A 72,089-nucleotide genomic window follows, 5' to 3' on the forward strand; every position below is an offset into this window, starting at 1 on the left:
TCCCCAGGGCCAGATGGTTTTAGCTCAGCCTTCTACTAGACTTTCAAAGAATACATAATACTAATACTCTTCAAATTATTTTATAAAATAAAAACAGAAGTAACATTGCCAAATTCATTTTATAAGGCCACAGTCATCCTTACATAGTTGAAGATACCCAAACCACACAGAGATTCAACAAAGACCAATTTCCCTCATGAACATGGATGCAAAAATACTCAGTAATGTTGCAGTTACTCTTTAACCAGCTGTTTTCCCAAATAACCATACAGAGAGACTAAGATTTACTTAATTAGCCCAGAGTACAATACTAAGTAACAATTACTCCATCCTAAACCTCCAATCCAGTGTAGCTCCTCCCAGTCATCCTTGCTTTTGTAATCATTTCCTTGCTCCGCTTCATTTCCCTGGACGTTTCCCCCATCCTCTCTTTGTGGCTCTATCTCTTGGGTCTTCTCTCTTTCTCCACCCATTGCTGGTCCAGGATATCCCACCCTATTCTTTGTATTGTTCAGCATTGGCTGGTTGGTTTTATTGGTAGAAGAGAGAACAAGTAGTGGGTGTGTTTATACAAAATTGAGACAGGAGATACTTAGAATTAACATTACAATGCCCTGTCCAGAATGAAACCAGATAGTGGGGTAGAGAAATCAGTATTTGAATGAGCGAGGGTCAACTGCACACAGTCCACAAAAACATTATTGTCGACAGGACAAAGCAGCAGCCTACAGATTGGGAAAGATTTTCACCAATTCTACATCCAATAAAGGGATAATAACCAAAATATATAAAGAACTCAAGAAACTAGACATCAACAAGCCAACAATCCAATTTTTAAAATGGATTACAGAATTACAGAATCCTCAGCCGGGATCTCAAACATCTGAGAAGCACTTAAAGAAATGCTCAACATCATTAGCCACCAGAGAAATGCAAACCAAAACAACTCTGAGATCCCATCTTACACCCATCAGAATGGCTAAGATAAAAAAACCCAAGCGACAGCACATGCTGGTGAGGATGTGGAGCAATGGGAACCCTCCTCCATTGCTGGTGAGAGTGCAAACTTGTACAACAACTTTGAAAATAATTGTGGTGGTTTCTCAGAAAATTGGGAATAGTTCTACCTCAAGATCCAGTTTTACCACTCCTGGGCATTTACCCAAAAGATGTTCTACCATACCACAAGGACATTTGCTCAACTATGTTCATAGCAGCTTTATTAATAATAGCCAGAAACTGGAAACAATCCAGATGTCTCTCAACTGAGGAATAGGATAAAGAAAATGTGGTGTATTTACACAGTGGAGTATTACTCAGCTATTAGGAAATAAAAAAGACATCATGAAATTTGCAGGCAAATGTGTGAAACTATAAAAAAATCACCCTGAGTGAGGCAACCCAGACCCGGAAAGACAAACATGATACGTACTTACTGATGAGTGAATATTAGCTGAGAAGGGTCACCACGCTACAGTCCACAGGCCCAGACAGGCTAAGTAACAAGAAGGGCTCTAGGAGGGGACACATGGACATCCCTGGGAAGAGGAAATGGAACAGATTTTGTGGGTGAACTAAGGGTGGGGTGGGGACTGAAACTGGAGGGGTCAGGCAGGAGAGGGAGTACAGGGAGAGAGTACTGAAATAAGGGGAGCATTTAGGGGACTATGTGGAAACCCACTATAGTGGAAACTTCCCGGAACCTGTGAGAGCGATGCTAGTGAGGACTCCTAATGATGGAGGAGATGGAGCCTGAGCCAGGAAGGCTCCTGGCGGTGGGACCAGGACACCACCACGGCCTTCAATCCTCACCTGTGCTGCTTGCAAGGTGAGCAAGGTGTGCTGGGACAATGGTAGCTGAATGCTTGTGAGTGTAGCCAGCCAATGACTGGTCCAACTTGAGGCCCAAGCAACAAGAGGAATCCATGCTGGTCACTGCCTGGGTGGCCAGGACCTGAAAGCTTAGAGACATGGTGTAGAACCGAACACAACAGAATAAGAGTAGTAAAAAAAAAAGTCAATGAAATGTGTCTTCCTTAAGGTTTTATTGCTGTGAAGAGGCACCATGAACAAGGAAACTTCTTTTCGCTTCTTATTGATTCTTTGTGAGTTTCACATCATGCACCACAGTCCTCCTCATCTCCCCGCACCCTCATAATTCTACTCTTCACCCTTAAAATTCCCCCAAATAAAACACACAGGCAAACAAATAACAACCAAAAATCAAAGCAGAGAAAACACCTCATTGCTAAAGTTGCAGTGTGTCCCACAGAATATCCCTCTGTCCACACATCTTCACTTGCTAATGTTCTTTGCAATGAAGTCATTGGTCTGGCTTCTGTGACACCATCAATATTGGATCCTCACTAGGACTTCTCCTGGGTAGCCTGTTATTACCCTGTGTCAGATCCTCCGGCTTTGGAACAGCAGGACTGGCCCTTTTACATGTTCCAACCTTTTTCAGATTATATAGATTTTGGGGTGGGCCAATTCAGAGGCCTGAATCTAGGCCTGGGTGGTATCTGAGCTGGACAGCCTGTTGGCTTTCCCTTATCCATACCACCAGGGTGAGCTCTCCAGCACTGCTCTGGCTAGGCCACCCAATGCCACCATCAGCACGAGGCAGGGTCAGCTTTCCTGTTCTCATGCCCTTGGGACTGGCTCACTATACCCGCGCCTCTAGAGCCAGCTCCATTGTGCTGTTCAGTCAAGGTATGCCGTCTACTCTCCCAAGTACTGTAGCTTGTGAGGGACTGGGCCAGCTCGCCCGCTTTTATGCCCTGAACTGTCCCACTGGTGCCTTCATAGAGAGCAGCTCCACCTTATTGCTGAGGAAAGGTGCAGGGCTCTCCCTCCCCAGTGCTACAGCCAGTGTTGGGACAGGGCTAGCTCTCCTGCTCTAATGACCCCAGGGTCAAATCTCCTGGCCACTGCAGGTGGTGAGGAGGAGAGGGAGAGGACATCACCCCACACCCAGGCATGCTTTCACCCTTAGGATCACACAGCAACTCTTATAAGAAAACATTTATGACATTTAATTGGAGCTGGCTTACAGTTCAGAGGTTTGGACCATTATTGCCATGGCTAAAAGCATGGCAGCTTGCAGGCAGACATAATGCTGGAGAGGTAGCTGAGAGTTTTATATCTCGATGCAAAGAAAGCATGAAATGAACTGAGACACACTGATACCTCAAAGCCCACCCTCCTCCAACAAGGCCACACCTCCTAAAAGTACTGCTCCCTATGGGCCTATGGGCCTATGAGGGCATTTTTATGCAAAGCACTATAAAATGATTCCTAGTATTCCAATATACACACAGATCTGTGTCTAGCCCAAGTGTAATCAGAGAGGCTTCCTCTGGCAGCCGATAAGAACAAACGTAGACAGCCATACCCACACATTAGGTAGAGCTCTAGAAACCCTGTGGAAGAGCGGGGAAAAGGATGGTAGGGGCCAGAGGGGTTGAGGACACCACAAAAACAAGGCCCACAAAATCAACTAAGCAGGGTTCACAGCGGCTCACAGAGACTGAAGCGGCAACCACAGAGTCCACATAGGTATGTGTAGGTTCTCCGAATTCCTGCTAGGGTTGCTTAGCTTGGATTGTCTGTGGGACTACTAACCATGAAGTGGGGGTGTCTCTGACTCTTTTGCCTGCTCTTTGGGACCCTTTTCCTCCTACTGTATCCTGCCTCATCCAGCCTTGATATGAGGGTTTGTGCTTAGTCTTATTACATCTTATTCTGCCTAGTTTGGTTGGTATCACAGGGAAGCCTTCTTTTTTCTGAAGGGAAATGGAGGAAAAGTGGATCTCGGGGAAAGGGAGGAGGGGAAGGGAGGCTGTAGTTGGAATGTATTATATGAGACAGAACAAAAACAAACACGCAAAACAGACAAATGAAAACCTTCTCCCTGACGGAGCAGTCTTGTTACCAGTTTCTGTCACCAGTTTGTTTGTCTGTTTGTTTGTTTTTAATAAGAATCCCTTTGAATGCAGAATAGCAGTTCCTTGAAACCAGAAAACTCACAGCTTTATTGATCTTCATAACCCTAGCACACAGCAACAGTTCCTCACTCATGGCCACCAGGCAATAAGTACTGAAGGAATAAAAGACTGGAGGAGTTTACTTAGAGTGGTAATACGCAAAGTCAACGTTTCACATGAAGAGATCCATTAACACTCGCTTAAATGGAATTCGCAATGTATGATCTGGGCTTTCCTTTTGTGGACTTGGCTTTACAACATAGCACAACACAAAAGAAGCGGATATTTCCACACTACCAATCTGTGAGGCCATCTGAGGTAAACGCTGTAGACCGGTTCTCCATAGCACTCTGAAGGGAGGCGCCTCTCCCTCTGTTCTCTGCCTTCTCCTCCTCCCTGGGGCATGCTCCTTCATGGTCAATGTCGCTTTCATCTTTCTCTCAACCCTCTCTTTCCTGGGGGGTCAATGTCAGTTAGTAGTAAATCACACCAGTTGTTTTAGTGTAACACTAGGGCCTCAGCAAGTCACTTTGAACTATGGCCCCCCTCACCCATAGAGTTGCACCCAAAGAGACCACACATAGCTGTTGACAGCCAGTTTCCTGAAGTGCACAGTAGGGCTGCACACACACGGATGGATGGACTGTTGGGCAGCTTGGGATGTCCAGCATTTCTCTTTCAAGTGTGCTGCAGCAGCTATTGGACATAAGTGCTGTTGGGCGACTGCCCTCCTTTGAAATTCTCTCTCTTTGAGTTTGAAAAGGCTATGGAAAACCATGCAAGCTCTAGTCTCTGATCAGGGCTATTCATGGCGGACAAGATGCCACCAAGCTAGGCTCACTTTAACTGAAAGAAATAAAGGACCAAAAAATGGCTTGAGTACAAAGCCACCAGCACTCCCTTGGTTCTTAGGGAATCGGGGAGATGTGCAGAGAGTGGGCAGGAGGATCTGAGTTTGCTCATTAACTGGGTAATTTTGAAAAGAAATTTGTGGTACTTTCCATGCTTCATAAAGCAAGGCTCGCCGGCAGGGAATTACCAAGAGGTCAGTTTTATCTTTTTTCATAATTGCAAACTCAAGAGAACTTTACAGCATCCCACATCTGAATGAGTACAAGCCACTGTAAGTTTTCCAAACGGAGCCTGAGAACAATGTCTAGCATTTCTGGAACCCCATACAGGGTGCAGGCCCTGGGCTAAGAGCACCCAAACCAATTTACTGAAACCTCATGCCTATTAGCAACAGTAAAAACATGTGCCACCCTGGCTTGACCATAAACCTGTTGTTTGATCCTGTAATCACCAAACTATACATACTTGATTCCATTTATCAAAGGAACATTTCTCCCAAAGACTTCCAATGCCAAACTTAGAGACATGATTACCGCAGCACTAAAATAAATCGTATTTATTTTGTCTTCAGATATTTACTGAATGCTTACTGCGGTGCAAGGGACTAAAGTAGGGGCCTTGTGCAACACACCAGGCAAATACTCTTTATATTCTTCATGCCATTAAATATTCATAGTTTTTGAGGTAAGTGCTATTATTCCTAGCTAAAATATCAGGCTGTAAGGAGAGGAGTATTTGCCAATTTTGCACTGATTTACATACACATTTTGTATTAAGTGGAAAGCCAAGATCTGAGCCCAGGTTGATCTGATTCCAAAACCAATGCATTCAAGACAAATTATAGTTGGAGAAATTGAAGGTTATCAACATGGTATGCAAATGATACGAGAATGGACAGCAGAGAATACACAGAAGCAAATCCTTGGTCACATTACCTAAACATTTTCTTCAAAAGCCCTGACAAGTAGGTTCTTTGAGAATCTTCTCTCCAATATTTTCATTTGCCATTTTTGTAATCTCCAGAACAAGTATATTTTTCTTCTAGAGTCTCCTGCGTTCTTCTTCTCAGCATATCAGGAACCCACGGCTCCTTCCAGCTTGCACGGTTTCTCCTTCTCTGTCTTCAGGGACTAACCACAGTTTTCAGAGAGCTGACTTATAAATACTCATCACCACAGGTGATCCATGGCTGAGCTAGTATATACAGACAAATGTTTGTAGTATGTTCATACATACTTCATCCAACTGTAGACAGCCCCAAGAATGCTTGAAGACTGAGTTAAATTAATCCACGTTTTATCAAGAGTTTACAGTGACAATAAGATGCCTGTACCATGACATACACTCCACAAAAGATGTTTCCAAGTAGCTCCTATTTGGTGTGGCTACTGTCAAGGTAAAGTAGGTTTTGTCTGGTTTGGACAAAAAGCCATCCATTTGGCTTTGAAGTTGACCTGCCACCTTGTGGAAATCAAAGGCAATGAAAATCACCCTCCTTGTCCAACACACTAATAATGTATGATGTAGGGTAGCAGAAAATTCTTTCTTTTTGAAGTACCATCTCCTAACTGTCTGGCAGATGTGAAGCTATTCTACAGAGAGACAACTTTGCCTTCTCTTTGGCTATCTATCAGACTATGGAAGACAATGGATTCCCAAGAAATTTCCCCAGTCATGTTGAGAGAAGGAAAAGATGATGCCAGCCAGAAAAGGAGCTTGTCTCTGGAAAAGAGACACTGATAACTTGTCAGACCACTTTGTAGGACAAATGAGAGCCTAGATAGTGTGTCAACAGTGGGTGGGGCCATTCCTTGAACTGCTTAGACATGTATACCTCTTTTCCTCTATTTAAACCAAAATGCCATATTTATTTATGGGCTTGGGTGTCACTGATCTCTTTCTCTGTTCCTTTTTCAAATGTGGCTGTACTGAATAAATTCTTCTTCTCAGGTTCAGAAAGGGCAAAGCCGGTTTTTCCCAATGGAGTCGCACTTGTATATCAGTCACACTTCAGGGTAGCACCCATACCCAGGAGTAGCTGGCCAATACAAAATAAACAACGCTTTCTTTCTTTCATAAAGAGCATTTTGCTTCATTTTGTTTTGGTATTTTTCTTATGGTCTTATGCTTGCCTTGTTTTGATTTTCATTTCATGTTTCTTTTTTGGATTCTTGGTTTGATTTTTGTTTCATAAAAGAGAAAGAGGAAAAGAGAACATAAAGTTAAGTGGGTAGGGAGGTGAAGAGGACTTGGAAAGAACTGGGGGAGAGAAACATGATCAAAATATATTGTATTAAAACATTTTAATTAAAAAATTAATAACTTAAATTTAATAGCTGTAAGTACAGGTCTGAACCACCAATCGTGGCTTATAATAACATTTATTGAGGGTTGTTCTACTACTGTACTGAATACCTTTTTATTTTATCTTCAAGATTTACTTTTAATATTTTAAATTATGTGTATGTGTGGGGCAGTGTTCACATGAATTGAGGTCCTTCTGTAACCTTCTGGAGCTGGAGATACAAGTAGTGATGAGCCACTTAACGTGGGTGCTGGGATCTGAATTCAGGTTCACTGGAAGAGCAAGAGGCACTCTTAATTGATAAACCATCTCTCTATCCCCATGAATACCCTTCTAAATATTTCATTTCATTATAAAACAATCTTGTCAATGTTAGGTCCAAATATTCCTCAGGAACCTATGTTGCAGTGGTGGTTTTTCCTCCTAGCCCCAAGCTTCCAGAATAAAGACTCATGAGACTCAAAATATTATTTACAAATATCTAGGCCTTTTAGGCCTAGCTTTTCTGACTAGGGCATAACTTAAGATAATCCATTTATTCTAATCTACGTTCTGCCATGTGGCTGGTCACCTTTGCTCAGGTATCATGTGTCTTGCCAGCCACATCTTTCATATCCCAGAATTCTGTATGCAGGATGTCCCTCCTCCAATTTCCTGCCTCAGCTATAGGCCATTAGTTTTTTACTGACAGGCGATGCTTCCATACAGACACAAAAGATCCCTTCTACAAACCTGCCAGAAAGGGCCACGTCCCTTGGCATATACCTGTGGTTATATATCAAAAGCCCATGCTGGCCTTCAGGCTCCTTTGGTTCTTGTTCACATGTACCTGTTATACATTTCAAAGCCCATGCTGGCATCCTGACCCTTCTCACCTCCTCTTCTCCGAACATCCAGGTTGCTTTATTTCATAGGCTCCCCTTCCCTCAGCTGCTTGTGCCCCTTATAACCCACATTATTTTTCCACGCACACTTCTCTAGCTCTGGCCTTGACCTGTCTGTTTCTTTCTATCTCTGCTCTGGACTCTTACAGATGCCTCTGGCTGTTCTCTCTCTTTTACTGATAATAAAAACCTTCTCCCCATTCATGGAGTGACAATTTCAGTGATTTATTTACTGTGTCTTCACTACACCTGGTGCTAAAATCTGGGGGTTCTAAGCAAAGGCACAGATTGCTGACAAACCCACTGATACATGGGTGGAAAGAAAGTTTTTATTATAGAGATGAGAGAGAGAATAGCATGAGGCTTTTGGGAAATTCTAAAATAGCCACAGCTACATTTCTGGGGCAGAAAGGAAAGAGGCAGAGTGTCAAGGGTCAGGGCTACCACTCTTGGGAAGAGCAGAGGTAGGAAGACCTCATGGCTTATTAAGGAAAATGGTAGGCTGGTAGGGACTGGGGAAACCTGGAGGTTAGCACCGGCTTTTGGCATACATCACACATACATGTTAACAGGAAGCCTGATGTCTCATCCACCAGAGGAAGAAGAAATAGGGAAGTGACTCTTCCTGGCAGACAAAAATCTGTTTCTTAGGTTCCTGAATGCTGGAAATATCAGCCAGCGATCTTTCTGTTTTTCCTGCCAGGATCCAACCCATACAGAACACTAATAAGGCAATCATTACCTCATTTTTCTGACAAAAATCCAGAGGCTACCCTTCTCCTTCCCTGAGCCCACGTCTCAATCACACTAAGCTGTTAATGGGCTTGTTTATATCTCCTGCACTGTCATAAGGATTACTCCAAACTAGTGAGCCTCCTGCCACCACCTCCTCACTGTTGGTATTATAGGTGTGCACCACCACGCCACATCATTATTAGGTTTTTAGACCACACTAACAAAGTAAAAAGTAGAGCAGCAACAGCATTTACAACAAATGTATGTATTTTGAAATATTTGTTGGCACCAGGCAAAATACAGTATTGCTAGGTAATGAAAACAAATACACAATTAGTAAAGACAACCATTTTTAGTATCCTGCTTTATGTTTGATGCTTTTGAACTACACAGCTTCCAACTTCCTAAGAAAAATAGAAAATCATTAGTAGGTCTTTAATTGTAGATTGAATTTCCCTCAGAAACCTCTGCGTTATGAATGGGATGCTCTAAAATAAAACCGAGTTTGTTCTGGCTGTTGCAGTGAACGATGATGATGTCTGTTAGGCAGCACTCGCTTGCACTTGGTAGCACTGTGTGAAGGCAGAGCTGTTGAGGAGTCCGCCATCAGGGCAGGCACCTTGGGAAACCGTCCTCTTCAGTCATCTCCTCCACAGATCTTCAAGAGCACGTCTCTGTAGTCCCCAGAAGTATCTGACTGCAGAGAACAGCACCAACAGAAATAATGAGGGGATTGGAGATGAATCAGCCTCCGCAATGCTAGGGAAGCCACTCGGGCAGGGCTGAGCTGCAGGTGTGAGCTGCACCCTTCAGCACAGCACACCTGCAGCACCGTAAGTTTCTCACACTCGAGTACAAGTGTGCTCCAGCCTAGTGTGTTCCCTGCAACACACAATGTTTAAATCCTGGTGAGACAGTACAACTGAATTTCAAGTAGGGCTTGAAAAAAATACAAGATTTCAGCAATAACATGATACTACATATTAGCTGCAAACAAAACAAAACAAAAAACAAAAAAACCTGTAGCTTAATAACAATCAATGTTAACTGACACTTCTATTTGCAGTTCAAACACTTAACATGGGAAGACTGAATGCGTCACTCAATGGTCTGTAGTGTGCTTAACAGCGTAAGACCCTGGGTTGGATTTCCAATATAAAAAGCTTAAAGGAATATCATATGTTTAAAAAATAATACCAGAGTAGCATAAACCATTATAAAAAGAAAAAAAAAACACATTTAAATTCATTTTCTGAAGCTGAATGTACAATAACATAAAATGCAAAAGAATTATTATAGGAAACAAAATTTCACTACTCAATATAGATTTTAATTTTCTTTAAAATTATTTAATTTAATTACATGCAAAAAAGCTTCCTATGTGGAATGGTTTTTAATTTAAAATTGAAATTTTTAAAATAGAGAATGAATCATTTTGTTTCCATTCTAAAATGATGTTTGGTAATATATGATTTTCAATGACTGTTTTAATTTTATTTATGCTGTCATGGCACACAACTGTACAAATAGTTATTAGTTAGTTTGTTATTATTGTGGGATTCATAATTATGTCTTGTTATCTGTTTCATAGTATCTGTGGGTACTCTGGGATCATTTATTTAGCATTGATCAGTACAAGTAAAGTTATCAGCTTTACTAGCAAGAAAGCAATATTCAATATTCAATTTAACTCTTCCTTCATTGTCTATTTCCCCTTCATTTTCTCTGCAATTGAAGAGTTATTTTTATCATTTGTTTTGTTTTTTATTTGATTTTTATACACAATCCTTACAATACACAAAAGCTGTAATTGTACAGCTTTTTAAGAAAAAATTTAGTAAGTTTAAATACAGCAAAGTTTATTCATATCATTAAAAAAAAGCTTAAAGGAAAAGTTTATCTTGTGTTAACTATTGCACTGCAACCCGTGAAAATGTTCCATGCAGTGGAATATGAACTCTCCTAATCTCCATGTAACAACTACAGAGCTAAAGAAAGGTGCCCTCAAATCAGAGCGCCTGGCCCCTCACTCCTGTCCTGTCACAGTTTCCTGGGAGATTTAAACATTCCATCCTGCAGAGAATCTCCTTAAGTAGGAAGGCAAACTTCCAGAATGCCTTCTGGAAGTCCCTTAAACTGACCAGATTCATTAGGCTCCTTCTTGCCAAAGTAAGCAACAAAAGCTTTTAGTTTAGTTCGGTTTTTTCCTAGCATGGCCCCACATTCTATTCTCTTCCTGTTTTCTCAGTTCAGGTGACTATGGTCAGCCAGCTTCCTGCTCCTGCTACCAAGCTCCCACTGCCATTTGCGATGTCCTCCATGCTATGATGTGTAGCTGGTCTTTGCTACTTTGTGGGTTCTTCTTTTTTCCTACCCTTTATCCCTCCAGTTTCACCCCCTGTGACTAGATAGGAGAGAAAAAACAGCGAGGAAAGACTGAAAGAGATCCTTGAACCAATCTAATTTCTGTCCTTTTGTTTCTTCTTTGAGCACAACTACTAACAAACCACAACCAACTTCCCTGAATGACCAACAACCGTCAACCCCATCTACTGGGGGCTCTGGCATTTATATACCCTCTGAAAAGTTCCCAGAATTCCAAATGTCACACAAATGTAGAAACCATCTGCAGCTGGCAAAACCATGGCTCTGCTAGAGCACCAGGCAAATCATAGTCAGCTGCTGTGGGCAGTTCAAAGCGGTCTACATCCTCACACTTGGAACTAAAATGAAGACACGTTCTTACAATATTTCTGCCCTTTTAAAAGAAACCAAAATTTCAGAATTGTCACTACAATGACAGATCCTTTTTTATCTTGAACTGTAAGCCCAAAGTGAACTCTTTATCCCTTAAAGTTAGTTAGTTTATTCATTTAAACTTCTTTATTTATTTAGAGTCTCGATGTGTAGCTCTTAGTGGCCTGGAACTTGCTATGTAGACGAGGCTTGCCTCAAACTCATAGAGATCTGCTTGACTCTGCTCCTGAGTGCTGGAATTAAAGACATATGTGCCACCATGCCTGACTCCTGAAGTTATTTTTCTCAAGAGTGTTTATAACAGCACCAGAAGGTACCTAGCACACTGGCTCTCACAGCATACCCACAGGAGCGACAGTTGCACTGCCTTTTCAAGCACTGGCCCCTAGCACACCCCCAACCCAAGACCTGCAAGGCCAGGAACTTCCTCCCACTTCCCCAAAGAACACACCCTCTTCTCTGACCCTCTTGTAGAAAAATAGAACTTCTTGCTCCTTCCCAAGATAGAATCCTGGGCGTCATCCTTGACACTTTCTCCTCACTTCTCTTATCAAGTCCTTCTCAAGTCTTCAGCCTCTGCTCTCTGCATTATTACCATTCTATTCATATGTACTCCAAACTGGCTGTGTTCACTGCCTCCCATCCCAGTCACACCTACTCCAGTGTCTCCGTGTCACAACCCCCTAACTCATCACCCCACATCTCCCCAAGCCCCTATGTAAGTCATTCTTCGCCATCATGATAATCTTTAATGACCAAGGTTCTCTCTTGTATAACACTCTCATTGGTCTCACAACCCTTGTGCTAAAGACAGGACTATTTCAATGGTGCCGGAGAATTCCTGCATGACCTAGCCCCTCTACCCTGTTTTCACTGTTTCTTCTACCCCAAGATCTTTCCATTTGCAGTTCCCTCCTTAAAATGAGCAACTAGCTCCACACAGATCCAACCGTCCCCTTGCTAATGCCCACTCACTTTCCAGACCAGACTCATTCTTTTCCCATAGAATCCTTTCCTGTTAGTCAAGTCCTCCCATGATAGGCTCTTTAAGTACCACATATCTGTCTCTCTCGCATTGGTGAATTTTACACATATTTGTAATTTCATAGGTTTTAAAAAGTTTTTTCTCCTTATAACTTTAGCCCTGAGTCTGGCATGTAGCATTCACTTAATAAATATTTGTGATTAGTTGAAAACAGCACAAATCCCCCAACTTTGGAACTCTGGGTGAACTTATTTCACTGTTATGCCCGAGTATTCCCTAAAATAGACTTTCCGAATTAAGCAATTTACTTGAGGCTTCTTTCCTGAATTCAGCCTCTTACCATGGGTCTGTTTCTAGGAGGCATCTTAGGACCCTGTTGACCAGCAGAATTCCAGAGGAGACACCCAGTTCCTGTTGTTGGCCTGATGGGAAGACTCAAAACCCATTGCTCTAAGAAATATTCCTTAACAGCTTTTATTTTTTTTTTTTTCTTGTCAGTTTCTATACCTTCACCCTCCATATTGCACGTTTAGGACATGGCTAGATAATGTTGTTCCAATTACCACCTCTGCTAATGCCTACTTTAATCCTTCATAGGAGTCGATATTATAGATTATTCAGAGTAGTTACTATATTGTCCTTACAGAGCACTTTTTCTTACAGTCTAGGAAAGACTATCAAACATGCAGTCTTATCTGAATTTCAGACAGTGCCTCAACTATGTAGTATAGGCTGTCCTTAAACTAGAGATCCTCCTGTCTCAGCCACTCCCAAAGTACTGGTCTCATAGGCATGTGTCACTGCATCTGAATCATCTTCTCAGCAAAAGATGCCATTTTTTTCACCTATGTTCTTCCTCTCCCCACCAATCACCATCCATGAGAGCAGGAAACAAGCAGTCCTATGTCTGAGCCGTAGGAGGAAGCAGAGGAGGGCAGACTCAAAGACCAGGATGTGCATGTGTGGAGGGGGTGGAAAGAAGGGAGTCTGTATTGTTTTACATCACAAACTGGACTCTTCAGTGATGGATTTTCCTTCTTATCAAACGACAAATAGTTTAAATGTTTCCTAATACAATAAGTCTCCATTACCCAGACTACTGTGGGACAGCGAGCCACAGCTTAATCTAATTTTCTGGTTTGCTGAGGGTGAACAAAAAGCCCTCCTGGTGGGTCAACCTTGTTACTGACAATTGTTATATAATGTATGTGTCTGCTTTTCTGCCTCGGCAAGTGCAATGTGGTTAATATTATTGAATCTTCCCATGATGATGGAAACTATTGTAATGTGTCAGGATCAATTCAAATAGAATTGAGCGTGGGCTACTGACAAAAACCCATGCTAAGCCCTAGGCGGGAGCCTGCTGCTCTTCCGGATCAGTTATGATTTTGACTTACCCATGCGTCAAAGTTTAGCAGAAAACAAAGACTCTGCAAAGGCAGAAAGAATTTGGTGAACAGATCTAGCTGACTGGCTAAAATGAATACATTCATTTGTTCCTTAAAAAGGGGGGAGGGCGCTGGAGAGATGGCTCAGGGGTTAAGAGCACTGCCTGCTCTTCCAGAGCACCCGGGTTCAATTCCCAGCACCCACATGGCAGTTTATAACTGTCTGTAACTCCAGTTTCAGGGATCTGACACCCTCACACAGACACACGCAGGCAAACACCAATGCAAATAATAAAATAAGAATAAAATAAAATAAAGCATGCGTGGGCCGAGGCTGGAATGCTCCCAAGGTGGCTATCATTGGCTAGGCCAATGTCTGTGCTTGGTTAATGGTGCCAATCATGGATAGAACTGCATTGTAGGTAGAAGGAAAGACTCCAACCACTCAATGAGACACCAGAACATGGCCTAGGTGAGGCATTCCCAGTGGCCATGGCTAGGCATCACATCCCTCAGGGACCAGGGCTTTGGAGTCTTAGGGGCAGGAGGTGTAAGAGCTGCCAAGAATCAGGATCTGTATACAACAATCCTGGAACTGGACCAGGACTCCCAGTTCTTCCTGCAGGGCTTCCGGCTGCTTATCTGTTTGTCCTAGCTCCTTTGGGCACTGGTTCTTAGCAGGTACCAGTCTGGGTCTCCAAAGCTCATTTTCCTGATGAAGTTTGTAAAGTATCAAAAAACCCAGAGGTAAATAAGTCACATGGCCCGGGAAGCCCTCGTGGAGCCAGCCCCAGATTCTACACTGCGTGACCGGAATGGTTGGGTAGTCTCAGCCTCTGTGACCATACTGATTCAGGGAACCAGTCTGGATTAATTCTCTTAATTATCAGAGACTTCTGTGTGTCATTTTGAGGCTAAGGCAAAACAGAACGAAGCAAAATAAAATGAAACAAAAAGTAGAATCATCAGAATATTGCTAGGAAGAGCCAGGGCCAGTTCCTTAGCATTTATTAGCTAGCTGGTATTTTAGCCATTCACATATGACTTTGAACCCAGAGTTTTTACAGTATGGAAGCTTTGTGTTCTAAGCAATTATTTAAATTTAATCAGTCTTGCTTCCTTAATAATTCTTAATTTATTATATAAATATATGTGTGTATACTGAGACTTGAGAACAGTGATTGTGGGTCCACTCTTTAAATAGACAGGAAGAAATACTGAGCATTTAGAAATATTCTCATCCAGAATGACAGAAACAATGGGAAAATTTTTAAAAAACCAGAAACTATAACGATTCATAAATTCAGTTACATATCAAATGAAAGTTCTATTTGGAAAAATTCTTTCAGCTGAGGCAAAAAGTAATGGAAAATGTTTAAAATGAAATAAAAAAGAAAAAGGCTAATCTGCTTTATGTTAAAGGAGGTCTTAGAAGTTAGCAAAAAGTAATAGAAACCCAAAAGAAGAAGAAGCCCAAAACACAGAAAGAGACAGCACAGCAAAAAGAAATAAAAACGGCCTTTAAAATGCGAAAATACATTCAGTTATAACCCTCACCTGTTGGACTGTAACAATTAAAAATACATATATGAGTAAAAAACAACACTCTATTCTGAGGTTCTGATGAAAACAAGGAAATGGGGGACACATGATCATATCTATTAAATTTTTGAAAATATCTTTTAACTGTCTCAGCCATTTACCCGTCTCCCCCAACACTTGTACCTCATGAAAATGAGTATGTACAGTGTAGTATTATTTGAATAGCTGGGAACCGTAAACATCTGTTGACGTTATTGGTATAAAAACAGAATGATGTACAGCTACTGAAAAATGAGATGCCTTCCTCATACTACAATGAAAATAACTGAAGATACAGAATCTACCTTTTTTGTGTGTGTGTGTGTACAACAGAGGACTTATTATTATTAGTTATTGTTGTTAATTTGTCATTGCTGCAGTAGGGGTCAAACTTACGGCCTTGCACATATAGATAAATGTTTATTACTGATCTACATTTCCGGCTCAACAAAGGAAAATTTAAAATATGTACTTTTCTTTTCTTACTTTGCCACAAATGCTGATATTTTAGCATTTTTAAAAAGCACTGCAACATGAACAATAAACAACCAGGATACTCATGGATTTTTCAAAATAAAATTTTATGAGCCATAAGCCTTTAAAAAGATGAGTCACTATTATATTCTTAGTGTTTAAGAGACGGAAAACAGTCACCATTTTTTTTTTTTTTTTTAGATTTATTTCTTTCTAATTCTATGTGTACGGGTACTTTTCCTACAAAAGTTTGTGCACAATGTGCATGAAGTATCCACAGAGGCCCAAAAAGGTGTGAAATCCTCTTGAACTGGAATTGCAGGTGGTTGTGAGCTACTATGGGGGTGCTGGGAACTGAACCCAGGTCCTCTGCAAGAACAATGAGTGCTCTTAACTACTAAGCCATCTCTTTAGTCCTCGGTTCCCACTGTCAAAGGATGTTTTGGTATAACTGTTTTAAACTCAGAAAGCACAATAACAAGAAGAGAGAAACTTAAGTTGGATCTATGTTTTAAGAACTATGAAAGAAAGATAGTGAGCAGAGAAAGAAAAACTATGCCTTGTTATTTCCAGAGGAGACTTACTTGAATTGCTGAGTATAGAGAGTAGCCATAATGCTTCTTGAACTCATGTCGGATGTCCAAAAGGTCAATCTCTGATCTGGAAACCATTATTCTGTTCAGGGTGAATTCATCGGTTCCAGCACCCTGGGAGGAAAAGGCCGTGAAAATCTTACCAGTCACTCAATGACATTCACATAGTCAGTTATAAAAGACAGATTATAGTGCACAAAGTATTCAACCACAGAAATTCATCTTCATTCATTTAGCACCAAACTCCACCATTCAATTATTAAAGAAATATGTGCTGAGCCCCTGTAATGAGCCATCACCAAGCTATGAAGAAGAGAAATCTCTAATGAGCCTCCAAGTCTATAAAGAATACAGGCTAGAAAACAAACCATTGAAAATTAGTCTGACATCAAGTCCTAGCATGGAGGGGTTTGAAACTATTGGCAATCATTAGCTTCTGGGAGAGGAAAGGTCAGTTGTTGTTGTTGTTGTTGTTGTTTTCTAAAACTGCAGCCTGTGATAAGCCACTCATGCTTCAGGAGAAGGCTATACATGCAAGAATATTTGGGTGCCTCAAATATTTTTACCTTGATAGGTTAAAAAAAAAAAGATACAAAGTTGGGTGGAAAGAGGAGTGGAACTGAGAAGAGCTGTGAGTGAAAGGGTGATTATGATCAAAAGATGTACAAAATTCTCAATGAACTAATAAGAGTATTAAATAAAGAATTATTTAAAATTAGTCTGACAGCTGGGAGATATTGGGTTCAACAGGGGTGAGTTTTAGCAGACCGTGGAAAAAACTAAAGATTAGGAACGGTCTGCCCAAGAGAGTTACATATATGCTGAAGCTTAACTAATCAGCTAGGGGTTTGTGGAGCACTGGAGAGACTGGAGCAGAAAGATCAAGGCAGACATAATATATGCATCAAGGAAGGAGGCTTGTATAAAAAGTGAAGAATGATCTAGTAAAGGATTCTCTCTCTCTCTTTGTGTGTGTGTGTGTGTGTGTGTGTGTGTGTGGTGTATGTGTGTAGGAAGTGTATGAAAGTTTAGGACAAGAAAAAAATGCCATATCTAAGGATATGTAAATAACAAACAATGGCAAATGATGCATCTGGAAAACCTAGACCTTGCCAACCATGAATTAAAAGTCTAACTGTATTCCACAAGTAGATCTGTCATAATATTTTAAAACTAAGAATGCTATAACTAGATCTTAATTGTGGTTGTTTTCAAAGACCATCCGTTTGCAGTATGAAGTCCAGACTTCAGGGGAGGAACAGAATGTGGGCGAGGGAGTAAGAGGAGGGCATCTGAGACCCACCCAGATGTGACTGCAGCAATAGAGCAAAGAGACGGTCAAGGATACAGCTGGAGGAATGGCCACAGAAACAGAAAATGGGAAGCTATGTGAGATGTTTGCAGATGGAATGTCAGAATAAGACGTACCTTTGGAACAATGGGAAAAGAGAGTGAAATATTTCAAGGTAGCTGTTAGCTGAGCAATGATGTACCCAACAAATGCCAGTTGAACATATATGGTGTTCCAGGCATTCCTCTCTGTGTCATGCACACAGCAGTGAACAGATTCTTCCCCGTGAAGTTTATTTTCTATTGGATCGCGATAGCAAACTATTTAATTATTTAATAACTATTAATAAGGATGAGGAAAACACAGGGGACTAGAATGAAGGGTAATTGAAAGAGAGCGAGTTGACCATATGATTGAGGGAGGGTTGTACAGGGAACCACTGAGTTGGCCTAGTTGCCTTGAGAGGCATGTCATAGGGTTTTCAGGGTAGAGTCCATGGCTCCTGGGGCACAATGTGCCTTCCAGTTCCTGAGAGACAGACACACTCCCTCAGGCAGTGAAGGATTTGGGCTGTTTGTGCTTCTCTGTATGCTCCTTTGGAAGTCAAGAAAGCATGGAAACTTGACAGACCAATAGGTCTTAGACGTTAATCTTGTGTACCCTGTGTAGCTTGCAAACTACAACTGTATTGATCCTGGCAATTAAATTATATTCGGTTTCTCATAAAGGTCTGATTGCCTAAGTCTTGCTGTGAACCCTTCAACTGGCCTGATTCGATTCCACATGGCCATATCAGGTGACCTTGGCCCAGTGAGTAAGCAGGAGTGATTCCAGGGTTACATCAAGAGGAGACATTTGAGCTGAGACCTGAAAAGATGAGAAAAAGCCAGCCATATCTCTGGTGGAGGAAGACAACAGATAGAGAAGACAAACACAAACAGCTTTGGCAACCAGGGAATGACAAGGAGTAGAGGCAGCCAATGCAGAAGGAACAAGGCTTTGGAGGCAGAGTTCAATTTTCGGAGCTGAGCAAAGCCAGTTCTGGTAGTACAACCTATGAGATCACCGAACACAGCAGTCAGGACTGGGGTGGGGTGGGGTGAGGGGAATGAGATGTTCAGTAGGACCTTACTTTTACAGCCACAGGAAATGCCCACTAAGGAAGTGAGGAAGCATTTCCTCTTGTAGGGAATAAAGGCATGAGAAGAGCATGAATCACCAGTATCCTGCAGAGGATGCTGACTCGGCTGGGTTTGTTTGGAGTAAGGCTGCTTGAGAAGTCACCTATCTCCAGGGCTGTCTGAAGTCTGGCATTCCACAAGTTCTGCTCCCTACACACATGGAGTGAGGGAACTGATTTAGCCAACACTTTACCAGCTCCCTCTACCTTGGCTGGCACACTTATTATTATACTTTGAGACAAATTAGTAGAAAAATTAGCTTCAGAAAGAGACTCACTGAAGTGGAAAAGAAATATGACATCTCATCAATATTAAACAGTCTTTTTTATTCTCCACGAGGGATGCTTTCTATTGAGTACAAGATGAAAATTCCAGACCAACCTTTAAAGCCTGATGAAGTCTTTTTGCCAAAAAAGCCGGGGTGTTCCTTGCACAATGAACTGTTCATTGTTTAATTAAAAAAAAAGGAAAATAATGATTAGTTTTACTTAATAGAAATGGAGTCAATATCACTCCTGACTTTTACTTAGTCTGAGTGAAAAGCTACTAGTCCTAGATTTCCAAGCCCCGTGATGTCCGATTTACATAGAACTTCAGAATGGAATTTATCTTCAGCCATGGGGGAAATAAAATTATGTGCCAAAGACACTCCCATGTGTCTGACTCCTCTCCACGTCTCTGACACACTATATACACCTCATCTTCTTGTGATAATTCCCTGGGGTTTAACACAACTCAGTCTTTGTTGTCTTTGGCTACCAATGAATAGCTTTGGCTACCAATAACTCAATACATTAAAAGGGCACTGAATATCAGTTTAAAACCAAATCCCTGCACAGACGGATTTTCCTTTAGAATGACTGCATTAGGATGTATAGCCTAGTGAGATCGACCAAGGGAATGAACCTGCTTTGAAGGATTGCCAAAGGTTTAGATGAGATGACATTCGTGAAGAGTTGAGCACAGTGCCCAGCACATAGAAATTGCTTAAAAATAAAAGTTAAGGCACCATAACTAGGAGTTACTAATTAGGGAATTAGCATTTGGAAGATGAATCTTGGGTAACAGGAAGGAGAAGTTACCGGTAGGGATCAGCTATGGGGACCTTACCAAAGATGCTAGGAATTATTATAGTGGATATTAGAAATGACTTCCTACTAGTGAGGTGACAAGGTGTTCTCAAGTCAGCTCTAGTGTGTCCCTAATGAGAAGGAACCTATATCTTCTCTCTCTCTCTCTCTCTCTCTCTCTCTCTCTCTCTCACACACACACACACACACACACACACACACAGAGAGAGAGAGAGAGAGAGAGAGAGGGAGAGAGGTTAACACTTTTTAAAATCTTCACTAAAAAGATAGTCTTATTTTTGAGTGCCTCATCCTTTGATCTCACCTCTCCCTTGAGGTATTCTCTTAGTGCCTAGGAAGATAAACTGTGAGACCTCATTGCTTGTATAACAGCTTTACTGACCACTCATAATTATGTGTCTATATGGAAATGGATTCAGCCTGAATCCCACCTGATCACTCAATCAGAGAAAGAGATCTACAGCTCTGACCTTGGCTTCAATTCAGTAGGCCACTGACATCTCCCAGATAACCAAACTAAGTAGAATACCAAACTGATTAGGACTCAGTTTCGACAAGGCTCAATAAAAATGCCAGTAGAGTGTAATATTTCAAGTCTCAAAGAGGGCATAATCTAAACACGATGACAAGCCAAATACAGATTTAAAAGTAGATAACGTCTCCATGTATTATTTCAAAATATTTGTTGAGACAACTGTTTGTACCATGGACTGCTGGGTGCTGTAGATAGGTCAGTCAGGATTCTTATAGTTAGCTCACCTTGACATGGACTTCGAAGAAGTACAAATTGGTTCATTTATTAACACTCAAGGTCTTACCTATGGCTAGCAGCAGCTCTTCAAAATGCCCAGATAATTCTCCTTTAATGCTGTCCTCAATGTCCTTCTGGCTAATATTTCTGTACTCATCAAATGCTAAAAAAAAATAAAAATAAAAAATAGCACCATAAAAATATTTAAAGCCTCCCAGAAGGCCACACTTGAATATATTTCACATTTAAAACTGTAAGATGTAGCAGATCAACGAGCAAGCTCGGAACCTCAGCCATCAAAAGTTGAGCACAATGAAGGCTGAACTCCTTAGGCCATTTCTTCAGTGATCTCCCTTCCCCATCCCAGCTCAAAGCAGTCGGAAGTGCTTGAATCGTTCTGTGGCAAACAACTCATTTATTTTAGAATTACGGCAGTGCTTGGGTGCGATGCTGTGGTCGGTCCTCAGATGCCTTTTACCTGCTGCAGAACGCTAATTAGAAAGATTTCTTAAAACATTTTTAATACTAATTTTATGGTGTGCGTGTGTACATGCGTGTGTACATGCATGGAGGTCAGAGGACAACTTAAGGAGTTTTTTCCTCTTACTACATTGATGCCAAAAACCAAACTCAGGTAGTCAGGCTTGATGGTAAGTGCCTTCACCCATCTAGGAGGGTTTGGATTTTCTTGTGCAGAGGGTACCATTGTCTAAGGGAGGATGGCTCACGTCCCACCTACCAGAAGGCATCCATACATCTTGATCCGTATTTGCCTTAAGTAAAACCCATGCATATGTCCTCATGTGAACAAGAAGATTTCATAAACCAAGTACATTTTTTTTCCAAAAAGATTTTTGTTGCTGCTTTTTGTTTTGTTTTGAGATGGAGTCTCATATATGTAGCCCTAGCTGGCCTAGAACTTGCAGATACCCTCCTGCCTTTGTTAGGATTAAAGGCACTGGTCATCCAACGTATTTTGAAAATAAGAAAGTTTGCAAAGATATACAGGGATCATCCTACCTCTGTTTTCAAACAGAAATCTTAGTAAAACCTGCTACAAGATTGCGCTATCATTTCACAAAAATCACTGTCAGAGTTAAAGAAGTGCAATTTCAAAACTAAAAGTCAGGGCAATGCCCTTCTGTTTCCTCAGCTCAGCATGAGGTTAGTTCCGCCCTGCAGCTGTTTTGTAAACTGGCACCTGGCAGCCTCTGTCAGAATATGGTCATGCTAAATGGAGCTCTGGGTGTTTCCAGAACAGCTTGGGGAGGCACATGAGTGAGAGACTGGGTGGGACTCAGTCAGTCACCGGTCTGAGAAGAAGAGCTTCCCACCCTCCCATTTCCCTTCATATCAAAAAGAAGCTACTGTCCATCACCACCCATCAGTCAATGAAACTGTTTCTCAATGCCTGGCTATTTCCAGAGCGGAACGAGGGGGTGGGGGGAGAAGGGTACAAGCATGGTAGCCAGCTCCTGCTCTCCGTGGGATTGCTGTCTGCTCCATTCTCACCTATTGCTACTCACAGGGTAGGAGGTCTATTCAGCCGTCAGGGCAAATCGGAAGAGAAGGCTAGTGCTGCCCTGACGCAAGATGCAACTTCCCCATGTGGTTTCCTGAGCTGTTTCTACATAAGCTGCAAAGACGTTTGCAAAAGCAACATAGAGCCGAGAACACTTGAGTCGTACTTAGTTTCAGCTGAGGAAAGCTCCGTAGACACAGGATTTCGGTGAACTTGTCTTCATCCGTGCCCCATTTGTTCTCACCAGCATTGTAGAGGATCTGTTGGCAAATGGTAGAAGCCCTGCGTGTCATCACAAATGCAGTTCTTTCTCTAGTTGAGGGGATGGGCTGGGAAGGGTGGGAGTTTCCGCAGGCAGGCAGGCAGAGGCTGGGCTGGGTGATCCTTGTCTCCTGGCTTTGCCTCAGATAGGACAGGAGAGGACAGACCTGGGTAGAGCCATCTTTTGCAGAGTGTTGGGGGTGGGGCAGAGTAAAAGAGATGCTCTCTGGCTGTTACTGACCTGGGCGTCTTTTTTGGCCAGTTGTTCATCCACTTTTAGACTTTCATCTCTTCTACCCTAAAACAGTGGAGATGATAAGAACATGATCAGTCCTTTAAGGATACAGTGCTCCATCCAGAAGTGCATCTTGGTAGATTCCCCAATGCAGAGCAGGTAGCCCCTCTTGCCTCTAGGTCTGTCTCTGCCATTGACTAGTCAGTCAGTGCAGCAGAGCACACAATCTAGGGCCTCAGCCTCCTCTGGAAACTCAACAGTGATAGGATGAAAAGACAAGGCACAGACAGAGAATATTTACAAAACATACCCGATAGAAGACAAATAATCAAAAAATGTAAAGACCTTTTGAGGCTCAGTAAGAAGATAATAAACAACCCAACTTTAATAGAGTAAAAGACCCAAGGAGACACCTCACCAAAGATGTAGACATAGCAAGAAAACTTATAGAAAGATGCTTTCATCCTGTCCCTGTAAATTGAAGCAGGATCTGTTAGTATGATTAAACTCAGAAGCACCGATAACACCAAATACTGGAAAAGATCACAAACAACTCCACTTTCATCGCTAGTGGCAACATGCACCTTGAGAGACAGTCCAGTAGCCTCTTACATTGCTAGGTACATTCTTACAGTATCATCCAACAGTAATGCTCCCTGACATTTATCTAAGCAAAATGGACACACGTCTGCACAAAAACTTGCACATAAATATCTAGCTGATGTTTTATTTATAAATGACAAAGCTTGGAGGCAACCAAGATGCCCTTCAACTGATAAACAGTTTATACAACAAAATATTATTCAGTAAAAATAGGCACAAGTTGGCCAGTTAATCTTACAGGAGAAATCTTGCATATAATGGGCATATGTAATACTCATTATATTGGTAAACATGACATAAGCTTTTTGAGATCACTGAGGAGTTGGCTCTGGAAACAGAACCGACCCTCCAAATTCAGGCTCAAGCATGTTTATGACATATGTCCTCCAAATGGCCCTGGGTCAGGCTGGGCCCCTGAAACTGTAATGGGGAGAGGGAAAAACAGCAAGCAGCTGGAGTGTTAAAACATCTTGCCCTGGAGAACAGCTGAGAAGCAAATTCTCTCCATCTAAGGTGACTATTGCTTCTCCCATAATACTGCAGTGTCTACGGAGAGAAAGAGAAGGCAAAGCTCATGGTACAGAGGATAGTCCGAGCTGGCTGTTACTTTTTCTAGCATGACTGAGCAGGGCGTTCCAGGCATTTCTACTGGATGGTTACAAGTGCTTCTTTGATGACGCTCTGTTCGCTGCTCATTGGAATCCCCATCATAGAGACACTAAGCTCCACCCAGGACTCTCCTTTCAGAGCTTGGGTTGACTTTTGCAAGGGGTTTCCCCATTTGACCTCTGCTGGATCTTTGTAAACCGCCGGTTTGATATGGTTACCTTTTGTTGCTCTCTCAATTGGGACACTCCAGTTTCTGCTGGAGGGCTGTGACTGTCCAATTTGATGATGTTTTTCTATCCTTCTGCTGCTACTTTTGCTTATTCTTTACGTTTGCCTGCTGTATACTTAAGAGACTCGCTCATTCAAAAACCTAAAGCCCAGCTCTCATAGGTCCGTCACACCGCACACAACAGCGGATGGCTAAGTGCTGGAAGTCAGTCTGAAAGGCTGCACAGAGGGTGACTTCAACTACTGGACACTGTACAAGACGCAAACTCGAAGCAGAAAAATCAGGGTGGCCTCTGGGAGAGGAAAAGGGCAGTATAAATAGGCAGAAGACAGGCTTCCTGGAGAAGTGGACCTATTCTGCATGATGCTATAACGGTAGGCACATTCATAGATTTGTGCAAATCCATGGAACATTTTAGTAAACCCAAACACACTGATGCCTTTCTGTGTGGCCAGCACCTCGCCTACCCTCTTCTAATCCTCTCAATACCACAAAGGGCTTAATATCTATCTCACATGTATGAACAGAAACTCCTGAAAGCTTAAAGTAACTTGTTCAGGCACAGAGAGCCATTAGGTGGCACGAGGGTCCAGTTCCATTTGATCCGAAACCAGCCTTGGAGCCCTAATCTTCCTGCTTCCTGTGGGTGAGCCCAAGTCAACCACGCATAGACTGGATGTGCACTTGGACGAACGCCACTGAGGCCATGTCTGCCGTTCCCCTCATACACTGGGGTTTACAGATCCTGCCTTCCTGAGGTTTTCAGCAGTTAAAGCACCGGAAGCTATAATAAGGATGAACTATTTCCAGGTGGTAAAACGCCTCATCTCTGCAGGTGCTGCTTCAGGCGTCATGCTGAGCCACTTGGGATTTCCTCACACATCAGGGGCTGTGCAAACCAGTGTAAGACAGCAGTGAGATGGAGCTTTAATCACATCTATATAAGCCTGCTAACATGTCTCATCCTTGACTTTACCATCTTGCTCTCTAAGTGTGTGGGCGTTTAGCCCGCATGTGTGTATGTGTACCTCATGCGTGCCTGGTGCCCACACACACGTGCCTGAAGAGGGAGCAGGATCCCCAAGACTGGAGTTACTGGTGATTGTGAGCCAGTATCTGATTATGAGACTCCAACCCTGGTCCTCTGAAGAACAGGTGGTACTCGTAACTGTTAAGCCGTTTCCCCAGCCCTGAGTTAAGCATCTTTTAAAAAAACCAAAACATGTTATTTATTAATATTAGTAGTATGTGTGTAGGCATAGGGTTATTGTGTAATTCAAATGCTGATTTCTATATCCTCCTATCTGGTTGCAAGCCTTGTTCTGAGAGTCTCCTGTCTTAACCTTGTTTAAACTCTGCTCCCCCATGGTTCCCTGATATGTCAATAAAGCATCTTACAGCCAATCACTGAGCAAGGGAGAGAATGGGCCTGGACTTCCTGCAAGCAAGGAGAGGAGCAGTAGAGGATAGGAAGTAGGGGATTCAGTCAGGGGAGTCAGTCAGCCACAAGCAGATGTCCAAGAAGGTCTAGGAGACAGAGCTTAGCAAGGAAAGCTACAAGGTGCAAGTATTCCTGTGATGCATGCTGGGAGGAAGCCAAAATAACACAGAGGGTAAAGAACAGAGTTAAAGTGCTCAGTTATTGTGTTGTAAAGCTTATTATTAAACAAATATAAAAGAGTCTCAATTATGTATATGATAGCCAGGTTAAGAGTGAAACTAAGAGAAACAAACACAGTTATATAACAATAACTGTAACCTATGTGTGTAGATAGGAGCATCACAGTGCAAGTGTGGAGGGCAGAGGATGTCTTCGTGGTGGTGGCTCTTTCTATCCATTTTTCTGTGGGTTCCAGGGATTGGACCCTGGTTGCCAGATTTATTGGCAAGTGCCTTTATCTGCTGTAGCACCGGCCAGGTCTCCTGACTTTATGACTGAAATCATAAACCTTCCAGGGAAAGCAAGCAATGGCCTCATTTGCTTACATAATGTCTTTCCCAAGGTAACAGGGAACAAAGTCCTGAAGCAGAAAACTTTTTCCCTGGATTTACTGCTCTGCTTTTGGGATAGTCTTTTATGTCTTTTTCTCGCTTAATTTAAACAAAACAAGTATTCTTTGGAACCCAGAAGAAATCTATATGTTCTAAAGATGCAAACACGCCGAAAATGAACAATTCTGAGTTTATGTGGGCGGTATATCGGAACAGCACACTGAATCTCACTGGAAACACTTCTCATCTATAGACTGGTCTGACCTAACCAAGCCTTTCAGTTGTGATTACATCACCATGTACGCTTTTGTGATCTTGGTTAAATGTTTTATTGATGGTGGCAATTGAAATGTGATGTGAACAAATCACTCCACAGGAAAATGAAAATCTCACTGCCCTAGGTTTTGTTAACTCCCCCAAAACAATCTCTGAGCATGTGGCTTACGGGGTGGGGAAGATAATAAATAAAACCTTACATCTGCCAATGTCAGCAGAGCTTTCCGGAAGTCTCCAGACGTTTCAGAACTAATGGCATCTCCGAGACTCTTCTTATATGCTGAAACCAAATGAGGATGAGATTAAATGATGAGGAGCTGGAACAGAGGACTACAGAGCAGAGCATGGGGACCTGGTATCCTTTCCCTGACTTTCTGAGGCTCTGCTAGCGTGGTGTGTTGCTGTGTGTGTTGTGAGAGGCAAACAATAGGACGAACCGTGGTTCTGGGTCGAACTGTGTATGCTTCATTCCTCCTGACGGTGGCTCTGAAGAAGACCCAGGGCAGGAATCTGCTAGTTAGCCTTCAGGTTTTCACATTTATTCTTCCTTCATACAGACAGAATCCTAACCTTCATCAGAGGTAGTTCAAGCAGCCCGGGGCTGTGTTTTCAGTGTCTTCTGAGCTAGCTACAGCCCATTTTACTAAGTTCTTGATCACGCTTGGGCAGGCATGAATGATATTGCTGGGAAATCTACTCAGAAGGATGATCCATAGTCACCGTTGCCCTGTCCTTCTTTGATTCTGCTTCTATGTGGATGGAGGCCCGAGGCTTAGGCGGCTATCCATCACTATGAAGGGTGGGAGCTGAGTTGGAAGCTTTGATAGTTGATAGCTTTGGGAAGCTATCATACCAGTCTAAAAACTGTCAATCTCCCAACCTCTACATTTAACACCTAGAATTAAACACGGACCATGCATAAGCCACTGCCATTGTTGCGTTTTATTGAATCTAACCTTCATCTTAAGAAATACTCCTAGATTATATTATTTAATATTGCTCAAGAAATAAGAAAGCCACCTCTCGGATACTATTTTTGCTTAGCCAATGCCAGCTTTGTGTTTATATGTTTTCTTATATACTAGTTGTAGACCCCTTTGCATGGCAAGTGGCTAACTGTGCCCACTTCTACTTTCATAATTCTTTTTTTTTTTAAAGATTTATTTATTTATTTATTTATTTTTATGTGTGTGAGCGTTTTGCCTGCGTGCAAGTAAATGTACTTTGAGTAAATGCCTAGTGTTCACAGAAGTCGCAGTAGGGGTCAGGCCTCCCTGGACCTGACGTCACATAGTTGTGATCCTCCATGTGGGTGCTGGGGCAGAGCCTGGGTCCCGTGCTCCCGCTTTGATTTGTGCTCTTATTATTTTGGAGTGTCTTGTTAGGCAAGACACTACCACTGAGCAGCACTGCCTGGCCTGCCTGCAATTTAAAATGTCTGCTCTGCCCCTGGGGAATAGTGACTCCCTTGAGGCTAATACATATCTGGATGGAGGTGACACCAGGTGGCAATATGAATCCCATCTACGCCGCTTTCAATAACACCAAATAAACTTTCCACACGAATCATCTTTGAATCAGTAGAAGACAATTACAGAAAGTGATAGATTACGGAACAGCAAAAAAATTTTCCCCAGCAAAATTTAATGAAATATATCTTTTTCAAAGAAATTCATACAGATAAAAGCTACTAGAGCTTTGTTATTGATCTTATTATGTTATTGGCATTAATTTTTGCCTGCCAGTCTTAATATTGTTGCCCTACTATTTTAGAAGAGGATTTTTAATCTAATAACAAGTCAAAAGTATTTTTTCATTTTAGAATTACCTAGGTAAGACTAAGTGTTCATGTGAAGCAGTCTCCCCTGACTTCCCTCTTCACCACATATTTTGCAGGAAGTTGGACCATTAAAAAATGAACATGAAGATAGTAGAGGGAAGGGTGGACATGATTACTGCCCAATACACGAATGTATAAAAACACTACAATGAACCTCATTAAGATGTACAACCAATAGATACCAATCATTATAGTCAAAAGGAAACAGGCAAAAAATGATTACAATACAGTCGACAAGCGCCTCGTACATTTTAAAACATACCAGGGTAAAAGGAGAAGGACGGCGTTACAGGAGGACTGAGCCTGAACTAGCAGTCTTCCATACACCAGTAACTTCAGAGTCCCGGGGAAAGCCTAGCTCTTAACTGTTTATTTAGACTATTGTGTCACTGCGTAAATAACGGGACGGCTTGTTGCTTTTAGGAAGGCCAAGTTGATGACCTGCCTTGATAGATTCTTACGCATGGGTCACCAGTTCCCATCATAGTGGAGTTCTACGGGGCACCACAGTGACTTCATACCCTTTATTACGTTCATGAGTGCCCACCTGCCTCTGCTGTAAGTCCCACCCTGAGGGGCAGCCATGGCTTCTGCAGCTACCTGCAGCACCACAGCAGCACCAGGGCCAGGCAGGCGGAATCCTCTTCCTCGCAACCTGACCCCTTCCTTAAGCATCTCTTCTGAGTCCCTGGGGTACCAGCACCTGACAGGTGTTTTCCTCCTCCCGAATGTGCAGTTTCAGGTAAGTCCAACTTCTGTGCCGTGGAGCCCTTAACTTGGGAAGCGTTTATTTGGTGTATTACCCTCCGTCTTCCGTTTCCGCCATTTGCCCCCATTTTCTAAAAGTACTGATGTAGTTATCTCTATTAAACACTCTCTGTTAAAATGCCTAGCACTGTTAGTGTTTTTCTGACTGGTTAGCATACCAGTAACAGATTAATCACCTGTTCTTTAGGCATCTTCCCCTTAATGAGAATTTTTCAAAATAACCTTTCTAATTGCCCTCTGGGCCCCAGCATTCCCCTTTCAGTAGGCGTTTACAGAAAAAGTGGGCCTTCTAGAAACGCAAGTTTAGAAAACATGGCATCCTGGATGTACTTAGGGAATTGTGTGTGCTGTTGTGGAATACAGAATTGTGTTGCTGTTTGGTCCTTCATTCTTGGGACAAATCTGTGGACTCTCTTAACTGTGTCTCTTATTCATGGTATTCTGTTGAGTTTTACTAACAGGATGACCATGGATAGAAAGCAGTAAGATTAGGAAGAGCGGTTCTACGATTAGAAGGTGAAGCTTTGAGTCACGTGACGGAGTCATCCCAACCTCTGAGGACTCGCTCAGGGCTGAGCTCAGTCACAGCGGAAACAACTCAATCCATCCCATCTGAGGAACAAACCCTGAAAAAAAAACAATGACTACCAACGTTCAAGTGAGCATGCCCAGTGATGATTACTCATCCAGCAGGGTAGAAACTCCATATTGGAGCCTCTCAGGTCTTTCTCCATGTGTCTTGTGCCCCACCATTTACTTCCTGTATAACAAAAACCATCTTGGGGGATACTGACTTCTGTGAGCCTTCTAGTGAGCTACCAAACCTTAGAAGTCAGTTGAGAACCCTGGATTTGTAGGCAGTTGGTTAGAGGTATGTGTGGCCTGGGAGTGTCTGAGCTTGTGACTGAGGTTCACCTGTGCAATTGTTTCACCCCTGAGCAGAGTCTGAATTACATGGTGGTGACTTTCTAATTTTTACCCAGCTAACAGACTTTCGGGGACGTCATATCAAGCCTAAATATTCAACACTTCCTCTACATGGCTTGCCAAATTTCCCATATCCAAAATCTGAGTCTGAATGGTTTTTAACTTACAGCAGAAGCATACAGTGATTTGAGACTCTTAGAGTTGATGAAAATGGTTGATTCAGTTAACTGATTGCTGAGGACAGTGTCTTCGGAGGCGGTGCTGCTATAAATGCAAGGTGTTAACAGGAGTGCTGTGTGGCAGGTGACATTCTAAACTTTCCCGAAAAATGCACAGTCCAATTAAGATTGCATCTTTCTTTCTCTGGATCTTGCCTTCTCAAGATGCTTGTGATAGGGAAGAAGTTAGGAGAAGCAGCTTGGCTCACGTACTTTTTGATCAGTAGTAAAAGCTGGAAGAAAACAAGGGTACCTGTATAATAGGCCTGCGAGATCTCCTTCATCTGCCGGCTTGTCCTGGTTGCCAAGACTTCAATCAGGGCATCTTCATCTGTGCCAGTGCCCTAACAAAGACAAAGAAATCTTATTTTTTAGAGCACTTAAGAAAATTAATTTCATGCTCTTCAGTCTTAATGTCTTATTTTGTACAGATGAAAGAACATCTTGGAGTAAATCAACGTAAGCTCTCATTTTGCTCCACACTAGTTTCCTGATTTTTCATGCAGTTTAGAAATAAAACACCAAGCCAGCTGGAGTAAACCGACATCAGGTTTTTCAAGAAAGTGCCCTTCTCTGGTGCGAACATAGGTCAAATAATTCTAGAAAGGAAGAGTTTAAGGGAAAAGGCCATCATTAAAGGTCAGAAATAATGGGCTAATAAGATTAGCCCAGCAAGCTGATGTAGCACTCTCTTTAGAAGAGTCTCCATAGCAATTTTGAATGCATTCATCCTTGCACCTCTAGGCAGGATTGGTCAGCAGGCCCCAGCCTTTTCATACACAGAGGTTTTCAAATCTTTCATAGATGCTGTCGTGGGCCTTGCTGGCTTGGAGCCTAGTTACCTCTAAGCCTCTTTCATTTACATCAAAGTCACTGACTGACCCTGTGAAGCTATCTGCAGTGGAACTTGATAAAATGAAACCAACGAAACTTATAAACAGATTCAGTTGTGGCCAGGATGCCTGCCTCTGAATCCATTCACACAACTAAATTCTAATCAATGGGATACATGAAGAATAATCAGGCAAGTACTAGGGGTGTCCTTATAGAGAGGCTATAAAGTCTTCCTTATTATCCATTGCTCTTTTTTTAGTTGACTGTGGTTGCCAACTTTAGCCAAGAAGAATCCAGGGGCTAAGATGGGGGGACCTAAGGTTGAAGGGTCCTTGATAATGGGTTTGGAGTCCTTTTTGTGGATTTCATCCTGACCAAAGAGAACGTTTTCTAATACTCATTGGTGAATCGTATCATGAGACTCACACCTGTTAAGCTCTCCCCACGTGGGGGTACCAGAGCGGGGCTGTTTCTGCCCAGCATAGGACTACTCTCCTACACTATCACTGTTCCCAAATGTGCGTGTCTTGCAGATTCTGGGCATGCCATCCATACTCACAATGTATAACCAGTTCCTTACAGCAAATTTCTTAATATATGTATTCTGCCTAATAGCTCCATTTCTCTGGGGAATGCTGGCTAAAAGAGTTTTGTTTGTTGTTTGTTTTGTTTTTATCATAGAGAGACATGGACCAGGCTCTATTGGGTGATGAAGGTAATAAGGAGAGCGGGTGTAAGTGCTCACTGGAGATTTAGGGAGGTGAGTCACATCTTCTCATGGTGGGGATTGGTCTGATGCTTGTATTTTGATGCTAATTACTGGCTGCTCAGGTACACCTGCCTAAGACATTATTCCTGATTGGTTAATTAAAAAGACCTGTACCTGGGAAGGGCAGAAGGAGGTAGGAGTGGCTAAAGTTCCTAGGCTTTGGGAAGAGGAGAATCACAGGAAGGAAATAGACAGATAGGAAGGGAGGAAGAAGGAGGATGCCAGGATAGGTTAGCATGGAGAAGGAACCATATGGCCAGGAGGAAGGACTCCAAGACTGGCATGGAAAGGCCCAGATGAAGAATACAAGTAATTATCTTGGGATTATGGATGGAAGGTAGCCAAGATAGGAATGGGTAAGATGGATGGCATGAGATGGGGCTAAAAGACATGAGACAGCGTAGGTGAAATATCTGCCCAGCCCAATGTAAATAAGGGAATATATAAAATCTAACAGGTGTCTGCCATAAATTGGAAGCCATGGATGGAGACATCAGCTTCCATCCTGCCCCTATCGGAGATGTGTATTTAGTCAAAAAACAAAACAAAACAAAATGCCACCAACAAAAACAATAGCAAAACAAACAAACAGACAAATAAGTGCCCATCCTTGCAGCCTGGGACCTTTGGGTTCCATCCAGGCTACACAGAGTCCCCAGATCACACCACCGTTTAAAAAGCACAATAAAAATGGCATCCAGGCCCACCAAGCCTGAATCGAGTGTCCCAAGAGTGCCCTAATTGTAATGGCAGTGAAATCTGAGGAGCGTCAATTTGTTTAGGGCTTGTACCTTCATCGATTTCTTCAGCTGCTTTGCATCAAACACAGCTGGTGCGGTCACAAGAGCCACCATGACATGTTCAAAGTGGCCGGAGAGATCACCCTTCAAGTCATCTTTCAGCTCCTAAAATAAAAACCCCAAGGAGGAAATCATGAAATGTGTTTCTTTTCTCTTCTTCAACAGCCGCCTGGGGAAAGAGAAACAGTATAAAAATCAGACGAAAGCATGCTCATCCATAGGGAAGAGCAGGGATGCTGAGAATATCCCAGGGAATGTTAAACTTCATTTTATGATGCTTCCACAGTGTTCTGCCTTACGCAGACCTCTGCAAAGGCCAAAGGAAGCTTTCCAGGTGCACCAGATGTTGGGACTGCACATTAACATGCCGTTCCTCTAAGTACCCTGCTCATCACACACTGTACATGTGTACCAAGCCACACCCACAAATATGCACAATTAAAATAATAATGGATAAATAGGATAGAATGAGTGCATTTCCTAGGTCCTGAGTGCTCTCGATGCTCAGGTTGGGTAAGGGAGGAAGGGAGATGGTCTTGCAGGTAAATGTTCTGTTCCTGAGTGCTTTGCACCTCAAAAACCCCACTGGAGACTTTGGAGAAAGAGGAAGACAGCAGGTGGACAGTCTTCTTTAAAGGATCCTGGGGCATTCCAAGCAGGACCCTAGTGTCCTCTGGCACTGTTTCCACCCATTACGAAAGAATTCTGTCTCTCCCACCTATGGGCAGGGACGTGGCTTCTATTTCCAATATTCAAATATGGAACAGCCTTATGGTCAAGCCTGTCAGAGCTGCTGGCAGCCTCTCAGGCAGTTTTGATGATACTGACCAACACCAGCACTGCCCACCAGGTACACAGTAGGGTCACGAGATGGAGCCAAGTGTCCGTTTCTGCTTTAACTGCAGCAGGGTTTCCCCCCTCTTGAAATGCTAAATTCTGCTACCATCTGCCCTCAACCTGATGGCGAGGAAATCTTATTTCTCATGCTCATCACATAGTGAGAAATGGTTGTTGCCCTTGGTTGATTCGTCCTCCACATTTTACAGTGCTCTCAAAGGCCAATGGACCAACCACGTCCCCTACCTGTATGTGAGAGTTTTTTTCCCCCCAAATGCTTGACTGTTCATTCATTTCAACCCATGTTTAAAGGCACCTGATCAACACTAGATATGCAAAGGTAGCTGCGATACAATGCTTGCACCTATGATGTTCACTCTAATAAGAAAGTATCCAAAGATAAATTTTAATGTTATCATATAGTACACTGAGTGTGAGATAAAGGGTGTCTGGGAAAGGAGTTTTAAAAGCCATGGGCCTGGAGAACCCCCTCAGGGGTGATGTCTGAGCCAGCTCTATGGTCAGCATTCTGAATGCTCCGGGTTTGTGCTTCGTCCTTCCCTTACTTCGTGACCAACAGCAGCCAAAACAACCTCTCCATCTTCTTTGTTGTGCTGGGGATAAAACACAGAGCCTTGGAAATGCCAGGCAAGTACTCTACCAGGAAGATAAACCTCCAGGCCCCCAGATAAGTCTTTTATTACTAAAGATTGAACTATATTATTCCCCTGCTTATATATTTCCAATGGCTCCCCATTCTAGAATGAAATCAAGACTATGCATTAACACAGACAGCAGTGCTTCTCAGCCTTCCTCCTAAAGCTGTGACTCCAACACAGATCCTCACATTGCGGTGACCTGAAGCCATGAAATTATTTTCACGGCTACTGCATAACTGTAATTTTGCTACTGTTATGAACTGTGACATAAATATTTTCAGAGATGGAAGTTTGCCTAAGGGGTTGCGACCCACAGGTTGGAAACTGCTGACCCTCAGCCCATCTCTGGACACCTGTAGTCTCAGCACTGGGTGGAGAGATGTTGAAGTGGGGGAGAGGAACATGGGAGGTGCATTTGAACACAGGAACTCAAGATCAGACTGACAACATGGCAAAATCTCATCTCAAAATCCACAAATAAAAATGTTCAGTAGTCTGGCTTGGTGATACCCACCTACACATTTCTAGCTACTCTTTTGAACTGGTCATTTTGGGATGATCATTTTAGCTAGCCTGAGACACACAGTGGCACCTGAACTATTTTTTTTTTTAGAAGCTCCAGCATTAAACAGCTGTTCCCTCTGTCCCATCAATTCCAAACCCCTGCTATACTAGGGTTCTGAGTTCTAGCCCTCCCACACTTCCAGACGGCTTCTGCCCAGGATGTTTGCATTTGTTCTCCCCTCTGCCTGATGTGATCATCTGCAGATTGAGTAGGTCAGGACTCAGCATCAGTTGTCCTAGCTGCCACTGAGGCAGCAGCAGCCAGCTGACATTGCTACCTCACCCCATCAAGGGAGCCAGTCGGATCGTGTCTGCCAGTCACTTGAAGTGACTGAACTTATTTATTCACTGTGTTTCTGACAGGAGTCTAGGCTAGCTCCACAGGGAGGAACTGACTCTCCAACCGGCGACTTTCCAGTGCCCAGCAGAGAGACATCTATTCAACAAACAGATGACAAACAAAATTGTGTGTCAGTGGCAGTCTTGTCATATAGTTATTTTCTGACACTTAGTGGGTTTACTGGGCCAATACATATGTAACTATTTTAAAATTAAAAGAGAAATTCAACATTATTTAAGGATGCCTTTCTCAGACCGCTGGCCAGATAGTTCTTTGTTGGGAAGGCTGTTTTTCATGTTACATGATGCTTAATAGTATCTTTCACCTCTACACAAGCTGGAAATTAGAAGCACCCTCCACTTCCAGTCTGATGTGAGGTCATCAAAATGTCTCTATTCCTGTCTCACAAAGACCTGGGCTTGGTCCCTAGTACCACATAACCCAGCCTACTGACTTCTGGCTATAATTTCAATACTTGGGAGTCAGACAGAGGAGGATCAAAAGTTCAAGATAATCTTCAGCTACTTTCTGAATTCCAGGCAAGTCTGTGCTACATGAGACCCTGTCTCAAAAATGAAAAGATGAGTTTCCCTTTCAGGCAAGTGTCTTGGGGAGAGGGAATTCACTGATAGCTTGGGACCTCTGCTCTAAAGCAGTGCTCCTCTACCTTCCTAATGTGTGCCCCTTTAATACAGTTCCTTATGTTGTGGTGACCCATCCATAGAATTATTTTCATTCCACCCCCCCAAAAGGGTCATGACCCATGGGTTGAGAACCACTGCTCTAAAGCCCCATTCCTCATTCCATGGCCAAGAAACAGAGGCCCCAAACCACTGAGATAGTGAAAGGCAAAACCAGGACTGAAAGTCCTGGTTCCTGGGGGATGCACAGGGCATCTTCTGCCACACTCAGTCTGAAACCAAAGATCTGTGAGGGGAGCATGGAGGAAGAACCGGGGCACAGTGCGGCGGTTTCTTCAAGGCCCGTTGTGTGCGTGGATGCTACCTGGCTGTATGCCTCTTGATACTGCTTGACAATCCGCTGCCGCTGCGCATTTGACCGCTCCGTCAGAATGCTGATGAGGGTTTTCTCGTCGGTTCCTATATGAGACCAAAGTTATTTTATCAGCCAAAGATTGTCCATATCTGTTTCGAACAAGTGTGATCGGTGGCCCGAAACAAGTGAGGACAAAGTAAAGCATCTTAGTTTTTAGTTTCCAGCTTCTTGCTGGGTTAGAATCTGCGTGTTTGAGGAGTTTTGTTTGTTGTTGACAACGAAGTTTATTGGGATGGTTTCAGGGACAGCAAAATAAAAACAACATTCAGGCCTTCTCTTCTCTTCGAGATGAGTACCAAGAACTTCCTGCTTCACCCTCAGAAGGGTAAGAGATTCTCTTATGTAACTTGAGCCCTCACTTCCATTACCTGGCATCAAGTCTTCTATCCTCTGGGAAGCAGAAACGAAGGTTTACTGAGAACCAGCTATATATAAGATGCCTTTTTCACTCCTTGTTAGAGCCGGGAGTACAGTGTTTCTGTACTGTGATAGATAAAGCTGCCTCAGAGCTTATCACATTTGTCAAAGTCACACAGCTTCTAAGGGGTACAATGAATCTCTCAAATCCAAGCATGTGTTTTGTTGTAGTCTGAATATGAAATGTGCCCCCTTCACATATGTGTTGGATACTTGGTCCTCAACTGCTGGTGGCATTCCAGACATTGATAGACATTTCAGGGATGGGGCCCAGAGGCTGGAGGTGATTAGGGACATTCCTTTAAAGGTTACTCTCTCTCTCTCTTTCTCTGTCTGCCCTGAGATAAGTAGTCTGCTACAGGCCCAGACTGATCAATTGATTCAAGTACCACAGAATGAACCCTCAGGAACAATCTTACTGAACCCCAAAACAATCTTACTGATCACAGGTACTGTACCACAGGAATATGAAATCTCACAAACACAGACATCTGTTTCTGACTCAAACTCTTGGGTGCATTTCACAGACATGTGTTTTTAAGTAAAAGGTCCATGCCACGAATTTATGGTAGCTAGAGCATTATGACAAAAGCTGTGGCAAAAGCTGTGTCTACTTCATCAGCTGACGCGGACTGTAATGTGTTAGGAAGCAGTGAGGTAGCTTGCCGGCCTTGAGTATACATGATCAGAATGATGGGAAGGTCAACTGGGATTCAAGGCTAGCTTCCTCTGTGCTGAGATAATATCACTCATGCACCTACAAGTGGGTGACTGGACGGGACAGCCTGGGGCAGTGGAGGGCAAAGGGCCTGTGAGTGCGTGGTCGCCCACTGGCCTCCCAGTGAAAGCTGCTGCCCTGCTTGCCTTCTGGCTTGTCTTTTCCTACTGTCTGCAGGGTTAGACTGCAGGCTACTTGCTCTGTGAGTCCAGTTAGTGTCAGTGCACAGCTGAGCACCTGTGACCATGCCTCTCCAGGCCACCTCTGACTTGTTTTCACTCTGTTCCTTCATCAGTGACAGGCCTATGGATAGAGCTATCAAAAAAAAATAATAATAACCCTGAGAACTGGGGCTGGGACGTGAGGCTGGAGCTCAGAAGATGCTTGCTCAGCATGCTGGCAGCCCATAAACCAGGATTGGGAACTCACACCTATTGTTCCAGGAGAGGAGAATCAGAAGTTCAAGGTCATTTTTCCATACTTAGTGAGCTCAGGGCCAAGCCAAGATGAGACATGTGCCTCTTTGTCTCAGAAGTTTTCTAAGAACTGTTCTCTATTTCCTTCCTTCCCTGTCCCCTACACTGTATGCCCTGAGCTCTTCTCTGTACGTCCTCTGTTCCTTTACCCTTATTTTTAACACCTACATAATTTATATGGTTTTCCATGTTTGTGCAAATGTGTGCGCACGGATCCACGGAGGGCAGAAGAGGGCATCAGATCACCTCACGTGGGTGCTGGGAACGAAATTCAGGTCTTCTGGAAGAGCAGCAAGCACTCTTAATTGCCAAGCCATCCTTCCAGCCCTACGATAACTTATTTTAAAAAAATCTGATCATATCACCCCTTGGGCTAAAATCCTCACGGCTCTCATCAGCCTTCAGGATGTCGTGTAAGCCCCTTAGCTCCGATACTGGCTCATGCATTATGTCACTGTTCTCATTTCCCATCCTTTTTATCATATATCATGTGCACCCAGACCCCAAACACATGTAGCTACTGACTCTGCCTGGCAGTTTCCCATCATGGTTTGGAGACTGCACACACATACTCCTAACGCATATGCCACCAGGAGTCTTGGATGCAGACAGAGCCTATCGGAGGTGGTGCTCACAGAAGAAAGCGTCTCGCTGTGGGCCTGCACGCCAAACTACAACAAACAAACACACAGCGACAATGACAAGCAATGCCACAACAAGATGCAGAGCTTAATACAACTCGCTCAGCTTGACACGAATCTTATGAATACCAGTAGGTACAGGCAATAAGAAGATAAGTGAATTAGATGATCTCACAGGGTCACGCCCCTGGCCAAGGAACTACAGCTAACTGAGGATGACTGAGAACTCCCCAGTCAGCCTCTCCTTGGGATGAGGCCCCTAATTGGCTGTCCAGCTCAAAGTGTTCAGCTGTGAAAATGTATTCACACAAACAACAAAAATGAGCTCAGCAGGATATATTTGTATTTGTACATACACACACACACACACACACACACTAAGAGTGGAAGAAAAGACTTTCAATTTGAGAGAGGGGTGCTCTGGAAGGAGCTGGAGGGAGGAAAGAGAAGGGCAAAGTGATGTAATTAAATTTTAATTAAAATGTATAAAAATTTTAAAAGAAGCATATTAAAATATTAACCAAAACATTTAAAAGATAAGTGAAAGATATTTTCATTAGGAAAAAAAAAACACAAATTGTCTTATATAGAACAAAATAATGCTGACATAAAATATTAATAGCATATTTTACAGAACTACTCAGCTTGTCCTAAAATTCACAGTGAAAGGGAAAAAGCCCTCCACCCCCAAAAATTCAGCAGGCAGTGCTGAAGAGTCGGCCCCCGATGGTGTGAGCGCAGGAGAGCTGGCAGGCTGGCCAGCTCAGCTACCAACCCAGCCCTGATCCAGGGCTTTGAGTTGGTCTACCCCAACATCACTCCATCTATGAACTGATGGAGCACATGAAGAGGCCAGCCCTGCAGAACCAAAGCTGCAGGACCTCCATGAAATGGGTCAATAAAAGGATATCCTAGAGGAGTCCCAGTGAAAATCTAGCCTGATGGAATGGCAGAAGCCAGAGACCTAGGACCAGACGGATGACTCATTGCAATGAACATTTGCAAGTAAAGCTGTTCAGGCAAAAGGGTGTACTGTGTGACATACTACAGCTTCCACAGCTAGATTTTTTTTCTTGACTATTAAATATCCACTTGAGATAAAATGAAGTCAAATATCTCTAAAGGCCCATCATAAATATCAATTCCAGGTAGACTGATGTTCAAGTAAAAAAGCCTAGGAGAAAATGCAGAACAGCTTTATGAGTTCACGATAAAAAATGTAGAGTAGGTATGAATCCTAGAAAAAAAAATACTACTAACCTTGATTTTGTTACTCTCAAACCTGGTACTTAGGAAGGAGGGGCATGGAGTAGGAGGAGGATGTTTTCGTGCCTTGCGATTTTATTTAGAAATGTTTACATCCAGAAATCAGTAACAACAAAGCTACAAAACCTCTCTGGCAGACCACGAAGGGGATGCAACTGAAAAGGAGCTAAAATATGTGAAAGAGTCATGCCCAAAGGAGGAAACAAAAAGAAAACGTACGATGCTTAGCTATATCAAATTTAAAGATCAGGAAGAGAGACAGAGAAATTTATACATGGCCAATGGGAAGGTTAATCACAGCATGGAATATGGATCAAGAAAAAGTCTCAAGCATTGTGGAAGGACAACTATTTATTATTATTATTATTATTATTATTATTATTATTATTATTGGGTGTATGATGGGGCATCACAGCATGTATGTGTGCATGTGGAGGTTAGAGGTCAGCTTTGTGAAGCCATAACTTTAACTGTAGTTCCTGAGGATCAAACTCAGGACACTGACAAGTACTGGACTTTCCAAGCCATGTTACAGGCCCAGGACAAATACTTGTTTGTGATAATCATGCTGGAGAACAATTTGGCAAGATTTCTAGTTAATTTAAAAATAAGCATTCTGGTAATTTCCACCCAGAAATCACAAGTCTCGTCACATCCTACAGGAATACTAGCAAAGCGTGCCCCGTGAAGCCTAAGCGGGAACGTTCACCAAGAACTTTTACACCGTAATAGAAAAGAATTATAGGCAATTTGAATGTTTCATCAACATTCCCGGTTTATGATGTAGTATACAATAGGCCGCTATGCAGTTAGAATTAATAACCTAGAGCTAAACATATCAACATGAATAAATCTCAGAAACGTTATGTTGAGAGCTAAAAACAAATGGGGAAAGAATGAACAGCTCCACTTCTCCAGTGTGTGCGGCTGGAACTGCAGAAAACGTGAGCACATATCTACGGTATCGAAGTCCAGGAGTGGAAGATCTAATTCAGAGAGGTGATTTTCTTCAGGTAATGGGGTGAAATAAAACCTAGGAAGACTGGCCAGGTGCTGTGTGTGTGATGATTTGTGGTTATGACAGTGATAACCATTTGAAGGAGCTGTGGGGGTAGTGGTAGGTGTTGATTAAGCGAAAGTTACAAAAGCTTTCTTCACTAAAACTCACTTCCTGGTCAATCCACACTGTACGACACCCTGACAACGCCTCCAATCCAGGCTCCAAGTTGGGCCAACTGCCTTGGTAGCCGGGAACGTTCCTGTCTTGCTTTCATCCTGATAAAGGAATGGCAAAACTTCACTCACCAATTCCCCTGATTGCTTTCCGAATCGCTTCGGCGTCCACTGATGGGCTGAAGCCCGGATAATCTTTTATGGTTCCTCGAGGTCCGACCTAGAAGGAAAGTTCCACCAGTTCAAAACCACACTTAACATTTGCATGACAGTCACTTGTTAAACTTGTGGGAAAGTGTTTATGTTCCTAAACCCCCCCCCCCCCCCCCGCTCTCGGAAGCGCGGTGTGTGGCTCAATAACTGCTCTTTGTCGAGAGGAGAGCCAGGCAGCATGCCCCAGGACCCTCTCAGACGTGTTGTGCTGGCACTATTCTGGGAAGACCCCACTGGCTCTGCTGTTGCATGCAGATGCTTTTAAGTTGTTAGATGCACAGAGCAGAACACCTCCCGTTCCTCTGGAAGAGCATCAAGGCTGATGCTCTGAACGGCTGAGCCATCTCCTCAGCCCTCAAGTGCATCGGCACATGAGAGACCCATGGCAGCCAAGCTTCTTGCTGTTCTTGGAACAGTGACAGCGTCTCCCGTCCCTAGACACAGCAAATGCCTCTACTACATGTAGCAAGAGGCCTCTCGGGCGCCTCTTTTCTTTCATGTAACAAACCGCACACATAAAACACCGCTTCTCTAGGGCAATGAGCTGTTTCGACAGCAGTGACTTGGAAAGTACAGGCTTTAAAGTACCTGCACACGAACCACAGAAAACTTCGATTTTCTTCAGCCACATATTTCCCACTGAGGAGTCTAGGTAAGTGTCTCCTCCCATCGCACACAGAAGCAGCCGTGGTCTGGAGATTTCTGGGATGCTTTTTAATTAATGTTGACCACTGTCCTCGGGGAACCCTACTCTAAGAAATCAATAAACGAAAATGCTATTGAGGCTGTCAGCCTTTCTGCTCCGCTTAATGGATGTGCGATTGTGGCTTACAGACTCTGTCTGAGAACTACACTGACATCAAGGAGATCATAGAAACATTTTTAAATAGCCACAATACTGATTTTAAGCGCACAAATTAGACAATAAACTGGGAAAGAGCATACTACAAAAATAATAAAATATTCTAAAATTGCTGAAGAACTACATGGCGACCAAAAGAGTGTTGAGGAAATTCAAAGCCAACGTGTCCTTATATAGAATATTGTGACCTTTTAAATAAAAACTTGTGCTAATAGTGGCGACATTTGGCATTTTCTTTTTAAACGGGGCTTTCTGCCCTGTTACTGAACGGTACTGGCTGTGTTGTTATGAACTAATATGGTCACATTTACTCTCTTTTAAAGTGTCTTAATATTTTCACGAAAGGACATTATCTTGTCACATTACAGTGAATGGAAAATTAATGTACTGGCACAGCAGAAATGAGAGCCTGCTGACTTGATAGATCAGATGGAACAATTTGTTTCACTGTTACCAAACATTGTTTAAAGTGTTCCAAATAAAAAATTTAAGCAAGTTAGAACGTGCCAGATCTATAGACAATAAAGGTGATCTAATCAGCCACTTTAACACAGTCTTCAGAGGATTTTTTTTTCCCAAGGCCTAATAAGCTTTATAAATTGGCAGAGCCAACTGGCTTCATTTCATTACTGTACACTTCCACCTCTGCGCTCTTGCGCCTCCCTTGCCCATCCACCTCCTCTGTTTGATGTTCTGGAAGGACCACTTAGGTGCCCTAAGCTAGGCACCCATTCTAAGCATGATTGACTCTGCACGAACAGCATCAGTATTTAAGGGGATTTCAGAATTTGCTCCCATCTGCTGAGCTAGTTGAGATTAAATGTAATCCGTGCTGTTCTGAACCGTCCCTTGCATTTCTGGAACTATGTCTCTGCATCTCCCGAGGTGACATTTTAGAATGCATAGGAGCATGGCCTAGATCTACTTTAGGTATACTGAATTTTAGTTTTAGGAAGCAGGTGCTAGGTTCTACATGCTTATGAAGTTCTATTTGTGTGCTCGTATGCCGCGAGGATACTGAACCTGGCTACTTCTGAATACAAGAAGACAATATTATAGCTCGATCCTGAAGGTTCATATCGTACAAAGATTCGGGGTTAATACTCTAGCCGTGACCCCTGCCCCGCTCTCTACTACCTGCAAATCAAAATCTGTTAAACTTCCAAAGTCCAAAATCAGATGAGGATAAAAGTCCTAACTCACCATGCAACTCTCTAGAGAGAGAGAGATAGGAGGAACAGTGTATATGAAAGCATTGTAATGACAGCACTTCTCTCCCTCTCCTTCTCGCTCCCCAGCCTACACACACGCCTGTCAATTTGAAAGAAGCCATGAGAATCTGATTTTTTAATATATATATTTAGCTGTTTGTTTTGCTGTGTGGGAATCAAACACCAGGGCCTCATATACGACAATATTGAAAAGTGTTTCAGTCACTTAAATGAGCAATATTATAGGAGTTAGTTGCTAAGACTCGGTTATACGGGTCATCCAGCAACAGCTATAGGATTCATAAAAGTTCACCGTAAAACAAATAACCAGACTCATATTGTTTATTAACATGTGCTAGATAATGAACAAAAGACCTTCCGGACGTCTTAGATTTCTTCCGTGGTCTTAATGAGGTAGATTTGAAAGAGTTGAAGAGACAGCTGAGCACTTAGGAGCACTTGCTCTTCCAGAGGACCCAAGTTCAGTTCCCAGGGGACAAATCAGATAACTCACCAACATCTGTACCTCTAGTTCCAGGGGACCCAATGCCACTGGCCTCCACAGGCACCAGCACTCGCGTCACAGGCCCACACGCTGACACACGCGCCCTCACATAAGTAAAGATAACAGAACATGGCAGGGCTCAGTCTCAGAGGGGCGATTTGTTAACAGAACTTTGTTAATAAGAAAGGTGCCTGGGCTTAAAGCCATCTCCAGGTGAACGAAATACCCGTCTCCTACAGCGTGTCACTTTGCCTGGGTTCGGAGGTTAGGGACACCATCCTGGATCGACTCCATGGTAGGCTCCTGGAATTAGCAGGGCTGTGGAGCCGCAAGCCGGAGCCCGCGCTCACGGAGTCCATAACTCTGTGGCAGGACTCGGCATCTGGCTTATCGAGATGCCTCTGTGATTTTAACTGGCAACCAAGTGGCACAACCAACACTTTAACTCATTTTCTGGTGCCTAGAAACATAGAATAAGGTCGGCCCACAAGGAAAGGGGACCACAGACACTGACTATTTGGAACATTCTGGGAAGACTGTCTCTTGCATAAAAATGTCCAAAGCCATCAATGTCCACGGGGACACAATATTAAAATGCTTGGTTTTATGGTTTGTTTATGAACTTGCTTGGGAAGTGATGATCCTAATAAATTGTTACAGATTGAAGAGTACTTGCTAACCCAGTGGTAAGCCTTGCCTAGCATGCATGAGAGCCCAAGTTCAGTCTGTAGCACACACACACACGCACACACACACGCACACACACACACATTTATGAGCACACACACACACACATATGCACACATACAGATACACACATATACGCACACATGCACAAATGCGCACATACACACAAATGCATATTCACACACACAGAGAGAGAGAGAGAGAGAGAGAGAGAGAGAGAACTAACTTGATGTTAATGCAGAGAAGGGTACTCCTTGAACAGTTCTTAAGGAGACAGGAGACTAGGGGATTTGTGCGTTCCTTGGAGGGTTCTAAAGCATTATCAATCAATCAATCAATCAATCAATCAATCAATCAATAGATACAATGCCTCCTCAAGTCTCCTGGCTTGGCCCCCTTCTTTCACTTTGTGGAAAGTTTCTTGGTGATCTACGGCCTGAGAGCATCACACTGTGGTTCCTCTCAGGCCTGGGTGCTCTTCTCAAAGATCCTCTTCCTACCCCCTCCCTCATCCACACAGCCTCTTGCTCCCCTATAAGAGCAGAGAATGACACAGACCATCTTCTGCCATCCATCTTTGCTTTCTCTCTATCACTTGTAAGGGGCTTCATAGATCATGTGTGTGTTTCTTTGCCCGCTGTTGGTCTTCCCCATTGAAAGGCAGGTGCCTTGCTGTCTCAGTCTTTCTCGGAGACTAATTCTGGCCGGATTCACCAGCTGACTTTGATCCTCTGAACCTACATGGTGGGAGGAGAGAAATGGTTCTTGCAAGCTATCCTCAGACTTTTACGAGTGTCCTGCCAGACAGACAGACACACACACACACACACACTATGTAATAAAACACTTTTTCATTTTTTTTTCTTTCTTAGGCCTTCTTTTGAGGATTGTCAAATGACACTCCCAGAGGGTTCAAAGTTCTATGCCAACATTCTACAAAGACAGCCTTCCTCTTTTCTAACTATGTCCAAAGGGGGTGTCAATTCTACTTGAAGGTGCCTCCAGCATTCAGGTGAGGTCACACAGAGGTGAAAAGGAAACAAGTCAACATCTGGTAACAGAGGCAGGTGCAGAGTTGAGAGCTCTTTGCCTTCACGCTTAGCCTCTCTAATTCGCATGGGACTCGGGTATCAGTCTTACATTAGGACCTCAACACTTTCCCCTTAGTCTGCCTCTCTAAGCAACAGGCTTATAAGAACCCAGAATCAGACCTTTGTATGTGGACATTCCGTGATTCCAACTGAAGTTAACTCTTTCCCCTTTGGCTCTGATTTACCAGGTTTATTCAGTGGCGCACCATAGGTCATTCAAATTGTAGTTTTATCATGATGAAATAACACAGAACGATTCTCTCCACCATGATTGGACTTGGATCAGGTAGTGTGGTGAGCAGCTCTCTAATGGTCATTCCATTCTTTCCCAGAGCGCCTCCCTTCTCCCTCAGACTGTAAAGCTGATTTTTGTTTTATTTTTTTCCAAGCTCCATCCTAAAAATAAATCTTAAATGTTTTGATTTGAAATTCAGGTCTAACCTGTTTTCTATCAACTTCCTGCAGAGGGCTGGTGGTCTGAGTGTCACTATTCACCAAAAGAAGGATTTAAAATGTACACACTAGGCAGGAAGTTGAAATCACCCCAAAGAGGCTCCTCATCTCACTAGGGATGTAAAGAGCTTGTTTCAAAGCCAGATCTTCCATTCCTGAGATGTGGAAGATGAGAAGAAAGCAAAGGGAGGTCCCAGCACGTCCACACCCTTGGGTACAGGTCTGTCTCCCAGGACCTTGTGGACCTGTAAGGTCAGGAAGTGCAGGCACACCGGGAAGAAAGGAGTAGTGGGACAGACACTTCCACCCAAGCAAGAAAAGGGAAATCAAGGCTTGCAGAACTCCGTCTGCAAAGCCCAGCCGCTGTGGCCTTGGGGTCTCCGTTCTCCTCACAGTTGTGACCCAGGCCCAAGACAACTTTGAAATCTGAGGTGAAATGGAACACTGAGCTTCTCTCCCACACCAAGCTTCCCTTCAGGATGTCTGTCATGCTCTCCTTGACTACTTCTTCTAATGAAGCTCTTCTTTGGGACTGAAGTCTTTCCCTCCATCTTCAGGACTCCGTCACGGATGGCTACTTAGGCTATGCCATCTCCTGAAGGGTCTCAGCTTCCTGTCCATTGAGCTTAAACCACTTAAAACATGTTTCATTACTCATTAAAAACCAAAACAAAACCCACCATCACCATCCACAGATTCCTTTATCTTAGTACGCTGCACCGTCCCTGTGATCTCAGCCACTAGTATTTGGATGAACCACAGAAGTGAGATCTGGTGCCCCCATCTGTCAAACTACATTAAGTCCTCAGCAAGGAAGAGAATGGTCAGATAGGGAAGGACAGCTGCTCACCAACTGTCCCCAGCAGCCCATGATCACAGGAGAGTTTACCCGATCTGCATGTGGCTGCTTGTAGCATTCTCCAACATTTCCCTCATTAAGGACCCCCTCTACACACACACACACACACACACACACACACACACACACACCTTTTCTTACGGTCTTAGTCATTCGTGTTACTATGATTTTGTTAAAGACATAAAGGCAGATGAGATTTTGGGAACTCAGCACTCCAGTGTGGCTTTCATGGTGATGTAACGAGGAGATATTCAGCATTGTCTTGGTTCCTGCCAAACAGTTTCTAATTCCTTGGAATTTCCTGAGTGGTAGGTGGTGCCTTTGTACTGTGACTCATTGTTGGTCCTCTGACAGCTTCCGGATGGGAGTTGGTCACTAGAAAGACCATGTGATTTAAATGGCTGGGGTTGGAGTCACCCCTAACCTCTTGGGAAGGGAAGGAGTCTTGATACTGAATTCAATAACACAATAACAAGTTAATAATTTAAATCAGTCATGTCCAATTCAAACTCTGGTCACTGGAGCTCAGGAAGCTTCCCTGTTGGTGGGCATGCTAACGTGCAAGCAGAGTAGTGTATTCTGCACAGACATATGATATGTCTTTTAAAACCTAAATACTTTTATTATTTTGTGTGCTTGGGTATTTCGCCTGCATACATGTCTATGCACCGTGTACATGCCTGGAGCTTGCAGAGGCCAGAAAAGACCACTGCATCTTCAGTTACAGGCAGTCATCTTCCACCATGTGGGTGCTGGGAACTGAACCCAGGTCCTCTAGAAGAGCAGCGAGTGCACTTCGCCACCGAGCCACCTCCCCAACCCTTGCTGGTGTGTCTTGATAGAAAGTGACATTCTGGAGCTGAAGAGATGGCTGAGTGGTTCCTTGCACCTACATCAGGCAGCTCACAACCTCCCATACCCCCAGCTCCAGGTGATCTAACACCTCTGGTTTCCCCAGACACCTGCACACATGTGTATACATACAGAGACACAGGCACCTACACGTAAATAAAAATAAAACAAACATTTTAAAAGTTGTATAATAAGCAATTCTATTTTTGATGCAATATAGGACAAGTAACCCTTGAGAATTAGGACTACAAACTGATAAGATAACAGGCCCTTACCCAGGGGTCAGACAGAACATAAGCAAAGACTGAAAGCTTCGGAACAAATGACATACTGGTACAACAGAGATTATTTATCAGAAACAGTGGCAGGGTTTCAACATCTTCAGCTAGAACACAAAGAAATCAGCCATCCCTTCCTCTTTAACAGGAATGTACTGAAACAGCACTGGAGAACTTCTTCCCTGATCTTATTCTGTCAGCAGCCATGAGGGCAGGCCTAGAGACACAGGGTGAGGACCCAAGGACCTCCCAGAGACCCAAGGAGAAGCCAGATTCCTGACCACACCACAGAAAACAGCCTTGGGACGAACCAGTATGAAACCTGGTTTACACATAGGCGTTAGGGCAAAATAGAGGGGTGTTGGAAAAGGATAGTGCATTTTCAAGTGGGGAGAATGGCCTTTTAAATAGATAGCCCTGCTTAAATTTAAATGTCTTTAAATCTCTCTCTATCTCCCCTTCTCTCTTGCTCTCTCTCTCTCACTTGGTTTTGGTGGTTTCTAAGTTACAGCTCAAGAGTTGTTCATTCTTTCTTTTTTGGTAAGTGAGCTATTAAACAGGATTTCAGCTAATAAAGTAAACCCATGGGCCATCCAGGCTGCACAAGTAAGGTAAGACTTTTTACTGTAAATGAAGTTCGTAGTTTTCGAACTTGTTTTTGAAATTGCCAGAAAATTTTGGGTTCTCATCTAGGAAGAGGGAGAAATTCTAAGATCACCCACACCTAGCTGTAAGCACGGCTCACTGCTATTTGAACGTTCTTATTTTTAATAGCTCCATATAAAAGGAATATTCTCTATATAGGCGACCTTCACAGCGAACATTATTAACTGTGCTAGAATTTGTAATTTATGGCTGGCTGGAGATTCCAACCAGACCCCAGAAGGAGAGGTTTCTTATTTTTCTCCCACCACCTCAATTTTCTCCTCCACTCCTGGGTTGGCTATAATAAACTAACCACACACTGGCAACCTCAAAGTAATCCCAAGACGTGAAGAAAATGGGTGGGCTTGATCACACATTTGTACTTGGGTGTGTGTTTGCTTTTGTGTTAAGGAGGAAAAACACTGAGAATGAGCTCAACTGTAGCCTTGGACATGAATTCTTTACATAACAAAGCTCTTAGGTTATCTTTCATGGGAAGCTTCCAGAATCCTCTCGAGATTAGGTTGGAATGAGCTTCATAAAAATGGGCATGTGCAGAAGTCCATTTGTCCAGCCGGTGACCTGCTGATGTCACAAGCTCAAAATCCCCAAGCCCCCAACACAGCCATGCAGGAAAGATTCTTTTCCCTCACAGCAACACAGGGCCACCATACTGGTCTGTATGTGAATCTTTGTGTCCTAACAGAACTTTCTGATGAGACTATTAAAGCCAGAGGGCTGGGGAGGTAGCTGTCATTGAAGTGCTCGCTTTGTGACCAGTGAGAGCCTGGGTTCAGATCTTCAGGACCAGTGTGGAAAGTCATGGGCAGCAGGGTATGGCTGCAGTCCCAGTGCTGGAAGTCAGACACAGGAGCCTCACTGCTTAGGAGTCGTGACCGTGTTCTCCAAAGATGGGAGAATTTGAGAGGCAGGGAGAATCCCAGACAACAGTTAACAAACTCTATTATAAAAGTAGAAGGACAAGTGCACACACACACACACGCACACACACAGAGAGACCGACAGAGAGAGAGAGAGAGAGAGAGAGAGAGAGAGAGAGAGAGAGAAACACAGAGAAAGATGCCCTACAGAACAGAACCATCTTTCTTCTGGGAGGCTGGAGGTTTTAAGTGTTTCTGGTGACCTGTGATGAGTCCTTTTCTTTAATTTTAGGTTGATCAGGTTCAATAAAGGAAATGGAAGCTGACAAAGCCACCATCAGGACTCAGCACCTGTCTTGAACATGTCTGGCCAGGCTGAAGCAGTCAGCCAGAGGGGGACCCTGCTGCCTGGAAAAGCATGCCAGGCCTTCCTCTTAAGTCAGGAGTGTGAGAGCAAGGCCAGAACCGTCTGCCCTCTTTCTGGCTCGACCCCTGGCCCTCCTTACTCCCCGTGTTCTCCTCCACTAGCTAGATCCCATGGTTTCCTGGGCTTCCCTCCTCCTGGATACCAGTTTCTGGCAAGGATTTCCCCCTGTCCACCCACCACCCCGCTATTCTCCCTTCTCTCACAGATAGCCCTGACCATATCCAGTCTGCTGCTTTCTCTCCACTCTGATCTCTTCCAGATGCCTCTGGCTGTTTTCTCTCTCTTACCTACAATAATAATAAAAAAAAAAAAAACAACTTCCTCCTAATCAAGGAGCAGATATTTCGGAGGTTTCTTTACTGAACCAGTGCTTACAGCACTCACATACATGCCCATACGTTCACAAGCTCTTACATGCACCTGTCTGCCGCACATGGACACACACACATGCAAGAATGTATATGTGTACAGAATGTAAAAATGATTATTATTTTTTTGGTAAATCTTAGCCCTCCTAAAACACATAGTTCAGTAGCAGTGAAGCTATTCACACCATTCTGAAGCAATTACGAGAACCTCTTCATTTTGCAGAATTCCAGTTCTATCCTGGCTTACCAGCAATGCTCCCTCACCCGGCCGTGGCTCTGGGCAACCGCTCTTGTCTATTTGATCCTTGATCCTTTACATAGCAGGAACTGTGCGATGTTTACCTTTTCATGACTGCCTTATGTTACTAGCCGAACATGCTCCAGGTATACTCAGGTCTAAGATCCCTTCTATTCTAAGGCCGGGTGACTGGATTGTGCACACAGAACACATTTGTGCTCACTTTCCCCTGTTCACTGCGAGCACGCTGACTTCACTTCTCAGCTATTGAAAAATACCATGACAGGAGGGTCAGAGTGCATAGTGCAGAGAAAACTGTGAGGGAAGTGAAGGGATCTGGCAGGTGTGTGTGTGTGTGTGTGTGTGTGTGTGTGTGTGTGTGTATGCATGTATGTGTGTGTAGTGTGTTTGTATGTGTGTGTATATATATATATATGTATGTAGTGTGTGTGTATAGTGCATACATGTGTTTGTGTATATGCTTGTATAGTATGTATGTTTGTGTGTAATGTGTGTGCAGTGTATGTGTGTGCGTAGTGTATGTGTGTGTGCACTGTGTACGTAGCGTGTGTATGTATAGTGTGTGTGTGTGTGTGGTGTGTGTATTGTATGTGTATGTGTGCGTGTCTGGTATGGGTGGCACTGCAGTACCCCACGCTGTCCTTGAACTTTCTCTGTAGTATAGAATGACGTTGAACTCCTGGTCTACCTCCCGAGTGCTGGATTATAGGTTTTGTGTGACTGCAAACACCAAAACACCTACTTGCTGGTTCATGCAGTCCCGAGGATGGAGCCTGAGCGGGAGCACAGGCTCGGGGAGCACTCTAGCGCAGAGGGGCATCACTGTACTGCTCTCCTCAATCTACAGCCATTAGTCTGGCTGCGGAAGGAAGCCCACACCTCCTGGCTCACACTCAACCACGTCTCACACTCGGCCCGTTAGACTTGGCAGCCAGGTTCAGGCAGCTTTCTAGTGGACCAGGGCTCACATCTTGAGAAGCCTTTTTTTACCTGACTCTATAGAAGGTGTGCAGTCAGACCGGTTCTCGGTACAGGAGGGCTAAGGCTGGCTCTTCCCCAGGGCACAGCAAGCTTGCCCCTGCACTGCCGCTGCTGCAGGCAGGCCACACCTCTGCATGCTTTCAACTTCTTTTACTCGTCAAATGTACACTCACGGCTTAAAGGTGCGAGAGTAGAGAGGGAGACAGGATGAAAAGAAGTAACTGCCCGAGGTGCCGCCTGCCTGGGGAGCTGTCGGAGATGCTCTGTGTGCAGGCCTTTCATGTCCTTTCTTTTGTACAGAGCCGCTACATCCACCACTCCTGTAACTTGAGGTTTTCACTGACTAACACACTTTGGTATAGTTTCCGCTGTCACTTCTAGAGCTGGATACTTCTTAGTTCTCGGAGGTTCTTTGGCATGTGTACTGGGCGCTTGTAATTCTTTTCACTTGCTACTTTGTGGCTACAGTCTCCCATTGGGCTCATTCTTCAAATTGCTTTATTCAAGTCTTCTGGCTGTTACAAAAATAAATCTGCTGGATGTTTTGTAAATGTCTCTCCCGAAGGTTATCTTCTGGCTCTGCTTTCTGCGCTGCTGCCACAATTGCAAATTTATACACAAACAGATTTTAAAAACAGAAATGTTTTAGGCTTTTGCTTTAGGCTTATGGTTGTAATGTCCTTCCTCGTTCCAAATTAATTCTAAAAGATTCACTTGAATTTTATTTTCGTTGTTTATGTGTGTGTGTGTGTGTGTGTGTGTGTTTATTGATTTGTTTCGTGTGTGTAGAGGTGCTGGAGTGAGTTCACAGCTGTGTGTATGTATATGTGTAGGTATTCGGAGGCCGCAGAACAGTTGGTGTCAGTTCATCTCGTTTTTGGTGACAGGGCCTCTGCCAGGGACCCCGGGCTTGCCATCGCAAGCGCTTTTCTAACCATTCCCTCATTTCTGTACTTTATGCATCTGAAATTTAATCTAATGCGAGAAGAGAGATGGAATATAGACTTACTTTTCCCGCAATGAACTAGAAGTCGCTCTAATTTTGCTAACAGAGGAAACTATCTTTTCTGTCTGATAGTAAATGTCATCTTCATTGCCATATATGCTGAGTTATACACTAAATTTATTCACCACAACGGCCAAGTCGGGAACTCTATACTACCTTCAAAAACTGCTTACTTTGTGTGTGAGAGAGAGCAGTATCCACATGAGTACACGGCTCCTCCCCCTGAGGCTGAACTTACAGGCGGTTGTGAGCAGCCAGATGTGAATTCTGAGAACTGCACACAAGTGTCAATGCTCCAGCCCCTCTGATACGTTCTGTACTCTTAGGCCTTTTTAGATAAGCTCTGTCTACATAGCTCAGTCTATCCCCAAGTGTGTCATTCTCCTGCCTAAACTTTCTGGGTTCTGAAATTACAGAGCTATGCCACCACACTGGCTTATAATACATTTTTTTATAATTATTTTCAGACGTTCTCTAGCTTTTTGTCATTTTTTTTTTTTTACAGTTAATCAACTTTCAATTTTTTTTCTAGCAGTTTGATTTTCTGCTTAACTCACATAAGTTGCTGTGTTGTGAAGGCTTTGCTCTTTTACTCACCCAGTGAGAAGATGCCATGATAGTCCACCTTTTTTTCTCAAGCTGAAATCACAGTAACCTATAGAAGAAACAAAGAAGCGCTAAACCCAATGAGCTGTACTGTGATTCAGAAGACAACATTTTCAGTCAAACTCTTAATGTTCAATCCAGAAAGCAGATGTCAGTGGTCAATGAGAAACTTCTCTGGAAGAGGGTGTGTGAATCTGACCTAAAGGAAACCCATCCCAGAGCAAGAACTTCCTAGGCACTTTCCAAATCCAAACAGAGTGTTTCAGGCCTGGCCACCTGGCCACAGTACCCCAATTAGACAGAGACAAGAAATAATAAGGAGTAGAGAGAGAATGGCCTGATGGGAAGAGGGACAAACATGTCTGCCTTCAGGGTCCTGACACCGGGGCAAGGGACGGCTCGATCAAAAGTTGTCATAATTGTGAGAAATCTCTTTCTGGGAGACGTTATCCAGCTTCCTTTCCCTCCACACCCAGCCGGAGACTTCTGGGGAAATTTTAAATCTTTGGAGATGATCATTTCAATAGCGTGGTAGCCAAAGGAAGGGGCTCGGGTGTCTCCCTCTACCATTCCCCACTTTTGGCCTTAGAACAGCTTACACAGGGGTTGTGTTGGACCTGAACCTTCCAGGGAGGACAACAAGACAAAAATTCAGCCCTCCACTCCTAAGCCTTACAGGAATGGTGTCTGGGAAGCCTATTTTTTACTTCTTATTTAATCCAGTGGTCAGGGATGGTGTTTATGTCTGCAGTCCCTGCCCGGGAGAGGCTGGGGCAGAAGGGTCACCTGATCTACACAAGGACATCACATCTCAAAAAGACAACAACAAAACCAGGAGAACTGTATCTATTACTGGCTTCTTTAAACCTCGACAGGCTCCCATCATATTGAGAAGAAGAGGAGGAAGAGGAGAAAGAAGAAAAAACAAAAGAAGTTGTTCCTTATCCCAAACCAAGACAAGTCCTAGCCAGCTTCTGGATGGTTCCTTGCCTAGTCATCTGCCAAGGTCTAAACCTATGCAACTTATTATAAATACCCATGTCTGCTCTTTGAGGAAGCCAGGTTGGCTTGTCCCAAGTAAGGTATAGACATGAAGACGGCCACTTCTTGGACCCAGGCACACTTTCCATAGTTGGACAACGTTACTCAGATGTGCTGGCTTGTCTCCAGGGTTGACTTAGAAATACAATCTGCTCCCACCCATCCTGGCAACACAATATTCTAAAACTTCAATGGCAGCACAAGGGCAAAGTTCAACAGGAAATCACATCAATATTCAGTCCCTGATTTTGCCCATTCTCTGTACCTTATGTGCTACCTGCTTAAAGGGTCTGACCCCTCACCCCTCAATCTCTACAGAGTCCACAGTGGGTACAGGGTAAGACTGCTTCTTGTTATCATATGGAACAGCATTTTCCATTTTGGTTCCGAATACATCAGTGTGATGGGATGCTTCATGAGCAACTGGATCATGAATGCTCACTCTAACCAACCTTGGCAGCAGATCAACCCACTCATGGTTTCGTAATGAAACGGGCAGCTGGGAAATGACAGAAACCTGACCAGGGAATAGATCCTCCACAGCATGCCTTAGTGGTCTCTGTTTTGTCCCTGGCACTACCCTCTCCTGCTCCCTGCTTCTTGGCTGCCAAGAAGTGGGCCTCCTCCTCTGCCACTGACCCGGTTACCGGGATGTCTTGCCTCATCTAGGGCGATGAGCAATAGAGTCAACCTACCCAAACTGAACTAAAACCTCTAAAACTGTTCGCTAAAAGACACCTTTTCTTCTTTTAAATTGGTCATCTTGGGTGTTTCGTCACACTGACAGAAAGCTAACCCATTGCTTAACGTGAAATATAATTTGATTCAGGGTTTCCTCATCTGTGAAACAGGAAGGAGGCCGTTGCTAGTGCTGAAATAAATAAGATACATTATAGCATCAGCCAGCACCTTGTGTTTTTAATATGTGCCAAGTAATAGGAAAAGTAGTAGGTAAGCGGGGGGGGGGGGGGGGGGGGGTGTGGTGTTTATCCACTGGTATTTGTAAAACAACAAAAAACGTATTCAGTGCTTTAAAGATAATCCTCAGCGTGACCAAGGGAGGGAGGGAGGCTTCATTAACAGTTATCTCCTCTTTGCACAGGAAGAAGTTGGGACACGAGGGAGCTGTGGTGAAATTCCCACGACACGCCTACTGGGGTGACTGCTGAAAGGAAGCATCCGGATTCCAGCTAACCCCCTGACCCACACTGACCTGAGTGTTTGTTGACCCAATATCCCGTGGAAGTTACTAAGAAGTATGATCGCGCCATTCTTTAGGCTTTTTTTTTTTTTTTAGAAAGTAAAGAACTACTCCACGGTGGAGGCCCGATGACCTAACAATAGTACTTTAAAACACATCCTTCCTGAAAGCTATTACAGCGGCTACATTGTGCTTCCTCCTGCTCTTATTTCTAAAGATTTATCGACACAAACAGGCCTAGGAACAGGGGCCTAATTTTTCCTTCTGTTTTAAAATTACCTTTCTGGGCAGTCTGAAATTTTCCACCTTCAGGAAAACCAGTTAAGAATTCTTCACAGAAAAACCTTTCAGTCTATTAAAAAAAAAAAAAATTTAAGTTCTTTCTGGGGCAGAACCTCTTTTTCTTGAACACACCTCCTGCGGGAGAAATTTGCCCCCGCTGCTCAACTTTTTATCAGTAGAGGGACTCCGCGGACTCAGAACTCCTGTATAAGGTCATTGGCAACCACATACCTCACAGATTCCTCACCTGCAGAACTCAAGCGCCAGGGGGAGGTGAATCATGTCTGTCCCAATCAAAGAAAACGGCGTCTTTTCAGAGAAAACCGAATTTCCCCTACTCTCAAAGTCCAACACCCAAATTCACCTTTCTTTCTCCTACCCGTGAAAGGTAAAACTGAAATACGCTGCGCAGGTGGAGGGGAGATTGAGCCCGTGCGAGTGGAAGGAATAAAGTTCTCAGCACAGAACTCTGAGCAGGGGGGCCGAGGCGCACCCCCTCTTCTTTTAAATGTCTCTAAGTTCTTTAGGAATGCGGGGGTCCCCGGATGTGAGCCTGGGCGGCAAGATCCCAAGTTTGGTAACCTCCCAGGATGGCCCTTGCCCTCTCCGGGTCCATGTCTCCTTTATTCAGACAGAAGGGTAGTTGGCTTGGGGGAGGGAGGGAGAGGGGAAGGTGCCGCGACCCAGCCAAGCTCGCGCAGTGGGGCGGGCGTGGGAAACCTACCCTTCAGCGCTGCTGCTGCCAAACTGGGGGAGAAGCTCCGCGAGAAAGTGTGGGCTCCGCAGTCGCTCTGGGCGAGCGGAGATGGCGACCAGGACCGCAACCGCACCCTTCCTCAGCCCCTCCTCCTACCTCCGCTCACCGACTGCCCAGGCCCGGCCAGCAAGCGGCTCCGGGATCCGGATTCTCTGTGCTCCAGCCTTGGCCCGCTCACCACGCCCACTCTCAACACCGACCCCACCCTCCATGCTCTCCTCCTCCACTCCTCCACCTCTCACCCAAACCATTTCCTCCGCCTTCTTTATTTCCTCTCTCTCTCTCTCTCTCTCTCTCTTTCCTTTAAAAAACAAAACAAAACAAAACTTTTTTTTTTTTTTTTTTTTTAATTCTTTCTTGTTTTTCTCCTCAGGGTTTGGCTTGTTTTCTAGACACAGTGGATTCCGGGTCAACAGTCGTTACAGGTATCTACACTAAGTAAGGCTTGCACTCTAATTCTCATTTTACAAGTAAGAAGGCCCAGAGGCAAGGGAGGTCAAGTCAGAAAGAGCAGCAGACCTAGAGTCTGAGCGCAGGAGTCTAGGGAGTCCCTCTGGTAGACTGATGACTCCGGGGGGGGGGGGGGGTAGGTGAGGATTAGAGCCTGGGGAAGCACCGTGGTGTTTCAGAGCACAGCTAAATCAAGGAGGATAAAAATTAAAGTCCCACTGTGATGGCCGGTTTCGTGTGAACTCCACATCCGCTAGCGTCATCTGAGAGGAGGAAACCTCAGTTGAGAAAAGGCCTCCGCAAAATGGGTTTGTAGGCAAACCTCTAGGGCGGCTTTTTTTTTTCTTAATTGGTGCTTGAGGTGGGAGTGCCTGGGCCTTTGTGGGTGGTGCTGCTCCTGCGCTGCTGGGCCTGGGTGCATGTAAGAAAGTAGACTAGCAAATGATGGAGAGAGAGAGAGGAATGAGCATCCCTCCATGGCCTTTCCATCAGCTCTTGCTTCCAGGTTCCTGCCCCCTGGTTTCCTGCTCTGTTTCCCTCGGTGTGTGCTGTGGAAGTGCAAGCTGAAATAAACCCAGTCCTCCTGAGGTTGCTTTTGGTTGTGGTGTTTTATCCCAGCAAAAGAAACCAACCCTAAGACGCCTTCTTAACGCTGGTTGATCAGAGCAGCTGTGCGTAGAAGGAGGCAGAAGAAAAAGCCTCCATGCACCAGACAGTGAAGTTAATGGGTTACATTCGTTAGGTAGTAATATAAAATAGGACACTTTCTTTTTTTTTAATTAGAGCTTGCCGAAGAGGAGTCTATGGAAACGGCTCAGAGGGTAAACATTTTTGCGATGCAGGCATGAAATCCTGAGTTTGAATCCCCAGCACCCACATAAAGTTTGGTATGAATTTGTGTTTTAGAGCTGGCTGGCAAACCGGCTTAACCAAAATGGCAAGTTTCTGGTTCCATGGGAGATTATGTGTCAAGGGAATAAGGCAGAAAGCAACGTGGAAGACAGTGCTCCGGTCTCTGCATGCTCAGACAGGCACAACAAACGAATAACACACACTTATGAATACATACATATGTATCACAAACACAGCCACCATCATCACCACCGCCATTATCATCACCACCACCACCACCACCATCACCACCACCTCCAGCAAGAACAAAACAAAACATAAAGGTACAGAAGAGGAAACAAGCATAGACAAGTTGAGTGAGCAGGTGATTGACCCATGAGCCAAGGGACAGTGGTCAGCAGTAGACTAGCCTGATGTTACTCTACCTCAGTGAAGGACTGAATCAAGAATCTCATGTTTCCTGTATTGGGGCATAGTTATAGACTCTCTCATATATGATTTTATACGAGCTCCAAATATTGATGTAGCAGTACCATAAAATACTATTTGTTAGCTCTTAACATTTTTTTTTACATTTGTGTGTGTGTGTGTGTGTGTGTGTGTGTGTGTGTATGCTTGTGAGAACACATGCCGTGTGAGTTCAGACGGAGTGTGTGTGTATGCATGCATTGGCACGTGAGCTCAGGTAGTTAGGCTTAGAGGCAGGTGCCTTTAGCCACTGGTCCCTGTGGGTGGTCTTGTCAGGTCTGAAAACTTAAAATCAAATTGCCAAGGTCATAGTACTATTAACAACAAGCTTGACCACATGGAACAAATAAAAAAGTGTTCCAGCCATACGGAAGATAACTTAGTTGGCTCTTACAAAACTAAATATATTCTTATTATTCAACCCAGGAATTATTGCACTTATTGGTGTTCTCCAAATACCATGGAACCTATGAGCTCAATACCAACTACACGTGTAGATTTATGCCAGCTTTATTCGTAGCTGCTGAGACATGAAAGCAATCAAGATGTCTTTCAGTAGTGGACGGACATTAACTGTGCTACATCACATATTGGAATTTTATTCAGGGCTGAAAGCAGATGAGCGATCAAGCCATGGAGGCACCTCAAATGGATATTATTATGTGAAGAAGCCAGTTTGGAAAAGGTATATGCTATGCTGTGTGATTCCTTCTCTATGGCATCCTGGGATAGGCAGAACTACGGAGATCAGTGGTTGCCAAGAGGTGTGGAGAAGGAAGGTATGAATAGGTAGAGCACTAAGAACTTTTAAAGCAATAAAACCATGTAGTATGATACTCTAATAATGGATAAATGACATTATACACGTGAAAACACAGATGATACGGTGCCAAGAGTAAACCCTAAGAAAACTACGCATTCTGGGGAAAATATGTTTACGTTAATGTGAAATATGCCAGTTTGGTGGGTATGTTGATAACAGGAGGTGACGTGAATTGTAGGGACAGGGGAGACATGAGAAATCTCCATGTCCTACTTATTTCTGCCAGGCAGGATCTAAGACTTACCTATGATGGTTACTATCTGTCTTAGTTAAGGTTTCCATTGCTGTGAAGAGACACCATGACCAAGGCAACTCTTATAAAGGAAAGCATTCAATTGGGTCTGGCTTACAATTTCAGAGGTTCATTCCATTATTGTCATGGCCAGAAGCATGGTAGTGATCAGACAGACATGGCGATGGAGGAGGTAAGCATTCTACATCTTGTTCTGAAGGCAGCCAGAGGAGATTGGAATTCCACATGGGGCATAAGAGACTTCAAAGCCCCCCCCCCCCCACAGTGACACACTTCCCCCAACAAATCCACACCTACTCCAACAAGGCCACGTTCCCTAATAGTGCCACTCCCTGTGGGCCAAGCATTCAAATACATAGCACATGGGGGTACATACCTATTCAAACTACCACAGTATTGATTGTCAACCTGACAGGATCTAGATTAATCAGTCGCCTAAGAAACAAACATCTAGGTATATCTTTGGAAGAATGTTTAACTGAAGTGTGAGGATCCTCCTTAAATGCAGATCAACATATTCCTCACACTGAGCTACAAGCTACAAGTGAAGAGGAGAAAGCAAGCTGAGCGCCAGTATGAATTTCCTTCTGCTCCAGGGCTGCAGATGCTACAGAGCCACAATGAGCTCTACCTCCCTCAGGCTGCTAATTGTCAGAAAAGTAAGGAATATAGAAAGTGGTGTCATTGCTGAGATAAACCTGACCATGTGGTTCCTAGGCTTTGGGGAATGTCTTGCTGTAGTGATGTGGAAGGGTTTGCAGCTGTGGCCCCAGAACTCCTAGAGAATTTCCTGGACCATTGTGACGGGAACTCAGAAGACAGGGCTGAGGGAAATGTGGACAGCAGCATCCTGCTCCTGAGGCTTCAGCAGGCACCAAGGACTTTATTAAGGTGCTGGGCAAGGGAACACTCCTGTGATGTTCTGGCAAAGAACCTGGCTGCATCCAGCCTGTTTCCAGAATGTGGGCAAGGCTGGATTAAAGGGAATGGGCTAGTTTGTTGGAGGAAGTTTTAAGGGAGGAAAACATTCGGGCTGTGTAATGTCTACAGAACACTATGCTCGTCCAGATCTTCGGGGAGAGAGAGGCTAAATTGAAACCGTCCCTGGAGGGACTTCTCGCTATGACAGAAGGAAGTTACTTCCCCAGGACCAGTAAACAAAGGCCAGTGCCTAAAAGGTGCCAGTATCTATCTTGACCTGGCAGCAGAATTTATCAGAATTTGTCACAAGGTCCTGGTTTTGCAGGCATGAAAGAAGCAATGCTAAGGAAGTCATACAAGTCTTGTACCATGATTCCAGGGAACTCCTGAGGTCGGGCAATGTGTGATGAGGTCAGAGTCTCTGCAAAAAGACCCAAGAGGCCACTGCAGAAACAGAATAGAGCTGGCCCAAGAGGAAAGCAGTGTGTGTTACAGGCAGTATAGCTGGAGAGGTGGCACTACCTAGGCTCTTTGGAGACAAGATGATTTTAACATGAGCCCCAGACATCAGACATGGAGTTGTAGGATATTTTTTTGGTATTTGCCATGCTGGGTTTCTCTCTTGCTTTGGTGTGATCCTTCTGTGCTACAATGTCATTCCTATTTTTTTGGATTGAGAGTGTTTATTCTGTGCTATTGTATGTGGGAAGTATGTAAAATCAGTGGCTGCATTTCAAGAATGCCAGAGTTAGTTTTAAACACAGCAGTGATTAAAAGATTAAGTCAAGGCCTGGCACAATGGTATGTGTTTGTGGTCTCACATACGAGGGAGGATAAGGCAGGAGGATGGTTTGAGCCTCAACGTTTGAGACTGATATGAGCTATACAGGGAAACCCCATTTCAAATACATAAGACTGATGATTGCTTTTCTCCTCTGGTAGCATGCATAGGACCTCTCAGGACCATGAAAGGTAGCCTGTAGGGTTGAAGCTTCCAGACTGGCACCAGCCTGACTCTTCCATGTTCTGTGGCTCACACCCATGTGTCTTCAGCAATAGGAGGCTTTACTATCAAGTTCTGGAGGGTAACCAAGAGCAACGGCAAACAGTCTGTACTCTTTGGGACCTTAGTAGTCAACAATTCCAAAAGAGGTAACCTGTTTTCGGCACTGAGCTTTTATTCGTTAGTCTGTGCTATCTTAGAGGGACGTTGTTGTCATCTTGCTGGGTAACTTCATTTAAACTCTTCACATAGGATTCTATTTGTAATTTAGGGAGCTTCTGCCACGGGAGTCTTCTTTCCCTCCCTCCCTCCTGCCTGCCTTCCTTTCTGTGGTGGCAGTGCAAGAGCAGCTGCAAACACAGTAACACTTTTTCATATGACTTTTTAAATAACAATTTGGATGTCGTGCCCTCCCTCATATCGATACGTGAACCCTACAAGCTACAACCAAAACCAGGCTGCCAAGAGACTCCCACTAGTGTAATATCGGCATGAATGTCATCAGAGTAGCCAACTACTTCTTTTTTTTTTTTTTTAATCGAATTTGAGACCTGCTCTCAGGATGGAACCCATGTTATCAGGGCTGAATGCTGTGTGGCTAGACAGATCTTAGGTGTTAGGGGCGGAACCTAGCGTATATGCGACTCTGTCTGCTAAAGAGGCCTAGTATTAAGCCAGTTCCTAATAACGCATTGTTATACATTGTCTTAGTTTTCTATTGCTATGCTTAGACGCCATGGCCGAAGCAACCCATAGAAGGGTTAGTTTACTTGGGGCTTTTGGTTTTAGAGGTTTATAGTCCAGGCCCATCAGTGGGGAGCATGGCAGCAGGCAGGCAGGCATGGTTGGAGCAGTAACCAAGATCTCACATCTTGAGCCACAAGCAGGAGGCAGAGAGACACTGGGAATGAGTCTTTTGACACCTCAAAGCCTTTCCCCAGCGACACACCTCCTCCAGCAAGGCCATACCACTTAATCCTTCCCAAACAGTTCCACCAGCTGGGGACCAAGCATTCAAACCATCACTTTCTCACAGATTAGTGCATTTCTCAACCTCATTAGAGAAACTTCTTTTTGCAGCGGATCCTGATCAACACAAAGACGCTGGTAAAAATGCAGAGAATCAGAGGTTGTGCAGAGAATCAGAAGTTGGACTCAGAGATGGTTGAAGAAGAGGCAGCAAGAAAGTATAGCTGGAGGTGGTGGACGGGAAAAATGAAAGAGTGTTTTCTTGGCCCCCAAAAGACAGTGGCACATATGGACTCACAGCAGTTATGACAGCATCCACAAGACATGTTTAAGCTCAAACGAGGCAAAACTACAGCACGTAAAGGGAAATTAGGCAAGAGTTTCTCTTCTGCCTAAGGAGCTATTGGTAACTGATAGCTTCTGGGAGAGTCCGTTTTCTTAAAGAATGTGGCCCCGTACTCCACCGGATGGACGCACATTTGAGACTATATAGGCAGAACCAAATGGATGTGTTGGGTATGAAAAAAAAAATCACAAAGTTGGGTGTGTATGGAATGAAGGGGGTGGACCTGTCCAGTGTTGGGGAATGTTGGTCAATATGATCAAAATACAATGGACGATGTCCTCAAAGAATCACTATTTTAAAATATAAGTAAAACCTAAATCGATAACAGTTGAATGCACTAAGTGGAAAACAAAGGAAACAGGTGTTCAAAATAGTTCTGGGATTGCAGTGCTTGCCTGTGGGTAAGGGTTCAGGCCCTAGCACTGGAAATAGGGAGCTATTTAGAAGACATCACTTGCTAATGTTACTGTGCTCTTGAGGTTGCTTACACCTATTGTACTTGAGTGGTAAAAGTATGGCCCGGAATTGCACTCTTATTCATTTCCTTTCCGTTCTGTGTTTAGAGAAATGATGGTGGTTGGTTGGAATACATCCTAACAAAAGCCTATAGACGCTGCTTGTAAGACTTCAACTCAGCGAGCCAGTTGTTGAATATTAAGCAGAAAGGCAAATTTAAAATAGATAGTTGTTTTGAGATCAAGTGTTTGCGCTTTATGTTAAAATAAAAACAAACCATAGTGAATGTCCCCGAGTTTAAAGACTATCGGAGTTTAAACAGTAGGGAGATAGTATACCCAGCGGGTCTCAGCGTAAGAGCTTAATTTAGAGGCTGTGTACAGAAGCCTGGCGAATGTCACCATGTTCCCCAGGCATCACGATGTCCCCGAGAACTAGGAACAGCATGAAGTCATTGCTGTCTCCACACGGGAGGGAGAACCTCTATGAACAGAAGCTGTGGAGGACAGACTGTCCTAGAAGTCCTGTGGCTAAGAAGGAAACCACAACAAGGCAGGGCGGGGGTGGGGATGGCAGAGGGCTGACACCTGAAGCTTCTCTCACTTCAGTGGCTCCACGTGCCTGGTCACAGCGGCAGAAGCCAGGACACTGGATGCCTGGCAGTCTCCAGCGTCTATGGGTACCAAGCATTGTTTCTTTTCTTTTCTTTTTCTTTCTTTTCTTTTCTTTCTTTTTTTTTTTTTTTTGTAAGAACATTTCTCAGTGGGAATATCTTGGAATTCATTTCAAACAACTTTTGGAAATTGTCCCCAAGGCTGGACCCTAATAAACTTTTATCACATGCTGACTGGTTCTAGAATCTGATAGCTTTAAACCAAAACAGATGTGAGGATGAAACTCCTGGCAGCTTCTAAAGAAGGGCTCGCAGCATGGTTCTGACGTATTATATTATGTCAACCGGGACCCCTTCAGGCCAAGCCTCCAATCAGGATATATGGGAAGCTGAGGCCAATAATAACAAACTCAAGTTCTGCTCGTTAGGGCTTTGAAATTCCGGTGTTCATTTTGGAATTTTTAAAGGAAATTATCTAGGGCTCTCGCCTTAGAGTTATGGGGATGAGGCAGTAATTATAACAGGGTTCACTGTACTTGGTTGTTTGCCAGACAAACTCAGTACATCATTTGACATTGTCCCTAGACTGTGACCAGGCCATTAAATCCACACCATTCTGGCAGACTTTTGTGAGAACTCTCCCTGACTCATTTTGGGAAAGTATCTATAAAAGACATTCTGGTATCTTGATCTTAAGTGGAGGCATACAAAACTATATTGTAGATTCCTCATGACATATAAAACCCTTGTTTCATGTGGCTGAACATAGTAACATATTCTGGATTTCCTTCCTCAGTTTTCAATTTAAAAAATCCTGTGAGATGGTTTAAATCCTACATGAAAATGACTGTTCTGCCGCTCAAAATTCCTAAATTTTATGGGCATGAAATTTCAAGTGTCAGAAGCATTTTTGCAGCCAACCTTAAAAGTGTAGAACCTAGATTTTGGAACTGTCCCTGCGTGTGCTCTAGGGAAACATACCCCAAGGCTGAGTCTGCTGTTAGGCAAAGGGCAACAAAGGGACACAGAGAGGATCTGATGATTGCATTAGGCCCCAGGGTCTTTGGGAATGTAGGAGCTTGGATGTGGATGGCTACCCTCCCCCAATTTTTATGAAAGCATGCTGGGTTTTCAGGGCTTGCTGAGTTTGCAAATGCGCCAACAGAGCCATGCTGGCCACTGTCCTTGGCCATTTTTCCTATTATCAGAGGGTAAAGACACACAAATGCACAGGCTTGCAGAATGCCAAAATTGCTTGGGCTCAGTCCCATTCTTCTGCTCTGCCTCTGCCACTGCGTCCTGTCCTTCACAAGCCGGTAAACTCTTGTTTGAAGATATGATCATCTCCCAGGTGTTAGGGCTACTCAGCCTTTGCTTGTGCCACAAAGAGGTCATAAGCATCCTTACACATAAGCATCAGGGAGCTTGAGGCTTGATGACAGTCTCCATCCCATCGTATTCACATGGAAATTAGATTGTTTCTCTTTGTTCTGATTGCAAAAGCAAAGCTAGGTCTGAGAATATGAATTTATTCAGCATCTTGTTCTTAGCATGGTTAATATGGTTCAGATTCAATACTAGTGTAGTTTTGCTCTTTAAAAAAAAGCCTCAAGTTGCAGATGTACCAGCTCAGTGCAGCATCTACGCTAATGAGATGAATAATGGAAAAAGAACAGAGTACAGCAAACAAAAGACAACAAGGCTGTCATTTATTATTGATACAAATTCATATAGTGGCATATGCTATTGGAGAAATCAGAAATTCATAACACACAAATTCATACTGGAAATACAAAAATCATCTGAGGGTCAAGAACTCAGGTTGACAGCACCACAAATGTTTTCCTCAGTCTGAGCGGGTGAGAAATAACCAGGAATCACAAATACCCACAGGAGAGTGAGAGTGCTTATTGTTAAGACTGTGCAAACACTTTCCCCACACAATTTCCCATCCAACAACAGGAACCTGCAGGGCCTTTCCAAAGACCCTGGTACAACAAAGGAGCAGGCAAGGCAGAAAAATGGTGCAGACAATGACTTCTTTTGACCTTCAGAGCCAGCACCTGGCAGCAAGGAGCCACCCTGCTGAGGGATTTTCTGCTCCCTCTCACCTGCAGGTGTGATATCAAAGGTTAGTAAAACACACACAAAGGCATTAGTGAATAAGTAAGAAATGCTGAAAGCAGAGCTTTCACCGAAATAGACTCTACATTACTCATCCAATTATCCAAGCCCAAAGATGTAATGAAATGAACAATTCAGACACCAGTGGGGCAAATCTCAGCTATATATCTCTTAACACTTCCTGCTTACGGAGTGGGCATCCACCAGAGAAGGGCGGGGTTCTAATGAAGAGTCTACAGCGGCGAGACGGGGAGGCCAGGCTTTTTCAAGGGCTTTTCTCTCACCAAGAGCTCGCCATGGGCAGGTCCAAACAGGCTTGACGTCTCTGTCATTGCCCACTTTCTGTCACCTCTTCACATGTATGTGTCCCACTGGGGGTACACGTGTGTGCGAGGAGCCCATAGAAAGTCACTGCTCTACTGTGTGGTCATCCTGGCAGCAGAAGGTGTGACCAGGAACGGGCTGGGTGGGAAGCTGCTCTACACGTGAGTGGCTCTCTGTCCTGTCCTTGCTCTAGCCCTCAAGGCTGTCTTGGAGATTCCTTCAGTGCCTGGCCTGTCAGCTTTGCCAAATGTGGTGGGTATCGATCCCAGATTCTGGAGGCCATTCCTGGATTTCTGCCCTGAATTAGGCAAGCTGGTCTGTGGTAGCACCTGACCAGCCAGGAATTTCTGGGCTCAGCCAACCTCCCCTCCCCTAAACGCACTGCATTGCTCGCAAAAGGTGTGGTTGGCTTTCCCCCAGATCTCCTGCTCTTGGGTGCCAGCACGCATTCCTTCAATCTTTTCTAGTCTCGCCTCCTCAGAACTTCCAGTTGTCTGTCATACCCCCTAAAAGTGTGCTTTCTCCCCTCCCGGGTGGAGGGCTCTCTCACAGTCCACATGTAAGAGAGACCATTTGTACATGCCCTGTGATACTGCTAGGGTACTCTCTTGCCTCCTCTCCCTCAGCATCACCCCCCCCATCACTCACCCCACACACCGGCCATTCTTTCACTCCACAAACATTTCTGGTGCGCTTGTAAGGCACTGCTGAAGAATGAAGAGGCGTGGCACATACAGAGGCTCTGCTCTTGGGCTTGGGGTTTGCAGAGCTGCCTGCAAAATGTTCATGGTTCGTTCTTTCTCAACTTTAGGAGGAGTATGGAATGTTCTCAAAGAGTTAGGGTCATTTCCCATACAAAGACTACACAAGGTGGATGCTACCATATTTGCTCGGTGATAGGCTGTGCCCTGCCCTGGAACAGCATTCACTTTTGGCTAACGGAATTGTGCCCCTGGTTAAAAACATAACGTGCACACTTAAGGTTTTGCCGATAAGGTAGAAACAGAAAGAAAACAAAGGCAAGCCGTGTGCATTCTACACAGAGGGTCTTCAAGTTGATATCTGAACACTAGGCTATGTGAAAGCCACGTCCTGTGGCATCGTCGTGGACTGATGTGGGGAAATTAAGCACCTGAGCTACCAGAAAAGAACCCCCAAAGAGAAGTCCCTGGAGTATCGCCACAGGGACAGTGCCTCTATCTGCTGGGCGACACACAGCGAACAGGCCCCAAGTGTATCTGTTAACACTGGTCTCATTCCAACTTCGAGCAAATCTGCTTTTTCAAATGATTCACTTTCTTTCCAGAAACACTAAGAGAATTAAAAACCCAAAACACGAGCAAGCTCCCGTTCCACTGAGGCACCACAGGAAGCCTGGGGACGTGGGGCTGACGTCTAAAAGGATCCTGGCACGCAAAGGCCGTGCTACTCTGCAGCACTCCTCGTTGCCCTGGCGTGGGTCCCTCCTTTGAAGTACCTACAGACATGAACTCCAGTCTCCAGCATGTTGATATCCTCATCCAAAAAGGACTCGAGGCCGGGGTGCATAGGGCAGTAAGTGGAAACAATGCACAAATGTCTAAGCTGTGCCAATTAGAATTTTTTTTTTTTAATGGAATCTATGTGTCAGCAGTCTTTGTTCTGCTGTCTAGAAGTCCAGAAAAGCCCACACAGCAGAAACCTGGGGACAGAGGAAGAAACCAAAGGAGGCTCTGTGTGTGCTCTCAGCTCTTTGCTACCCACTGAGCCCAGCTTTCTCGATTCTATCAGCGAAGCTAATTGCTCAGCGTCTGTCCTAATTCTAAAACACTTCTGCGGTCAGCCTGCCAGAGTCTCCCCATGCAGCCACTGCGGCCATCACAGGGACCTGCCGGCCTAGCTCTGCTCCGATACTCTAGGGGTCTCAGCGGTTCTGTCCCACGAGGTAGCTCAGTTGCGAGTCAATGCATGCAATGTGTGCTGTCCGCCACTCAAAGCTAGTTTTCCCTTTTTAATCTGAAAGATTATAAAAATACCAGTATCTCTCCCCGTTTTATAAAAATGACTTTAGGAAAAAAAAAGTACACATGGGTCTTCCTATTAAACTTCCGTTCCATCTTGTAAATTGTTGTGGACTGTGACTTCCAGATTCAATTTTTTTACTTTAGCACCTTTGAATGTATAGGAGCCCTCGCTGTCACTCAGTATGTTGACATTGCGCACGGTACAGTACTGTCTGTTGACATTCTTCTCCACCCTGTCTGGGTTTCTCTTGGCCACATCCACCTTGGTATTCAGGGGGTATTCCTCTAGAGTGTCCTCTGGAGGCTGTTTCTTCTTTTGTTTCTGGCATTTCCTGGTGATGAAACAGGCCACCAGAAACAGCAGAAGGAGAAGCATGATAGCAGCCAGGGCGCTGCCAATCGAGGCTCCAGTTTGGGACAGGGAAGCAGCTACAATGGGCTCCTGCATCTCCAGATTCAGGGACTTCATGTTGGTACCGTTTTTGACTTGGTCTCCTTCGTTGTCATAGATGAGAGAGTCATCAAGGGCCAACCAGCCACTGGGGTCCATAAGGTCCCGTGGGTGGCGTCTCAGAGAGGCTGTGAGAGAGCGCTGGACCCGGGGCCTTGAGACGCTGTCAGGGCCAATGATGTAGATCACCTGGAGATACCACTGGTGTCCTGCTTCCACCTGCAGGAGGAGAGAGACAGGGAGACGAGACACACGTTATCCAGAGAGCATCCCAGAACACAGGGAACAGAAAGACATCTGCTATGATAGGACTGGACAGAGAAATTCTGGCAATTAAAACATTAGCAATGGATGTTCTGTGTTCTAGGACACAGGGAACTGAATCAAGGGTTAGGCATTCTGTTTTATTTCCAGATTGGAGTGGTCTTACGTTACCTATACACATTCTTTTCTACATCCTTACTCATGTGGAATAACCTATAAATTTACTTTTCATGGTCTCTTTAGCTAAGTGAATGCTTATGAATTACTGGTCTTTATTAATAGCAGTGAAATAATACTGTTAACTACCACATTAATTCTCTTTGCCCCTTAATTGCTCCTTTTGCTAACTTACTGTTTACTGAGGACTTCAGTTAAAGTGGAGTCATTCAACAAACTCCCACTAAACAATTCTAACCATAACATACACATTCTGGATAAAAATTTGCTGAACTTGAGCACTGCCTGGATCACTCCCTGGTGGAGGATCATCAATGTATTTTATTGCCCCCTCATCTGGCCATATGGGAACGCTTCATGGCTTTGAAATAACTTCAAAAGAGTGGCGATCATTCTAAAACCCAAGGTCAGAGATAACCACTTGGAGACAGAAAAATGTAATGCAAAATTTGCTCTTGGAAGTTCCATGCTTGTTGCTAGAACTTAGGTTTTTGGTTCCCCCCTCCCATGATGCTAATTATTTATTTCCCTCTAACTCTGGAATTGTTCTTTTGACTTTGTATAGTGTTTTCCATATGTCTGTGAAATCAGCTGGTTCAGCAGACAGCCCCAAAGGTAGCAATTTAGAAGGAAAAAAAAAATCAGAGCAGCCCATGGACTGATGGACAGTGACAGATGCTCAGATGCAAATCCAAGAATTTTATCCTTGCTTTGGTCTTGTGGGGATGGGGAACATTTGGGAATGAATGATAGGTTTAATAACAACGAAAGAGGCCTCTTGGCAAGAAAGTTATCAAAAGAAACTGTCAGTCACCTTATAGAGGGCATCTACTTTGAGGATGAATCCATCCACACCCGGCATGTTGCTGACCACGTGGAAATCGGGCAACTCGGAAGCAAAGTGGGCTTCAAAGGCCACATCGTGGAAGACCTTGTCAGTGACCTCCGGCTGGCTGCGGTCCTAGAATTAAAAGGAGGAGGAGACACGGCATTTGAAAGGCAATAGTGAGAAGAGGAGGGTGTTCACCCCTCCTTCTGTGGGTTGGGCGGGGACTGTGTGTCTTGAGGAAGGTCTCTCCCCCCAGTCAGTGCTGGCTCTGGACACAACTAAGGGAGGATTCGGGTAGATTGTATCTAACCTGTGTGTCACAGGCCACAACTTACTTAAGTGTGTGTGTGTGTGTGTGTGTGTGTGTGTGTGATGTTTCAATGTTGTTAGTCATCTGAGAAGCCCTTGACAAGATGAATTTATTTTGCTTGTCTGAAGGCCAGCCATTCCTAGCCGACCACCAGTTCTCAAGCTCCTTGGTCTTAGGACCCTTGCCACAGTTAAAAACCAAAAGACCCCAAAGAACTTTTATTTATGCGATTTTCTTCTACCAATATTTACTATGTTAAAAATTAAATCTGAACAAGTAAATAAAATACTCCTGTATGAATTCATTTAAAGTTTACAATGAAAAGTTCATTACATGCTAGCCTAAGTAAGATATTCTTTAGTGAACTACACTCACAGTCATCTCCTTCCCCAGAGACATGGGTCTGTTGAGATTCTACTGCTTTTGCATTCAGTCAGCTTTTTTATGTTATTTTAAAATTTAAATATTTTAAATTATGTAATTTTAACTAATATATGAAGAAAATCTAGCTTTAAATACAGCTATATAGTTGGGAAAAGGAGGTATCTGTTTATAACTTTTTATAATTGAGGTAATTGAGGAGAATTATATATATATATATATATATATATATACACATACATACACACATATATATGTACATATATATGATAGATAGATAGATAGATGATAGGTAGGTAGAAAGTTATAGATAGATAATAGATAAATGGACAGATACATGATAAATGGACAGATAGACAATAAATGGATAGATAGATAGATGATATGGATAAATAGATAGATAGATAGACAGACAGACAGATAGATTTATAGATAGATGACAGAGTTGTATGTTATATAGACATACTTGTATTGTGTGTGTCATGATGATGGGTGTGCTTCTCAATTACTTCTTCACCTTTTGTTTTGTTTTGTTTTACTGAAATTGGAGCTCCTTGACTGGCTGGTCAGTGAGCTATGGAGATGCTCTTGCCTCTATCTCCCCTGTGCTGGGATGATAGCTGCCCACTCTCTACGCTGTTTCTGAGGATCAAACTCGGGTCCTCATACTTGCATGGTAAGCACTTCAGTGACTGGGCCAAATCACCCTCCCCAGGGTATTGTTCAAATCTTGGTGATAGTCTCCTCCTCTTCTTCCTCTTTCTTCATTTTCTTCTCCTCTTCTTCCTCCTTCTTCAATATTTTGTTAGTGTGTTCATGCATGTGTGTGTGTGTATGCAGATGTGTATGGTATATGCATGTATGTGTGTACACATGCATTTGAGTGCTTAAGGAGAAGACATTTGCCAGAGGAGGATATTAGATCCATGGGGGGGGGGGGAGCTTCCTGGTGTGAGCTCTGGGAATCAAGCTGAGTCCTCTGTAAGAGTAGTATATTTTCTTAACCACTGAGCCATCTCTCCAGCCCCCGAGTACAACATGGAATCTGGTGAGGATGTGAGTGCGAAAAGACAAAAAAGGCAGCAACACTTTAGTATTAGGAGAACAATTTTAACCTTGTAGACTGGCGGAAGGAGTGAGAGTGGCAATCAGGGTCTTTGAGCCAGACTTGAAGAAACACTGGCTTAGAGTTTCCTCTGTCTCACCACCCACCCTGGCCAGCAAACTGGTAATGTAGTTGGTAGCTGTTCAGCGAGAAAGAACAATAAAAACAAATATAGAGAAGAAAAAAAACTGTGCTTTTGTCAGGATTTGCAGCGGAGGTGTTGGCTCGCCGTCTGCTCCTTGGCATTAACATAAGGGAGAGCGTACCAGCAGCAGGAATCTGTGCTTCAGATGCTTGTTTGGCTGAATGCATCCGTACTGTGGCCCTTCGTTGTAGATTGTCCCAGTAGGATCAAAGAAAGGCACGTAGCCATCCTTGCCAGTACAGAGGTAGACTTTCTCCAGCTGCAGTTTGTAAGCAGAATGAAGGTTTTGTTCTGGATTCCAGAGGACTCGGCCATACAAGATCTGACCTGGAAAGACAGGGAGACATCAACTCGACTGGACTTGGAGGTTAAGAAGAAAGACACGTCAAGGGCAGAGAGGATTTAGCACACTGCCTCAGAGCTACAAGCACCTTCTCTGTGAAGAGCCCTGATTCCACCTGTCCCTGAAACAC

At 43.9% G+C, this 72,089-nt stretch overlaps 2 protein-coding genes across 3 annotated transcripts in view; both read right to left on the reverse strand.

Moving 5' to 3' along the window:
- Window positions 1-9,011: 9,011 nt before the first annotated feature.
- On the reverse strand, window positions 9,012-56,490 carry Anxa3 (annexin A3). 2 transcript variants are annotated; one of them, XM_055594642.1, is made up of 14 exons: window positions 56,317-56,490; window positions 55,590-55,662; window positions 53,060-53,117; window positions 41,017-41,104; window positions 36,143-36,237; window positions 32,729-32,842; window positions 30,588-30,678; window positions 26,782-26,861; window positions 22,879-22,935; window positions 22,543-22,636; window positions 20,922-21,017; window positions 19,394-19,452; window positions 16,532-16,654; window positions 9,012-9,459 (listed from the first exon to the last, which is right to left on the reverse strand). In XM_055594642.1, the coding sequence occupies exons 3-14, from the start codon at window positions 53,075-53,077 to the stop codon at window positions 9,400-9,402; spliced, it is 975 nt and encodes a 324-aa protein (XP_055450617.1). In that variant the 5' UTR covers window positions 53,078-53,117; window positions 55,590-55,662; window positions 56,317-56,490; the 3' UTR covers window positions 9,012-9,399. The 2 variants fall into 2 exon arrangements, with proteins under 2 accessions (XP_055450617.1, XP_055450616.1); XM_055594641.1 differs by lacking the exon at window positions 55,590-55,662 and having other exon boundaries at window positions 56,317-56,489.
- Window positions 56,491-65,181: 8,691 nt separating this feature from the next.
- Fras1 (Fraser extracellular matrix complex subunit 1) overlaps window positions 65,182-72,089 on the reverse strand; it is a 400,690-nt gene continuing 393,782 nt past the window's right edge. The window contains exons 72-74 of the mRNA XM_055594513.1: window positions 71,738-71,943; window positions 69,661-69,807; window positions 65,182-68,624 (exon numbers count right to left, since the gene is read on the reverse strand). Of these exons, the coding sequence (XP_055450488.1) occupies window positions 68,031-68,624; window positions 69,661-69,807; window positions 71,738-71,943 (947 nt within the window). The 3' untranslated portion in view covers window positions 65,182-68,030. The remainder of the gene's footprint in view (window positions 68,625-69,660; window positions 69,808-71,737; window positions 71,944-72,089) is intronic.

Source organism: Psammomys obesus, unplaced genomic scaffold (genome assembly GCF_907164565.1).
Source record: "Psammomys obesus unplaced genomic scaffold, mPsaObe1.curated_primary_1811, whole genome shotgun sequence".
Lineage (NCBI taxonomy): Eukaryota > Metazoa > Chordata > Mammalia > Rodentia > Muridae > Psammomys > Psammomys obesus.

What these genes read in the sequence shown, in the direction of transcription:
- Anxa3 (XM_055594642.1), bottom strand. An exon ending in ATCAAGAGGCATACAGCCAG is followed by an intron (nt 32,843 to 36,142) that starts GTAGCATCCACG and finishes TTTTTATTTTAG; the next exon opens with GAGCTGAAAGATGACTTGAA. An exon ending in CTTTCCTCAGCTGAAACTAA is followed by an intron (nt 21,018 to 22,542) that starts GTACGACTCAAG and finishes ATTTTTTTTTAG; the next exon opens with CATTTGATGAGTACAGAAAT.